The 70,896-nt window shown below is 45.5% G+C and overlaps 4 protein-coding genes across 13 annotated transcripts in view; 1 reads left to right on the top strand and 3 right to left on the bottom strand.

Annotated features, from left to right (window-relative positions):
• The window catches only part of Iqcf3 (IQ motif containing F3), a 32,869-nt gene extending 2,715 nt beyond the window's left edge, over positions 1-30,154 (top strand). The window contains exons 3-10 of one of the 6 annotated variants that reach the window (XM_017595848.3): positions 863-1,000; positions 1,470-1,526; positions 3,673-3,768; positions 4,238-4,294; positions 4,924-5,102; positions 8,150-8,197; positions 26,381-26,440; positions 30,097-30,154. In XM_017595848.3, the coding sequence (XP_017451337.1) occupies positions 863-1,000; positions 1,470-1,526; positions 3,673-3,768; positions 4,238-4,294; positions 4,924-5,102; positions 8,150-8,197; positions 26,381-26,438 (633 nt within the window). In that variant the 3' untranslated portion in view covers positions 26,439-26,440; positions 30,097-30,154. Of the gene's footprint in view, positions 1-862; positions 1,001-1,469; positions 1,527-3,672; positions 3,769-4,237; positions 4,295-4,923; positions 5,103-8,149; positions 8,198-8,614; positions 9,216-26,380; positions 26,441-30,096 lie in introns of those variants that run through there. The other 5 variants (XM_063266002.1, XM_006243837.4, NM_001025153.1 and 2 more) reach the window with 5 other exon arrangements.
• A 12,333-nt stretch (positions 30,155-42,487) lies between these two features.
• On the bottom strand, positions 42,488-43,873 carry Iqcf5 (IQ motif containing F5). Its single transcript, NM_001145072.1, has 2 exons — positions 43,783-43,873; positions 42,488-42,942 (listed from the first exon to the last, which is right to left on the bottom strand). Exons 1-2 carry the CDS (start codon positions 43,784-43,786, stop codon positions 42,500-42,502), a joined length of 447 nt encoding a protein of 148 aa, NP_001138544.1. The 5' UTR covers positions 43,787-43,873; the 3' UTR covers positions 42,488-42,499.
• An 18,229-nt stretch (positions 43,874-62,102) lies between these two features.
• Positions 62,103-65,972, bottom strand: Iqcf1 (IQ motif containing F1). Of its 2 annotated transcripts, NM_001109361.1 has the most exons (3): positions 64,550-64,599; positions 64,067-64,171; positions 62,104-62,550 (listed from the first exon to the last, which is right to left on the bottom strand). In NM_001109361.1, exons 1-3 carry the CDS (start codon positions 64,550-64,552, stop codon positions 62,110-62,112), a joined length of 549 nt encoding a protein of 182 aa, NP_001102831.1. In that variant the 5' UTR covers positions 64,553-64,599; the 3' UTR covers positions 62,104-62,109. The 2 variants fall into 2 exon arrangements, with proteins under 2 accessions (XP_006243900.1, NP_001102831.1); XM_006243838.5 differs by lacking the exon at positions 64,067-64,171 and having other exon boundaries at positions 62,103-62,550; positions 64,550-65,972.
• A 3,248-nt stretch (positions 65,973-69,220) lies between these two features.
• Rrp9 (ribosomal RNA processing 9, U3 small nucleolar RNA binding protein) overlaps positions 69,221-70,896 on the bottom strand; it is a 9,714-nt gene continuing 8,038 nt past the window's right edge. For 2 of the 4 annotated variants that reach the window (XM_039081786.2, XM_063265820.1), the window contains 6 exons: positions 70,782-70,896; positions 70,637-70,699; positions 70,332-70,477; positions 70,171-70,250; positions 69,489-69,562; positions 69,228-69,384 (listed from right to left, as the gene is read on the bottom strand). The exon at positions 70,782-70,896 is cut by the window's right edge and continues 20 nt beyond it. In XM_039081786.2, coding sequence (XP_038937714.1) covers positions 69,291-69,384; positions 69,489-69,562; positions 70,171-70,250; positions 70,332-70,477; positions 70,637-70,699; positions 70,782-70,896 — 572 coding nt within the window. In that variant the 3' untranslated portion in view covers positions 69,228-69,290. Of the gene's footprint in view, positions 69,385-69,488; positions 69,563-70,170; positions 70,251-70,331; positions 70,478-70,636; positions 70,700-70,781 lie in introns of those variants that run through there. The other 2 variants (NM_001108778.1, XR_005487871.2) reach the window with 2 other exon arrangements.

Here is a 70,896-nt window from a genome sequence, read left to right as displayed (position 1 = left end):
TACTGCCCAGCCTATTGATTTGCAGTTCAAGGGGGAAAGGGAGTTAAAATGAGAGAGATGAAGAGAAATACACTTTCAGATTTTTTTAAAAAAATGTATTTATATGAGCACACTGTAGCTGTCTTCAGACACAGCAGAAGACGGCATCGGATCCCATCACAGATGGTTGTGAGCCACCATGTGGTTGCTGGGAATTGAACTCAGAACCTCTGGAAGAGCAGTCAGTGCTCTCAACCACTGGGCTATCTCTCCAGCTCTAGATTTTTTTTTAATGAAGGAAACAAATAAGACACAAGCTATCTGCACAAGACAATCTCCAGTCACTGTCTTAAAGGGTCTCTTGTCAAAGGAAACAGAAACATCCAGAAACAACAAAACCAGAATGCCCAACATCCGAATGCTGAGCCCATGCCCTTACCTCCTCACCCTCTGACACACACATAGGAATATCAGAACATAAATGTATCATTTCGAAAATGTCTATCGCACCTTTAAAAAGGTGAGAGGGCAGGGGCTGGAGAGATGGCTCAGTGGTTAAGAGCACCGACTGCTCTTCCCGAGGTCCTGAGTTCAAATCCCAGCAACCACATGGTGGCTCACAACCATCTGTAATGAGATCTGATGCCCTTGTCTGGTGTGTCTAAAGGCAGCTACAGTGTACTCATATATAATAAATAAATAAATAAATAAAATATTAAAAAAAAAAAAAGAAAAAGGTGAGAGGGCACAATTCATAGGCAACAAGGATATGGAATCCCAAAAACATAGAAGGTAAATGTGACAAGGCAAAGCACTGTGTGTGAGTCCTCATGGACAATCCACAGAACAATCTAATTCCTTTGCCCTTTGGCTCTGATTATAGGAACAAACCCAAGATGAAGACACAACTGAAACTGAAACTGAAACTGAAACTGAAACTGAAGCCGAAGCTGAAGGGGCAGATGGAACCATACTTGAGAGGACTGAGTCGGTAAAAGCGAAACTCGTCCCCCAGGCAGAGGTAGGTGGTGTTGGGATGGACTTCTGATCTGTGTAGATCTTGATCTATGTCGCCCAGGCTGATGGCTCTTTCTGTGGCCCAAACAATAGGATACTCAGGGAATTTATGCTCCAAGCTTGACACATGTGTGAGTGGAAGGTCTGAGTCAAACCATCACTCTGAACAACCATCAGAAACCCAGACGACCCAAGCTTACTGGGGCAGTCACCCTCTCCGATGCTGCTATGGATATGGCTTGCTTAGCCTTGACTGTCTTACCCACTTGCCTGTTAGCCTTAGAGAGGCAGGTGGCTGAGCTACAAAGATGGGGCTGGGCGTGGTCCAAGAGTGGAAATACGGATTATGTGAAGCTGGGGGATGGAGTGTGTTTAGGGAATGAAGGGCCAAACGGGGCCATATACACATTAGAATCTGCACTGACTTGAACACAGAGCAATCTAATTACTTTGCCCTTTGACTCTGATTACAGAAGCAAATCCAAGATGAGAAAACTGGAATTAAAGAGGCAGATAGAGCCATACAGGAGGTAACTGAGATGGTAAAACTTCTGTGGACCTCTGATCTACATGTGTCTTGATTCATGCTTCTATTATGGCCCATATCATAGGATGTTCAGGGAATTTATGCTCCAAGCATGACACATGTGTGAGTGGAAGGTCTGAATCAACATTACAGCTTCTTCTTCCAATGTCTAGGATCCACACATGGTTTTCTGGACTCCTCCAAAGGGCTCGTGTCACTTCTCCAGCTCTGCCCTCTGTAGCACTCTAGGCTCTGGTTGACTTCCCTCCACTGCTGCTGCTGTTCTTGGTGGTCATCCCATGGTACTTGCATCTCTAATATGCTGGGGTCTTCTGCTGCAATGAGGCTTCATCAATAGCCTCTCACAGGCTCTCTTCATGTGTCAAGCCTCAACTTCTTTGCATGACTCCTTCAGTCCTGGGCCAACAACTGCACCTGAGGCTACATCTTCACCAATGGCCTTCCCTGACCTCTCAACAGTGCCCAGCCTCGGCTGCTCTCCATGACCCCTTCACGCCTTCAAAACCAGTACCACCTGGGTGACTCTTACACATTACCAAAAATCCAGCTGCAGCACGAGGGGGCTGTCTCTGGAACATGGCTTCTTTCTGTTCTCAGAAATCACTCCCCAGATTTTACCTCAGTGGTGCTGGTCTCTTCTTTTTTTTTAATATTTATTTATTTATTTATTTATTTATTTATTTATTTATTTATTATGTAATTCTGTAGCTGTCTTCAGACACACCAGAAGAGGGCATCTGATCTCATTACAGGTGTTCTGTGAGCCACCATGTGGTCGCTGGGATTTGAACTCAGGACCTCTGGAAGAGCAGTCAGTGCTCTTAACCACTGAGCCATCTCTCCAGCCCGGTGCTGGTCTCTTCTTAATCATCACTAATTTCTCAGCTCCAGCTAACCAGTATCACCTTAAACCATATATTTTGTATTTTTTTTCTTTCTCAGCTTGCTCCTTTTCATTAAAACACTCTTCATAAGAGTAAACTTTAGTAATCACACAACAGAATTTATACCAGGTCGTTTTGAGACTTCCTCTTTCAAAGCAATTAATCTAAATCTCTTCACCTTAGCCTCAGGCAGACTCTTTGAACAACGGCAAAAAGCAGCCATATTCTTCACCAAAATACCAAAAAGACAGTCTCTACTCCACATACTGAAATTCTTCTCCACTGAAAACTTTGGTCCCGGTCTGCACAGTTTAATTCACTCTCAGCAACAAAGTCTTCCAAATTCTTACTAGAATGGTCCATCAAGCCCCTCTTAAAGTATTCCACTGCTTTCTAAATCTAAAGTCCAAAATCCAAATTCTTTCAAACGAAGGCATGGTCAGGTCTATCACAGCAATACCCCAGTCCCTGGTACCAACTTCCGCCTTAGGGTTTTACTGCTGTGAACAGACACCATGACCAAGGCAACTCTCATAAGGACATTATTTAATCAGGGCTGGCTTACAGGGTCAGAGATTCAGTCCATTATCATCAAGGTGGGAGTATAGCAATGTCCAGGCAGGCATGGTGCATGAAACTGAGAGTCCTACATCTTGTTTCCAAAGGCAAACAGGAGAAGACTGGTTTCCAGGGTGCTAGGATGAGGGTCTTAAAGCCCACATTGTGGAATGACACACTTACTCTAACAAGGCCATACCTAATAGTACCATTCCCTGGGCCAAGCATATTCAAACCATCACACTCAAGGAGGTATAGCAAGGTCTGGTGTCACACCCTTACCAAGACACTGCTAACACCAGGACCCAGGTAACTGGTGACACCACAGCCTACCCATCCCACAGAACAGAAGATCCAGAGGTTCCAAAGTTGGGTAAGTGTGTGCTCCTGAGACAGGAAGCAAAGATCGCAGAGCAGGGGTTGTAGGGAACAGCGCAGTGTTTAGGTGGCTTCCACTGTTGATGAAGGGGTTTGCCACAGGCACCTGAGAAAAAGTCAGACTGAAGTCAGTCAATGGGCAAACAAGTTGTATGCAGGGGGAAGTAGGTTTCTGCTAGTGGTCAGGATACAAGGCCTGTGTTAGTTAGGCTTGCTGGCCAGGCAAACCACAGTGTGCATATTAGAATCCTCATGGGCTTGAACACAGAACAATCTAATTCCTTTCCCTTTTGGCTCTGATTATAAAAGCAAACCCAAGATGATGAAACTGAAGCTGAAGGGGCAGATGGAGCCATACTTAAGAGGAGTGAGTCGGTAAAAGTGAAACTCATCCCCCAGGCAGAGGTAGGTGGTGTTGGGATGGACTTCTGATCTGTGTAGGTCTTGATCTATGTCACCCAGGCTGATGGCTCTTTCTGTGGCCCAAACAATAGGATACTCAGGGAATTTATGCTCCAAGCTTGACACATGTGTGAGTGGAAGGTCTGAGTCAAACCATCACTCTGAACAACCATCAGAAACCCAGACGACCCAAGCTTACTGGGGCGGTCACCCTCTCCGATGCTGCTATGGATATGGCTTGCTTAGCCTTGACTGTCTTACCCACTTGCCTGTTAGCCTTAGAGAGGCAGGTGGCTGAGCTACAAAGATGGGGCTGGGCATGGTCCAAGAGTGGAAATACGGATTATGTGAAGCTGGGGGATGGAGTGTGTTTAGGGAATGAAGGGCCAAACGGGGCCATATACACATTAGAATCTGCACTGACTTGAACACAGAGCAATCTAATTACTTTGCCCTTTGACTCTGATTACAGAAGCAAATCCAAGATGAGAAAACTGGAATTAAAGAGGCAGATAGAGCCATACAGGAGGTAACTGAGATGGTAAAACTTCTGTGGACCTCTGATCTACATGTGTCTTGATTCATCCTTCTATTCATAGGATGTTCAGGGAATTTATACTCCATGTATGACCTAATTGTTTTGCTTTTTGACTCTGATTATGGAAGCATGCATATCCAAAATTATAAGAGAGTGTGGTGTGTGTGTGTGTGTGTGTGTGTGTGTGTGTGTGTGTGTGTGTGTGTGTGGTGTGTGAAAATTACAAGAGAAATACCACGGACTATAGGGGAAGGAAACATTAGGGCCCAACAGAGGGAGGGGCAGGTTGTAGATTAAGGCCAAAAGGAGGGAGGTCTGAAGGTCAAGGGGGCCCTGGGTTGTCAGACCCAAGAGGGTTTTGTAGAGCTTAGAACTATTGTCCTAAACTGGCCAACCCAGCTCCATGGAAAGCCAGGTGGTCAGGGCTACACAGAGAAACTCGTGTCTCAAAAAACCGAGAAGGAAAGATGGGAGATAATGCCAAATGCACTCCCCTGATCTCTGAGAACTTTCACGGTTTTCTAGAGCATTCTGGGACTGGGGTGTCTGAGGACCGAGTGTCCTTTCTCCCCCATGAGTGTCCTTTCTTTTCCACACCACATCTCTTTAAAATACAACAGCTGCCTGCTAACGCAGAGTTGGCCGGCGTGAAGATCCAGGCCTGGTGGCGAGGTACGCTGGTACGCCGAACCCTGCTGCTTGCAATCCTCAGCGCTTGGACCATTCAGTCCTGGTGGAAGGAGACAAAGAGCAGGTTGCAGGGGAGGAAGTTGCATGACGTGATGCGCTGCAGACTGAGGTGAGTATATGCTGCTGAGGTGAAGCTGCAGCCCTGGGTGTGAATGTGGCTCTCGGGGCTGGGGATTTAGCTCAGTGGTAGAGCGCTTGCCTAGGAAGCGCAAAGCCCTGGGTTCGGTCCCCTGCTCCGAAAAAAAGAACCAAAAAAAAAAAAATGTGGCTCTCCCGTAAGCGTTACCTCCATTTGTGCAATGCTGATCGTAAACTGCAACAGTCCAGGAATTGTAACTACATTTGTAAAAATCGTAACACGCTCCAGGGCTTCTATGGAACAAGCTAAAACTTCAAGTTGGTATCTTTTTCCAATCACAAATCGGTAGGATATCAGACTGCATACCTTTCAGGGTTGCTCCTAATTGGTGTCTCTTGGGTCTCTATAAGGCAAGCTGCTGGATGTCTCAGTTTCAATAATGGATCAGGAAAATGTCTCTTGATTTAAAGCACAAGTTTGCTCAGGAGAGAGTGTCTACACTCCCTGGGGACAGAGAACGACGTAAGGGCCTCGAGTTTAAATGACCAGGATTTATGACTGATTAGCAATGTTGGTTGGAATATTGGTGGTGTAGGGTTCAGGTGTCATGTGACCAACTCCAGAGACCATGACTGATGTCCATTTAAATGATGTCCCCTATCTTAGTTAGGGTTTTACTGCTGTGAACAGACACCATGACCAAGGCAACTCTTATTATAAAGGACAACATTTCATTGGGGCTGGCTTACAGGTTCAGAGGTTCAGTTCAATATCATCAATGCGGGAACATGGCAGCATCCAGACAGGCATGGTGCTGGAGGAGCTGAGAGTTCTACATCTTCATCTGAAGGCTACTAGCAGATACTGGCTTCCAGGCAGCTAGGATGAGGGTCTGAAAGCCCATATCCACTGTGACACGCTTACTCCAACAAGGTCACATCTTCTAATCCTGCCACTCCTGGGCTGAGCATATACAAGCCACCACATCCCCTAAGCTGTGCAATATGGAGGAGCCCATCTTCCAGCCCCTTCTGCATTTAGCTCCTTCCCCCTAGTCCAATCGGCCTTGTTTGGTCTGGCCCCGTCTTTGCACCTTCTTGCTATCCTTGGACAGGAGAGAACTTTGATTTCAGTGTATAAATGTTATACCGAAAGTGTTGTGGATAGGAGAAGGTAGATTTAGCTAGACCTGAAGGAAACTAACACGGACAAGATGCAGGCTTCCCCTTGCATGAAAGACACAGGCCTTTCCATGAGATGCCGAGGCTTGACTAGGGCCTAGAAATTTCCCATAGACCATGGGTATGTATGGTGAGTTTTTAAATTTTCTGGTTTTGTTTTAATTTTTGAGTCGGGTACTGTACTAATCAGACTTCTCTAGAGGAATAGAACCCAACAGAATGAATCTATGCATATAGACTTCTTAGAGTGGCTTATAGATGGAAAGTTCCAGACTCCAGTAGTTTTGGTCACTTCACGAGGCTGGATGCAGAGGCCATGGAGGAATGCTGCTTCCTAGCTTGCTCTACACGGCTTGCTCAGTCTGCTTTCTTATAGAATCCTGGACCGCTAGCCCAGGGGTGGCCATGCCCACAATGGACTGGGCCCTCCCATAACAATCACTAATTAAGAAAGTGCCTTACGGGCTGGAGAGATGGCTCAGCGGTTAAGAGCACCCGACTGCTCTTCCAGAGGTCATGAGTTCAATTCCCAGCAACCACATGGTGGCTCACAACCATCTGTAAAGAGATCCGATGCCCTCTTATGATGTGTCTGAAGACAGCTACAGTGTACTTATATATAATAAATAAATAAATCTTAAAAAAAAAAGAAAGTGCCTTACAACCCAATCTTTTTGTTTGTTGTTTAAGATTTGTTTATTTTATTTATATGAGTACACTGTAGCAATATTCAGACACTCCAGAAGAGGGCGTCGGATCCCATTACAGATGGTCGAGAGCCACCATGTGGTTGCTGGGAATTGAACTCAGGACCTCTGGAAGAGCAGTCAGTGCTCTTAACCGCTGAGCCATCTCTCCAGCCCCCGTTTGTTTTGTTTTGTTTTTCAAAGCAGGGTTTCACTGTGTGTAGCCCCGGATGTCCTAGAACTCACTCATGAAGCCACCACCCTAATTCCTTTACCACATCCCTCCCACCCTACTTCTGGCTCAGTTTAATCTTATGGAGGTGTTTTCTCAACTGAGACTCCCTCCTGTCCAGTGACTGTAGCTTGTGTCCAGTTGACATTAAACTAGCCAGCACATGACTCAACAGTTAGGAGTACTTATTGCTCTTGCAGAGGACCCAAGTTTGATTCCTAGCACCAACACTGGACTTCACAGACATGTGTAACTCCAGTTCTAGAGGATCCAATGCCTCCTTCTCACCCCCATAGGCATCAGGCAAAACACTCACAGGCATAAAATACATCATTGAGAATTAAAAAAAAAAAAAAGAAATCTTTCCTCCCCCTTTAAAATTCTCCAGCTATTTTGCCACAGCAATAAAGAGTTGGGTAAGATACTCTTCCCACACATTCTGAATCCATTTAAAGGATTTCCCCCGTCCCAAGGGAAAGACAGAGAATTGGACGTGAGGTGCACATGTACCTTTTTGTCCTGTGAACTACTGCCCTCAAAGGCCAATGACAGAATGTGCCCCATAGAGCCAAACCATAATTCATCCTTAGAGCAGGACAACTCACACTCTAAGGACTCTAGTCCATCCCTGGCTAGAAACAGATGCCTTTCCTTCAGAGAAGGCAATCTAGCCCATGGGTCACAGTTGGCCTTATGACATCATGGCCATCTCCCCCATCAGCCATCCTGGGCCTGCTGGAGTTAGATGAGCAGCAACCAAAGGGGAATGATCACCTGAGCTCCTGTTCTTTGCCATGGGTTCCCTGTTTGTTGTAAGACTTATCAGATTCGCTGACCTCAGGTTGGGGGGATACTACTTGGCAGAGGGAGATCCCGAGCTGCTGTAGCGGGGACTGGGGAGCTGAGATTGAGGGATGTGTGCATGGCTGTTGGCTTCTACTTATAACCTCTCCTCCACCGCCCCCATTTTAATTGCAGAAACCTAAACCTGAAGTCCATCAGCAGAAGAAAACGACCCAACCAAAGGTAGGTGCAACCCAGGGCCATAAATGACCCAGATGCCCCTGACCCTTGGCCTCCGTGTTTGTAGAAATGGAGGTGGCACCTTTATCCCCAATCAGCAGGCTCAGTATACTCTCTTGTCCCCTAAATCCCATCCCTATCCTGAATTAACTGTGCACAGGACCCAGGAAGGTAAGTCACTACCTTAAGAAGGTAGACAAGGGTTTCCGTGAGTCAGCATCATCGAGAGGTAGGAATGAGATAAGGTAGCAGAACGCTTAGGGAAATGTGGTGCCTAGTGGAATTGTGGCCTGGTTTAGAGCTGAGACTCAGGCCATAATGGTTCTTCCTTATGAGGACCTCATGAGGTCTTCAGGATCAGAAAGTCTTTCCCCTGAGTCCCCTGTGAATGCCACAATGGAACTGTACCTCGCTTTATAGAGGAGGCCTCTGTGGCTCAGAAGATGAGCAGCTATGGGCATAGCCATGGACGAGACACAGGTAGAGACAACAAAACTCTACCCAGCTCTCATGTATCTCCATCCTGACCTATGAGCATCCTGTCCTTTGCTTGGTTAGCTCCTTCCTTTAAAACAACCCAAGGACTCAAAGATAAAAAGGACCCGAGCAGCCAAGAAGATCCAGGCCTTGTGGCGTGGATTCCTGGTAAGGCAAACTCTGCTGGCTGCAGCCCTCCGCGTCTGGGTGATTCAGTGTTGGTGGAGGAGCGTCCTCCACAGGCAGGTACTTAAACGACGGCTGTCCCTGCTGAGGGTGTACGTCATCGAGGAAGAGGCAGCCGTCAGGCTCCAGGCCTGGGTTCGCATGTGGAATTGCCGTCGATACTTCAATCAAGTATGCAAAACACTTTGTGTCATCCCATCTGTCGAAAACAGCCTTACCTTCAAGAATGATGACATTTTACAGGGTCAATATGAAGTTGTTTCCAGGCAACCAGAGTTCCACATTGAAATCTTATCCATCTAAAGGCCCACAGCACAAAGAGTTGGCTCCAATGCCTAAATAAACACCTGAACTAATATTGTGAGTTTCGGTGATTGTCATGCCACAGAGACACCCCCACCCCAGGGGTTCAGACTCTACACCTCTTCCTCTCCTTAGGGGAAGACCTTCTCCATCCCCACAGGGCCTGTCACCTCCAAACAAGAAATGAGGCCCAAGATGTCTTATCCATGCAGAACCAGGCATCCCATTACACAACCCTGGGACCATTCCTGTTTTTTGATGTTGGAATTAAAATGGACTGAACTTCCTATTTCTAAAGCGACATATGAGATAGGCAGTTTCTCTGACTACTACCAATCATTTGGTATAATCACTAATGAGCACCAGCTCATAGCACCGAATCCAAATTCATGGTGGTTTTCTCATCTTTCTCTCTTCTAGGAGAGAAGTCAGGATACTATGGCCTGTACAGCAAGGTCACTACAGATAGAGACTGAGCATTCATTAAGCCCCATATACTGTCTGGCCCTTAAGATTCTTAGGCACTAAGATTTTCTAACATCTAATTAGAACTCCTGAGAGGCAGACTTAACCAATGTTTCCCTCTCAGATGCCATTCATGTTCCTGCCTCTCAATAGTCTACAGTTTTATCTTAATGACCCTTCTCTCCATCTTTGAATGAGCCTAGCTCTCTATCCTACCTCATCCCTGCACCAGATGTGCTAAAAGATAAGTCTTTTGGGTGGGAGGAAGCAGTTTGCCGATTTCACAGAAAACTGGAGGTGCAGTAGTGTGCCAAGAATTGGTGAGGCTGAGTCAGGGAGAACAAACTATTCTACATGGTGAAACCTCATCAAAAAAAATCACGGGTGGAAAGTGAGTGTGCATGTGGTTCAGTGGGTAAAGGCACTTACCGCCAAGCCTGATGACCTGAGTTCAATTCCCAGAATCCACATATTGGAAAAAAACTGACTCCCACAGGTTACCCTCTGGGAAGCATACTGGAGGAAGAGGTAAAGACTACAGGAGTGATAGTTAACACTAAAGACAATTTGAAAAGTCATATGAGAGGGCTGAGAGATGGCTCAATGGTTAAAAGCACTGACTGCTCTTCCAGAGGTCCTAAGTTCAATTCCCAGCAACCACATAGGATGAGATCTGATGCCTTCTTCTAGTGTGTTTGAAGACAGCTGCAGTATACTTCTATATAATAAACTTTTTTAAAAGTAACATGAAGAAGGTTTCTAAAATATATGCATATTTATCATATATATATACACATACATGCACAACACTCACATACACATATACAAGTTTAAATAGAATTACCCTATTACAGGACAAAACGCCCTACTAGACACAACAGGATAACAAAAGCCCAGTGCTAGGAATGTGCTACGTCTTTTGACATTGTTGTCGAGTGAGCCACATGGACTCCCAAATATTACAGGATATTGCCAATGCTCTTGGCTGCCTCCACAATGCGATAAGACCCTATTGCTAAAGATGTTGTGGGTACCTTGAGTGGTAGAACAGAGACATCAGGCTGGTGCTCACATCGAAGTGCCAGCCATTCTAACTTCCATGGTGTTGGAAGGAAGATAAAAGAAACCGCCAGTCTTGCCAAGCTGTGAACCCTGTGACCTATAACAACGACTCGCCTGCCAAGAGATGCCCACTAGTGCCTAAGTATCATGTGAGTAGCCAGTCGCTTTCTTACTGAATTTTAGAGCCCACTTCACGAGTTGAAATCCATACCTGGCACCGTCACTGGGGCCATGAACATATGGCTAGACAAATCATAGGCCAGACAGGAGAACCTACCATTAATGACTACTAAATGGGCATACTATTAATCTGACTCCCAATGGCTGGTTAAACCCCTAGATCAGTGCATCTCAACCCTCATCAGAGAAGCTCTCTTTTCCAGTAGGTGGACATTGCCCTAGAGACACACAACTCATCAAGGTGCAAAGAATAACAAACTGAAAAAGGCTCAGCCCTAAGTAAGACACCTATTTTGTAGCCTCTCCTCCCAAGGCTCGGGGGTCATTGAAGAAGGAGCAGAATGGTGATAAGACCTGGAGGTGACAGATGATGTGCCTGTAAGCGGTGTTTTCTGAGCACAGCAGAGCAGCTGCACATAGGAAGTCACGGCAGTGTAAACAATATGTACAAAACCTGCATCAGACAAGATCCCAGCATGCAAAGGGGAGGCAGGCATGAAGTCCCACCTCTAGCTAAACAGCTATTGGTGATTGTTAGCTGCTGGAGAAAGAGAGAGAGAGAGAGAGAGAGAGAGAGAGAGACAGACAGACAGACACAGACACAGACACAGAGACAGAGACAGAGAGAGTGACAGACAGACAGACAGACACACACACACACACACACAGTTTGAGGTGCAGCCTAGTGAGGTGACTACCCTCTAGTGGAGGTCACACATCCAAGGGTACAATTGTATTTGATAGTGGGAAGAAGGGCTTTAGTTGAGTTAGTTGGAAAACGGGGATGGATCTGGGAGGAGTGAGGAAATATGGTCAAAATTCTTAGAAAACATTAAAAAGGAGAAAAAAAGTTGTCAACTGACCTCCACATACACCCAGTGATACATGTGGCACGTGCACACACATTCGCACAGAGAGAGAGGAGAGAATAAATGTGAGAAACAGAAGTTCTGTGGCATAAGTTAACTTTGAAAACATTATGTTACGTGAAACACAAAAAAAACATATTGCAAGTTATATAAAATTTATATAAAATGCCCAAGAGAGACAAATTATAGAGCTATAAATAAACTAGTAGCTGCTGGCATCAGCGGGAAAGAAGTGACTGTTAGGGGATTTTGTTGGTGGTGACTTCTTTGTTTTGAATGGAGAAAAATGTCACGGAATCAGATTCCCAGGATGGCTGCTGTAGCAAAGGCTTTTCTGTTATATGATAAAGCACAAAGACCCAGTCAGTTATGGAAGAAAGAGTTTATTTGGGCTTATAGTTCCAGAGAGGGAAGAGTTTATCATGGCACAGAGGAAGCATGGTAGCGAGTGGCAGAAGTCAGAAACTGAAAAATCTCATCTTCCACCACAAACAGGAAGCAGGGACAGCAAACTGGGAAGTGAGGCAAGGCTGTGAACTCTCAAACTTATATAGAGGTTTGAACGAGAATGGCTCCCACAGCCTCATAGATTTGAATGCCTGGTTCCCCGCTAGTGGAACTGTTTGGGAAGGATAAAGAGGTGTGGCTTTGTTGGAGGAGGTGTGTCACTGGGGGTGGGCTTTGAGGTCTCAAGTTTCCCTTTAGTTCTCTTTCTCTGCCCCATGCTTGTGGATCAGCTGTAAGCTCTCACCCACTGCTCCAGTGCCGTGCCTGCCTGTCTGCCACCATCCTCCCCATCGTGATGATCATGGACTAGAACCCTCTGCAACAGTGAGCCCTCCAATTAAATGCTTTCTCTTCTAAGTTTCTTGATCATGGTCTTTGGTCATGGCAATAGAAAAGTACCGAAGATGCTCACTCCCAAGTAAAGCAAAGATAAGAACTCTCTATGATGTAGACAAAGTGGAGGGCAGCAGGAGAGAATCCGGAATAAAAGCCTTGGACGCAGAAGACTCTAAGAAAAGACAAAATTGCACAGAGCCACTGCCTGTCATGGTTAACATACCTCAGAACATTGACAGTCCAAAGGTCACCTCTCCGACAGCCAGTTTTAAGTCTTGCCAGATTTATATCTTGTCCATATGAAGACTTGTGGGAGTTGATAGCTCTGCATACTTCCGTGAGCTTTGGCCGATCTAGACCTAACAGAATCTTCCCTGAGGCCAGGCTCTGCTGCTTTTCATACTCTTTCTGACCAAACTGATACTCTAATTATTGATCCAATAGAGCTCTTTATACCTCGGTATGGGGTCAGCGAGATGATTGACTGGGTAAAGGCATTTGCTGCCCAGCCTGACAACCCAAGTTCAATCCCAAGATTTCTGCACATTATCCTCTATAATCTACACACACAAATACATACACACTGGAAAAAAAACAAAAACAAAGACAACACCATTATCCACCATAATGAATCCATTCCTTTGTATCATAACTTTAAAAGTTAATTTTGTAAGCAAGAAATTTTAATTCTTTTTCTTCTTTTGGAAGTTTCTTTCTTTAATAATATAGCCTCTAAAGAACTTAGTGTACATACTAAGTCACAGGTCTTGTTGTTTTGTGGTTTGTTTGTTTGCTGTTTCTTTTAATGTGTGTGTAGCCCTGGCTGTCCTGGAACTCTTTCTGTCGACCAGACTGTCCTTGAACTCAGAGATCTTCATGCCTCTCCAGTGCTGGGATTAAGGGCATACACTGGTACAGTCACCACCAGCAAGTTTTGGTTTTTGGTTTTTGGTTTTTTGTTTTGTTTTTTCTTTTCAAAGCCGTCAGGATCTGGGGAGGTAGTTCAGAGTCAGTGTATTTCCAGCACAAGAGAAGGCCTGGGTTCTGTCCTCAGCATTACATGACAATGACCCTCTCTCATTAACATATATCAGTTTTATTTAAATTATAACCGGAGGCTCCAGAGGGATGGCTCAATGGTTAAGAAGACTGGAGTTGGTGCCCAATGCCCATGTCCTTCAATGTCCAGAACCTTCTGTTACCCCAGTTCTAAGGGATCTGCCAGTCTTCTGCTGGAGCTGCATTCACATGATTTAAAATGAAACAAACCTTGAAACTTTTTAAAAACTTGAACATAGTCAGGCTGTGATGGTGCCCATCTTTAACCCCAGTACTTGGAAGGCAGAGGCAGGTGGATCTGAGTTTGAGAACAGCCTGGGCTACAGAGTAAGTTCCAGGACAGCCAGGATGATGCAGAGAAACAAAGAGCATAGAGCATAGATCACAGAAAGCTCAGGGCTAAGAATGATTTTTACATTGTAGGTACTCTATAATAACTCTTTAGGACTGTGTAAGCATTATTTTTACTGCATCACAGAGAGAAACACTCTGACTTCAGTTACAGCCATGTTATGAAGACTTTAGACAAGGAAAGGTCCGAGTCCAAGTGAGACTCATGCTCATGGCTCCTGCTGGATGATAAACCTCAAGAAGCAGCCTCACTATTCCCTTTTGTAAACTAAGGAATTGGGGTGTTTGTTTACATGCTTGCATTTGTGTGTGTGTGGCCACCAAACACGTGTGCAAAGCCAGAGACCAGCATTAGGGAACCTCATTGCTCCACCTAATATTTTTGAGATAGGGTCTCTCAAACGTGAGGCTCATGAATTGGCTACACAGACTGGCCAGGAACTTGCTCCAGGAACTCAACCTATTTCTGTTGTTCCAACACTAGGGTTGCAGATGCACCCCCACCCCATACCTGTCTCTGTGTGTATGTGTGTGTGTGTGTGTGTGTGTGTGTGTCTGTGTATATGTGTCTGTGTATATGTGTCTTTGTGTGTGTGCGTGTGTGTGTCTGGGTGTCTGGGTGTAGAAGTGTCTGGGTATGGATGTGTCTAGGTGTGTGCACATGTACCTGCACATGTCTGTCTCTGTGTTTGTATGGGTGAGTTCATACATGATCACTACCTCCCATTTCACGATCACTGGTACACACCACTGCACACCACAGTTGGCTTTTATTATGGGAGCCCAGGCCCTCAGACTTGTGAGGCAAATGTTTACTGACTGGGTTGTCTCCCAAGCCCCAAGAATGAGTTGTCATCTGTGTTATATAGCTCCTTTCAAAGACACTTCAGACGCAAGGCTAGTATCTTTGCATTTCATGCATTTTCTGACACTGCCTGGAGACTGATGGAGAAAAACTGATCCAGGCAGGAAAATCCAATCCAGACCTTACATTTCTGTTTCATGCACAAAGGGCACACAGGAAGGGACATTTTTCTTCTATATGTAAAATATATACTGTTATAGATATAATCATAAAGCTGTACTACTGTATTCTAGAAATGGCCTATGGCATGCACTTTATGTTATAAATATTTTCTACTGCTAATAGTGTGTTAAAGTATTTTTCCTACTCCCTAGAGAACACTCAAAAATAAATACAGAGCTGGGTATAGTCATGCACACCTCTAATCCCAGGAATTGGGAGGCAGAGGCAAGAAAGATCTCGGTGACTGAGGCCAGCCTGGTCTACATAGTGAGTTCCAGGACAGCCAGGGCTATATAGAGAGATCCTGGCTCAAAATATTAATATTAATAATAATAATGTAAATAAATAAGCATTGAGCCAGATATGGTGACACATGCCTGTAATCTTAGCCTATGGGAGGTAAAGTAGGAAGATCAGGAGTTCAAGGCCACCCCCAGTTACATGACAATCTATCTCAAAATATAAAATAAAAATGCTGACACTATATCAATTAAGCTTTAATTTGCGGCTTATTTCCTCAGCACAGCTCTCAGTCACTGAGCTTTGGTCCCAGTTCAAAGACAGCAGCGTTTCTCTAGTGTAGCTATGTAGCTTCCTGGCCACTCTGGGACACTCCGGTGACAAATTAGACCATCAAATAGACAAAGCTAAGTGCTAAGCTATTTACTGTAGCTGTGTCCCAGACGGAATAGATGCTTCTCAGTACACATTTTATGTCGCAATAATTGGACATATAGCTTAGGTTACTATTTATTGTTTCCAGAAAGCTTTAAAAAAAAAAAAGTCAGGCATGGTGTTTCATACCTGTAATCCTAGAACTAGGGAGGTTGAGGCAGGAGAATTATAAGTTCAAGACCAATCTGGGATACATAGAGAGATCCTATTTGGGGATTTATTTTTAGGTTTCACCATTTTAGTACATTGTGGCAGAGAAGGCATGACAGGGGGACTGTGTGGTAGAAGCTGTCACCACCGAGCAGATCAGGGTGCAAAAACCAACAGGAATCAGGAGCCAGGCTGAGACCTTCAAAGGCTGACCTGGACAGACCTACTTCCTCCTGCTAAGACCCACCCACTAAAGACACCATAGCCTTTTAAAAGAGCTCTACCAGCTCCTGAGCAAACGCGATCCTGTGGCAGACATTTCAAATGGACCCATGGTGTTCACCTTTCATATTTCGGTCAGGCTGCAGGTTACACACAAGAGCATGTTAGCCTAATTATGATCCCAGCAAAACCTCCAGAGACCCTTAAGAAACTTCTGTCTGTAGCGGTACCAAGAAACGCAATGGCTCCATATTAAATAACATCATTTTTTTTAACTGTGAGGAGATCATTTTAGCTGCTCTGTGAGCCTTTTTCATTGCATCTCTCTCTCTCTTTTTTTAAAAGCTTTATCCAATATTAGAGTTCTCTCTCAAGTTCCTGAAGTGACATTTCGCCCTTAATTCAATATTTCTAAAAATGAGAAGTTTTTTTTAAAAATAAAATCCAACATTTCAAAATATAAATGGGAATGTTCTAAGCATTTAAAAAAAGATCCCAACTAAAACGCATACAGAGGCACAAGAGACTCTGAGCTAACGAGGCTGTGAATGAAGTTGTTCCTGGTCTTAAAAATCAGGGTGTGTGGGGGGAAGGGGAGAGGAGAAAATTAAAAGTGGGCAAAAGACCTAAGAAGGTATTTTCTTCCAAAGAAAGCATATAACTGGCCAACAGGTACACGGAAAGGTAGTCAACATCACTAACCATCTGGGAACTAAGAGACCAAAATCACAATGAGACATCCCCTGACATCTGTTCAGATGGTGATCATCCGAAAGACAAGGGACAGAAAGTGTGGGTATGGGTGTCGAGAAAAATTGGGACGGCCATATGGGAAACAATATGGAAGAGTCTTTAAAAAAATAATAAAAATAGAACTACCATGTGACCCAGAAGATGTTTCAGAGGACATGCCCAGAGGACATAAGTACCTTGAAGGGATAGCGTCACTCCTGTGCACTCGGCGCGGGATCCTCCTGGTTTTGCCTCCCCTCCGCCCCCGCACCAGAATTACAGGTGTGTGCCACCTTCCTGGGTTTATTTTTTTTATGTAGGTGGCAGAGATCCAGACTGGGGACTCTTGTGCTTGCGTGTCGCACGCTGTCAGCAAGTCTACCCACAGAATGAAAGAAAATGTTCCACAGTTCATAGATCTGGTCATGAACTTGTGTCTACTATAGAACACGCATTATAAAATTCTGACGAGCCTGACTGGAGCTCCTGAGTCAAGGCTAAGGAAGTAACTTGGCCCTAGCAGCAGTGAGGTAGTGCCTGTACCCTACCTGCCGGGCCCACCAGACAAAGTTCAGCCCTGAACACTAGCTATGGACCTCCTGGAGAGCCTTGACGCCCCCCCCCCCCCAGGCTGCTGGGAAAGCATCCCGCATCTTTCTGCAGAGGCTGTTGAGCAAGGTGACCTTTAGCACACTGACGCTCAAGTGTTTCAGAGAACCAAATTCTGAAAGATGATTACCTGAATAAGAACGGCCTCCATATTAGAATGCTTAGTGAGAGGGAGTGGCACTACTTGAAAGGATAAGGAGGTGTGGCCTTGTTGGGGTGGGTGTGGCCTTGTTGGAGTAGGTGTGGCCTTGTTGGAAGAAGCATGTTACTGGGGATGGGCTTTGAGGTTTCAAAAGCCCCTGCCAGGTCCAACGTCTCTCTTCCTGCTACCTGAGAATCCAAATGTAGAACTTTCAATTTCTCCAGCACCGTGTCTGCCTGTGTATCACCATGCTCCCCGCCATGACGATAATGGATTAAACTTCTGAAACTGTAAGCCAGCCCCAATTAAATGCTTTCTTTTATAAGAGTTATGGTGGGCATGGCATCTCTTCACAGCAAAAGAACAGTGACCAAGACAATGACCATAGAGCATCTAGTTTTTCAGACACTTCCAAACAAACCATAAGGATGCCGTTCGTCCACTTGGCAAATGCATATCTAGCAGATCTCACCGAAGAAGGTCCTCGTTAATTGGACGCCTCATCAACATTCTTGTGAGTTCCACTGTGTGCATGTTGTGCATCTTTGTGGAAGTGCCCTGGAGGACTGCCACAGGCTAGCCCCTGGTTGAATGGAAGAGTCTGATGGCCAGGAAGACTACCACAGGCTAGCCCCTGATGGAATGTAGGAGTCTAATAATCCAGGAGAACCTTCATAGACTAAACCTCTCAAACCTGTGGATATGTCAGCTTTGTATGACACCATCCCACGCTGAGAATGACAGTCTGGAGTCCAGCTTTGCAGCAGAACTCATTTCTTCCTCTTAGTCCCTTCTTTTCTGCCTCAACTTTTCTTGCTGCCTCAGCCTGTTCTCCCCGCCTCCAGACTACTGTGACTTTAAGGGAAATCTCACAAGGCCCACGCCTAGATGAGAAGCTACAGGCAATTAATGATGGAGAGGAAAAATGTCAGTCTTCCTCAGGGATAAACTCCCTAATTGGTTATCCAGTAGTACGTGCTTAGCCAAAAAGACATATGTACAAGGAACACTAAATGGCCCCAGTAGATTGCATTTGCGCTTGTGTGTGTGTGTGTGTGTGTGTGTGTGTGTGTGTGTGTGTGTGTGTGTGTGTAAAACAAGAAGGAACCATGAATTTGAGTTGGAGCTGGGCAGGGAGAATACAGGATGGGTTGGAGGGAAAAGAGAGAGGAGGGGGTGTAAATGTAGCACCTGTCTAAATTTTTTTTTTCTTTTCTATTTTTCGGAGCTGGGGACCGAACCCAGGGCCTTGCGCTTGCTAGGCAAGCGCTCTACCACTGAGCTAAATCCCCTTAAATTAAATTTTTTTTAAAGATTTATTTATTTATTATATATAAGTACACTGTAGCTGTCTTCAGACACACCAGAAGAGGGCATCGGATCTCTTTACAGATGGTTGTGAGCCACCATGTGGTTGCTGGGAATTGAACTCATGACCTCTGGAAGAGCAGTCGGGTGCTCTCAACCGCTGAGCCATCTCTCCAGCCCCTAAATTAAATTTTTTGATTTAATTGTTTTAAAGGTACAAAGAAAAAATAATGGAAGGGTCCGTGAGCTGCTTGGGGTCCCTGACTCAGTTGCTCTACAAAGGGGTTAAACATGCAAGCAAAAGTCATATTTGTTTTAATTCCAGCACTCGGGAGGCAGAGGCAAGACAGAGCTGTATGTATTCAAGGCCAGCCTGGTCTACATAGTGAGTTTCAGGCCATCCAGGGCTATGTAGAAAGACCCTTTCTCAATAAATAAATAAGTAAATAAATAAGTAAATAAATAAATAAATACAAAAGCTTTATTTGTCGTTGAGAATAAAATAGTGTGAATTGTATCAATTTATATGTTAGTATAACATAATATACATACTTCTTCCTACTCACGACCTTCTTTAATGCTTCATGACCCCTCAACATATATAAATACATACATGCATACTGATACACACACGTTTTTAAATCTAGCTTCAGCGTGAATATAAGAGAAAATGAGATATTTGAGTTTTTTATGGTTTAGTTTTGTTTTATGTGCATTGGTGTTTTACCTGCATGTGTGTCTGGGAGGGTGTCAGACCTTGGAGTTACAGACAGTTGTAAGCTGTCATGTGGTTGCTGGGAATTGAAACAGATCCCCTAGAAGAGCAGTCAGTGGCTATTGAGTCATCTTTCCAGACCCTACGGTATTTAAATTTTTAAATTAGAAATCAGGGTGAAGCCCCTGCTGTTTGTCTGACCCAGTGGCATGGTGGAAGAAAACAGAGCATGCGCAGTAAACACAAGACATGCTGGAAGTTAACAGTAACTCAGTGACCACTGTAGAATAGGAAGGCTTTTTGTTATTGTATTTTTAGACAGACTTTCTCTATACAGTCCTGGATATCCTGAATTCACTCTGTAGACCACGCTGGCCTTGAAACTCACAAATCTGCCTGCCTCTGCCTCCCTCTTATTCAAAATAACTTTGTAATTCTTGTTCTAAAGCCTGCTTTGTAGGCGCTGATGGTTTTTTATTATGTTTATTTCCTGCAAAGTATCTGCAGGACTATTGGACAGAATGGATTGTTAAGGCTTCTGTATTGTCATTTGTCTTTTATATTGTATTTTAAATTGCAATTTAATTTTTATTGATTTATTATTATTTTAGGCGTGTGCAAGGTGGTGTTGTGGGTGTGTATGAGGAGCCCACAGCCTGCCTCCTTGTGGGCAGAGGGACAGTCTCCAGAGCTGAGGAATCAGCTCTCTCCTGCCACCTTGTGGACACATGGATGAAGTGCAGATCATTAACCCTGTATGCCAGTGCCTCTACCCACTTACCTGTCTCTCTAGCCTTATGTTATTGGAATAGACTTATGTTCTCTTAATCCCTCTCCCCAAACCTAATGAATAAATTAAAATACGCAAAAGATCTAAAAAACGGACAGTTCTCCAAAGACACAAATGGCCAATAGGCACACAAAATATATTTAACAATATTAATCTCAAAAAAGTTAAAAGTATCAGACATGTTTGTGTGTGCCTTTAATCTCAGCACTTCGGGGGGCAGAGGCAGGTGGCTCTCTTCTGAGTTTGAGGCAAGACTGGCCTATCCAGAACTTGTCTAAAAAAATTAAATATGTCTTCTCTTATACAAAAAACAACCTAGGTTTCAAAATACATGAGCCTTGCTGCAGATGGGAGCCTTGTTAATGTCACAGGCCCATGTTGATGCCAAGGGCCATGATGATGTCAGTGGTTTGTGCTGCTTCCCAGGGCCATGTCCCTGGTCTGTGTGGCCACCTGGATCCATGTTGATGTCCATGGTCCATTCCACAGCCAGAGGTTGTGTGGACATTTGTGGTCTATGTTCCTGCTAGTGGCCAAGTTGATGTCCATGTTCTGTGCTGCTGCTGAGTGCCATGTTGATTTGTGTGGCCTGTGCTACTACCTAAGGCCATGTTGAGATACATGGTTCATGCTGAGCCACGCGGTGGCACTGATGTTCAGTGCCCATGTTACCACCGAAGGCCATGGAGATGTCTATGGACTGTGTAGCCACCTAAGTCCACCACGGTCCATGGTCCATGTTCATGGTGCCTGCTATAGGCAGAAACCATGGGGATGTCCGTGACTCATGTTGCCACTGACTAAAGAGCAAGGAATCTTCTTCTGCACTGACATTGATGACTCCAGACTCAGGGTTGAGAATAAGAGACATAGAAAATCTCTGATACAATCTTTCTCCTCATACCCTCAAAAAGAAACAGTGTAGGCAGGAAGCCATTGAAGAGAACTCTTATATATTTGGTTGTGAGCCTAGCCTTTAACAGCTGAGCCATCTCTCCAGCCCTGAAGAGAACTCTTAAGAGTTGGGATAGGGATGCTGAAGTGTAGCTCTTCACAATTGATGGTGTCTTGTGGGAGTGTGGTGGATAGAGGACTCAGTCATCTTCAAGGGGCTGCCCACTGGAAGTTTCAGCATGCTCCAGCGAGTGTATGAGCAACATAAATCGAACATGGGTTATTGTTATTGTTGTTGTTGTTATTATTATTATTATTATTATTTTGGAGAAGGTCACAATGGTAGAGACTGAACCTGAGAGAACCAGGAAATGAATGTGTTTGGGATGTATTATATGAAATTCCCAAATAATCAATAAGAACATTTACATTAAAAAATATGTGCTTGTATCTATACCTACATGTGTATTTATTTTTTTTTTTAAAGATTTATCTCTTTAATGTCTGAGTACTCTATCTGTGTGTACAGCTGTGTGCCAGAAGAGGGCATCAGATCCCATTACAGATGGTTGTGAGCCACCATGCGGTTGCTGGGAATTGAACTCAGGACCTCTGGAAGAGCAGTCAGTGCTCTTAACTGCTAAGCCATCTCTCCAGCCCTACATGTGTACTTACATATCTGGAGGGGTCATGAAACGAGAAAGGGAATTATGAGAAGGAAAGAAGAAACGATTTTAAATATAATATTTTTATTAATTCTTGGAGAATTTTATACATTGTTTTTCAATTGTATTCACTCCCCCTCCTTCCCCTAACTCCTCCTAGATATGCTCCTCCCCCTCCAGATAATCTAAAAAAAAATTATACTAAAAAGAAAAGCTAACAACTTCAAGATGATACCCTACACACCCAGTAGGATAATTCATCAAAACATCACATAGTAACAAGTGCTAATGAAAATATGAAAGAATAAGAGCTTACATACATACACACTAGCAGGAAATCTAAATGGTTGATCCCTATGAAAAAAAGTGCCTCTGCTCCTCAGTGATTAAACACGGAGTTAACTGTGAGCCATACGTTCAGTCCCTATACAAAGGAATGAAAAATATTCACAGAAAACTTGTACGTGAGTATTTGCAACTACATTATTCATAATAAGCCACAGGCGGAATCAAATAGCACAAGTGCCCATGAAAGGGTGGGCATATAAGTAGAGTGTGGTATGTCCATGCAGTGGACTAGTACTAAGCAATAAAAAATCATCAAGTACTGACACATACTACAACAGGGATAAATTGTACAAACATTTATGCAGTGAGTGAAAGAATCCAGACACAACGGAGTGCATGCACAGTTCTATTAACAAATACCAAACCGCTGGGCTTACAGATGTCTGCCACCAAGCCTGTGTCCTCGTGAACTTCTTTTCTTCTTTACATTTTTTTAAACTGGTTTTATTATTTTTATTTTTAAGATATATTTTATTTTTCTTTTTTTTATCTTTATTAACTTGAGTTTTTCTTATTTACATTTTGATTGTTATTCCCCTTCCTGGTTTCTGGGCAACATCCCCCTAGCCCTTCCCTCTCCCCTTCTCTATAGGTGTTCCCCTCCCCATCCTCCCCCCATTACTGCCCTCCCCACAACAATCACGTTCACTGGGGGTTCAGTCTTAGCAGGACCCAGGGCTTCCCCTTCCACTGGTGCTCTTACTAGGATATTCATTGCTACCTGTGAGGTCAGAGTCCAGGGTCAGTCCATGTATAGTCTTTGGGTAGTGGCTTAGTCCCTGGAAGCTCTGGTTGGTTGGCATTGTTGTTCATATGGGGTCTCGAGCCCCTTCAAGCTCTTTCAGTCCTTTCTACGATTCCTTCAACAGGGTTCCCCTTCTCAGTTCATCTTCTTTACTTTTTATGGATTCTTTGTGAAGCTCCCATCATGCACACCAATCCCATTCATACCCCTATCTGTTTGTATCTGCCCTCCATCCTTGCAACCTCCCCGACAAAAGAAAATAAAAAGCTAGACTCTTAAAAAAGAAACACAAGGGGCTGGGGATTTAGCTCAGTGGTAGAGCGCTTACCTAGGAAGCGCAAGGCCCTGGGTTCGGTCCCCAGCTCTGAAAAAAAGAACCAAAAAAAAAAAAAAAAGAAAAAAGAAACACACATCTCAGAGTGGAAGTGGTAGTGTGCACAGTGTGTCCCACAGTATAGCCTTTTGTCCAGGCATCTTTACTTACGAATGTTCATTGCAGTGAGTCGTTGGTTTGTTCCAAGGCCTCTGGCTTCTGCTATACTAACAATACTGGATCCACACAGGGACTCCTCTCGGATATCCTGCTGTTGCCCTGTGTCATGGAGATCCTGCAGCTTTGGATCTGCAAGACTGGACTTGGAGTGGGCCAACTCAAAACCCCGGATCTGGGCCTGGAGGGTAGCGGAGTTGGTCAGTCCACCAACTTTCCTGTGCCTGTACCACCAGGGAGAGCTCTCCAGAACTTCCCTGGCTAGTTGACCCAATGCCACAGCTGGCAACAGGCAAGGTCAGCTCTCCTGCTCTCACACCCTCAGACTAGCTCATCCTTGCCTTCACCACCAGGGCCAGCTTTACTGTCCTGCCCAGGTGAGATGCAGGGTCCATGCTTCCAAGTGCTACAGCAGGTGAGGGACAGGGCCAGCTCTCCTGCATTCATGACCTCAGGGTCAGATCTCCCACCTGCCGCAGGCAGTGATGTACAAAGGAGGGAGGGTATCTTTCCCTTGCCCAAGCCACCCCACAGTAGACTAGAAGCATGAACAGCTCTCCCTTACTCGTGCCTTCAGGGCCTACTCAACCACCCCCTGACACCTGGGTCAGCTCTGCTGTGCTGCCCAGACAAGAGCTGGGGCCAGCTCTCCTGAGTGTGGTGGCTGGGGAGCAATGGGACCAGCTTAGCACAATGCCTCAGGCAACAGTCCAGACCAGGAACATCGGCATGGCCTTTGGTGGTAACTTGGATACAGACGTTGACACAGACCTAACAACAAGACCACTTATCCATGCACGGTCCTTGGTAGCAGCCTGGGCCAGGACCTCACCATGGCCTCCTCATAGCTGCCTGTTCCTCACCACCATCAAGACTCCAGTTCACCTATCTCCACAGCGTATGAACCCCTTGGCTTCTCTTTCTCTTCTATCTCTCCACCATGGGTGTCATCTTGCCCGACTCTCCATCACATATTCATCCATCACAGGGGTAACCATGGCAGGCGCTTGGGTGTCTTTCTTCCAGCTGCCCTGTCTTTCCAGGCCCCGCCCCATGAATTCTTGATGGAAATCCTTATCTTCTGGGATGAACTTTAGTAAGTAACATCTGAATTTCTAAGTTTTAAAAGATTCAGATTGGATCTATTGTATCATGGTACCTATTTATGGTAGGTCTTTAATGGCCTTCTCAATGGGTTCTGGGTCTCTGTATTAATCTCCACCTACCGTAAAAAGAATCACTTTTGATAAGAGTTGAGAGGTGTACTAATGTATGGGTATAAAAATAAGAATTTGACTATGATCAGTTAGCAGAATAATATTACTACGTTCTCCCCTACGACCTAGGACCTAGCCTGCCCTGGGCTCTTGGCTGAGTTAATGCCAGACATGGGTTCCATTGTAGAATACATTTAAAATCCAATCTGAAAGTGGTTAGTTATTCCACTAATATTTGTGCCATTATTGCATGTGTGTGTGTGTGTGTGTGTGTGTGTGTGTGTGTGTGTGTGTGTGTGCTCAGATCAGTTGTCCATGTAGCTTGCAGGGTTCACAGCTGGATACAACCTTTTGAATACTTTTCTCCCATGGTAATATGTATATAGCCTTTGAGTATTATGAAAGCTAGCCAGTAGAACTGAAGCTTCTAGTTCTGACTACAGAAATACATATATATATATATATATATATATATATATATATATATATATATACATGTATATCTATGTTCATCAACACTCTATTCACATAGGAACCAGTCAGTTTAGATGCCCACCAACTGATGATAGATAAAAAAAATGTGGTATATAAACAGAACTGAATTTTATTCAACTGTAAAAAAGTCAAATTATAAAACCTATGAGTAGGGGGCTGGAGAGATGGCTCAGTGGTTAAGAACACCCGACTGTTCTTCCAGAGATCATGAGTTCAATTCCCAGCAACCACATGGTGGCTCACAACCATCTGTAAAGAGATCCGATGCCCTCTTCTGGTGTATCTGAAGACAGCTACAGTGTACTTATATATAATAAATAAAATAAATCTTTAAAAAAAAAAAAACCTATGAGTAAATGGATGGAACTAGAAAGTGTTCTACTGAGTGAAATAACCCAGGCTCAGAAAGACAAATGCATGCTGTCTCATATTCAAAGAACCTAGTTTTGAATGTTTAGGTTTGTGTGTGTGTGTGTGTTTTCTTTCCCCTTTGGAAGGCTTGTAGAGGTGAAGACGCTATAAAGGGGCCACTTGGGGCTGGAGAGATGACTCAACAGTTAAAAGTACTGGCTGTTCTTCCAGAGATCCTGAGTTCAATTCCCATTAATCACATGGTGGTTCACAACCATTTGTTTTTTTTTTTTCTTTTTTTTTTTCTTTTTCTTTTTTCTTTTTTTCGGAGCTGGGGACTGAACCCAGGGCCTTGCGTTTGCTAGGCAAGCGCTCTACCACTGAGCTAAATCCCCAACCCCTCACAACCATTTGTAATGGGATTTGATGCCCTCTTCTGGTGTGCCTGAAGACAGTCACAGTGTGCTCATATACATAAAATAAATAAATAAATCTTTTTCTTAAAAAAAAAAAGTAGAGAGAAAAGTCTGAGGCAGATATCTTAATCCTATCACAAAGCCATTGCAAACTTTCTCCTCTCTCAAATCACTCATACCAGACCTTGGGGAGCACAAAGAAGATGCAGATTGGTTATGGTGTTTAAATTTTGTGCAAGAGACATGACCATATCTAGGCAGTGGCTAGAGTAGGGTTGTGGGTGAGTGTCATCCTGGTCTAGGGAAAGGAGGGGATACTATGGCAATGGGTGGTTGTGTATAGATCGATAGAAAGAACCGTTTCACTCATTTTGGATTTCTCATTTAATTTTGGTGACAGCCCAACTGCAGTTCAACTAGTGAAGAAGATGAAGTTGTTCAAAAGAAGCAGAGTCTAAAGGTAAGGGAGTAGACACCAACAGGTCTATATCTGTGGTAGTGAGTAGAATTCCCATACAGTAAAGAGAACTGAAAGCCATTTGTATCCGTGCATGTCCTGGGGTTACGTTGTAGAAAATACTTACTCTCAATCCAAGGCTTCTACCCTGCGTTTGGTCATTCACTTACCGGAAAAAGACACACAACTTACACTATTTATAATAAGCCTTAATCAGCACTAGAGCTGGGCAGACGCCTACACGCTATTCTGTTAGAATCTACTTTCCTATCAATAACCCCAAGTTATTATGCTTTATCTGGGCTGCTCTTAACTCCAATTGACCAGCCCTCCTGGCAATACTTTCTTGACTCCTAACCCATGGTGACTTTCTCCTCTCTTCACCTATTTCTCTCTCCTTATGGTCTCCTCTGACCCCAAGGCTGGGGACATCAAGCCCCACCTACCTCAATTCTTCTCAGCTATATGTCGTAGGCATCTTTATTCACCAATCAGAAATAACTTGGGACCAAGGTCACTTGGGTCTTCCTGCAGACTCTTGTCTCTGGAGCAAGCAGGTCTTGGGGCCGGACTTATTACAACGCATAGCAACAGACCAAACTTCAACAATTCTCCTTCTTAGTCCAATAAAAGGCTCCTTTCTCTCAGATATAAATTGAACACAATTATAACAATTACGAACATTATAAGGTATGATACACATGTATAATGTCCAGTCCATTATGTTTTACAATTTAGATAAAGTATTCTATCACCTATCCTATCTTGGTGAGTTAGAATTTTGTATCTAGGGGCTGGAGAGATGGCTCAGCAGTTAAGAGCACGGACTGCTCTTCCAGAGGTCCTGAGTTCAATCCCCAGTAACCACATAGTGGCTCACAACCATCTGTAATGGAATCTGTTGCCCTCTTCTGGTGTGTCTGAATTTACAGTGTCCTCATATACATAAATAAATAAATATATCTTAAAAAAATGTACAACACAATGACCTTTAAAAAAAAGAATTTTGTATCTAAATTACTTTTATCTTAACTTGTATTACCATCCTAAAAACACCTTCTTAAATCCTAAACGACTTAAGTTTACGTGTGAGGCTATAACTATCTAGTCTTTAACCCCATTAGAGATCTGAGAAAGAATAAATATTATCTGAGTATACAGGAAGCACAGGGGCACAGCTTCCAAAAATCATAGAAATGACAGATAGCTTACTGCCCGGACAGTCCCCAATATTCCTTATAACACTGGAGCACCTATCTTCAGCCTTCCAGAACATCTGGCAGACTTTAAGAGAAGCAGGAATTATGAAGGATAGCTTTCCCTGTCTTGGCAGAGCTTAGCAGTCAACTATCCTGCATCCATTTGTCCTTTTTGGACAGCATTCTGTCTACAGATAAAGTTAGGGGGTTTTGTTCTTTCTATTTTTGTTTTTTGCCCAGTGGCTAGCTTGCCATAGTTGAAGCAACTTAACAATGAAATTATTTTAAATGCCATTTGAAGAACATCAATATATAGCATTGTTAAATATTGGTTTTTTTTGGCAATTTTCTATTTGAATAACTTTGAAAACATTCTATTGTAATTAACTAAATTAGTATCTAATATGATCATGAGTTTGACTATCTGACTCTTCATTTACATTATTTAATTATTCTAAGCAGTTTATAATAGCAGCTATTAAAAGGTCTGAGACTAAGCCTTATTTTTTTTTTCTTTTCTTTTTTTTCGGAGCTGGGGACAGAACCCAGGGCCTTGCGCTTGCTAGGCAAGCGTTCTACCACTGAGCTAAATCCCCAACCCCTAAGCCTTATATTTTTAAATGAGTTGCATAGGCATAATACCTATACAAGAGTTGAAAAATATGTATATAATGTTGTAACAAAATTCATCTTAAATTTCTTATTAATATTCAAAGATTTGTATCAATGTAAGAATATATAATTTCAATCTGTATCAAAATATAAAGATTTGTACCAATGTAAGATTATGGCTATAAAACACTTTTGTTTAAGAGTAGATTAAATAATGTACCCCTATTTTTCTAATGTCTTAAAATATTCTTATATCTCCCCCTTTTTCTTCTCAACCCACTTCCCCTTTCTAGAAAAGAAAAAAAGATAGAGAAGAAAGACAGAAATCCCTAAGTCTAAGTTTTCTATATGTTTTCTCCCTGTTCAAAACTATAATTATTTATAAATCATCCCTTAAAGTGACAACATATGTATAATTCATAAAATAACTAAAACCATCTATCCCAACTTAAGGGATTGGGATAATGGTCTTCTTATAATTGCTTTTTGTAGAATTGGGGCGAAAGATTTCTGTTTGGAAGCCCAAAAGGAAATTAGAAAAATGGTTACGTCAAAAGAAAGCTAGCTGGCATTATTTGTTGTCCAGTCTCTATGTGCTGAGAAAGTTCAGGCTTAATTAAAGTCTGAAAGCCTGGATGAACCAATGTCATTGGGGATCAGCAGTCCTTTCTGAAGTTGTTCTAGAAGCAAGTCTCTGGAAACAGCGTAAGTTTGAGGCAGGATTGATTAGGGAGCTGGAATACCGCCCAGCTCAGCATCCTCGAGGGCAAATCCTGTCAGGGCTAACCTCTCGGTGCTTCATTCTGTAATGTATAAATCTTACAGGCAATAAACATAGTTCTATAAGACATCCCTATGGGATGTGCGAAGGTGCACAGATCGATTAAGGAAGGTTTCCTACTCTTAGTGTGGGCAGGTGAAAGACAGCTGTCTTTCTTTAGAGTTAGTTTGACCATATAATCAAGTCGTAATATAAACCTCCATTCGTGTCATATGAAAGGATGGCATGTTGAATCTTGAGGACTCTGTAGCCAACGAGATCCGTTGGCTATGCAGAGCTGAAGTTCTGGCTGGAGACGATTTTACGTCTTAGGCAGTTTAGGGCTGCTCCCATGTAGAAGGATCAGTAAATCATGTTACCTGTGTTGTTTGGTCGTCTTGATTTCTTTCCTCTTGTCCACAGCCAAGACCTTCAGGGGGGTCTTCTTCTATCAAATCTGATCCTTATTACTTTGGAAGGAGCCCAAAGCCTTTTTTTTTCTTTCCTGTTAACACAAATACAGAACCTTTCTCCCAAAATTACATGTTCTTGGTCTAGCAATCCAAAGTCATCAAAAGTATAGACTGATCCAATTTACCAGCCTCCTTTTTACTTAGGTCTGCTCTGCTTTGACCTCCTTCATATATGGACTTAAAATACTATTATAACCACTAAAAAGTATAACCACCTTGATTTTGATAATCAAAACAACTTAAAACAATTATTATTTATTAAGACTGGGTTTCTCTGTGTAGCCGGGGCTGACTTGGATTTGCTCTGTAGATTAGGCTGCCCAAAAGCTCTCAAGAAACCTATCTGTGTTTGCCTTTATCTCCCATATATTGAGATCAAAGGCCTGGATTTATTTATTTATCTATGTACCCTTAAAAACATTTATATCGATTCTCATTTCTTTCTCCCTTCTTTGAAGATTAATATCCCCATAGGTAAACATACTTGTATCCCCTTTCTCTTTATATAAATTCATTTAACATCCTCCTCTATATTTAGCTTTATTTAAATTTCATTTCATTTACTGTATAAGCACATTTTTCTCAAGCCATCATGTCTTGTGTCTCCTGTGCTAGGTTAAGCAGTCCCAGTATTCCTGTGGAGGCAAAGTTGAAAGAAAGCAGTTGCTTAAGGTAGTGTTGGCATCTTAATTTATGTTACTCTCATAATTCTTAGATTGTGAGAAGCATGCAGCCTTGCTTCCTGTTCTCTGAGTAGCAGGATTTCGCCTGCTTCACCGATGGCACAGCAGGGGCTTTTAGCATCTGAATGATGAAGCCGCATCTCCAAGGGGGGTGGGGGGACACGACTCCAGGCTGGAGTTGGAGCCTGCCACATGGCATGTTGTTTGGTTTGGTTTTGGGGGGTGTGGCTGTGTCTTAGCTGGCACTGTGAACCCCAGAATCATGTGTGCACAGTTTTGCCCTAGTCCAGAACCCTGTGCAGCTTGGGAGGAAAACACGTGGCTTGGAGATAAACCAACTTTGCTGAGGAGACATTTCTCCCCATCTCCATAGTCTTAAGGGGACAGCATAATGTTCTTTATTCGGGAATTGAAATTAATTTTTTTAAAGTGAGTTTTTGCCCCATGTCAGGTGCCAATATGATGTAGAAAATATTTCATCTCAATCCAAGGCTTCTACCCTGCCTTGGATCATTCAGTTCCCGGAAAAAGACATGCAACTTTTATTATTTGCAATAAGCCTTAGTCAGCACTCGAGCTGCCCGACACGCTGTTAGAATCTGCGTTTCTATCAATAACTTACAGTATTGATTACTTGCAGTATTTCATGTGGGTTGCTCTTAACTTCCATTGGCTAGCCCAAGCCCCGCCTATCTCAAATTCTGCCCAGCCAGAGGCTGTAGGCATCTTTATTCACCAACCAGAAACAACTTGGGAGCAAGGTCACACAATGTCACTTGAGTCAACTTGCAGACTCTCTTGTCTCTGGGGCAACCAGGTCTTGGGGCCCACTTAAGCGTTACAATGCATAGCAACAGAGCAAACCTCAACAGGTGTGGGATTCTGCATATATACATCTCGGTCTAAAATAACCAAGAGTCAAGTTAGTATTTGCTCATCCCCCTATGTCTCCTTCTCAGTCTAGATGTTTGCCAGCCAGAGATCTGACTCTGACATAGAGACTGGGAAGAGGGAAACTGGTCAGAAACTGCTTGGGGCTAGAAGTCAAGAACAAGAGTACTCTGAATTGAGTGGAACGTTCTAACTACAGGAGGGTTGGTTGTAGAGTCTGCGGGAGGGGCTGCAAACCCTATCACAAAATCAAAACACATGATTATTGCAGAGAACAATCAGACGGTGTGTTCTGGGACATGAGTCAGCAAGGAAAGCCAGGCAAAAGTATTAGGAGAGCCAACATTCCCAAACCAGTGAGCCCTAAGGACCTGGTGTGACTCACAATGCTGCTCTCATCCCCACTCTTCTGGGGACTCTTTCCCCTTGATGTTGGCAGCAGTGAGGTAGGCAAGAGAGGAATGCTATGAGCCAAGGGTGGGGATATGTCCATCTAAATAGTATCCCAAGGGAGATAGAGGCAGGATAAACAGAAATTTAAGGAGATCAAGGCCAACCTAGACTAATGGGATGAGAAAGAGGGACTATGCCACTGAGAGTGAGACATGTGTCCACAGCGGCAGAGAAGGGCCCTTACCTGGATCCTGATTAGAGTTCCGCTAGATCTCCAAACTCTCTGAGGAAGACCCAATATCAAGCGTCAGCCCAGAGCCCTTCCAAGAAGACTCTGGAAGTTGGTAGCAAGAAGGTCTCTAAGAAATCTCTCTTATCTCTGTCTAGGAAAAGTTCATGAGAAACAAGAAAAAGAAGGCAGCCATTCAGGTGCAGGCCTGGTGGCGTGGCACTCTGGTGCGCAGGTCACTACTACACGCAGCCCTCAAAGCCTGGGTCATTCAGTGCTGGTGGCGGCTGATGCTCCAGAAGATGCTGGAGAAGAAACGGAGGAAAGCGCTGATTGACTTCTCAAACAGAGAGAGAGCGGTGGTGACGCTCCAGTCTTTGGTACGGATGTGGAGGATCCACTGGCGGTACTGTCAGGTCCTCAGCGCAATCTACACCATCCAGGGCCACTGGAAACACCACAACTGCCAGTCCTGCTCGCTCCTGCGGGGTCACTGTGTGATCACCACCACTCACCTGCAGTTCCATATCGAGATCATTGACCACTGAGGGCTGACAGGAAGAGATGCTGTGTCTCTGGTCCTCAGTAAAGGTCTCAGTGGTTGGTATGTGTCTGTGTTCCCAGCTAATGGAAGCCTTGAGAACTGAGCCTCATTGACTCCTCTTGTCCCTCACAAATAACAAAAGTGAGGCGTTACCGTAAGCTATTAATGCTACTCAAATTGCCTGGTGGCAGTGGCACAAGTTCCTCACTACCCGCCCCAATGTTCTGGGTTCCCAAATGAAATACACACAAGCACACAAGCACCCACGCACGCACTCGCACACATACACACACACACACATACACGCACGCACGCACACACGCGCGCACGCACATGCACCCACGCACTCCCACACATACGCACACACACGCACGCGCACACACACACACATGCACACGCACGCGCACTCGCACACATACACACACATAGCCTTATATTTAATATGCCTTAATCAGCTCAATGGCTGGGCCACTTCAATCCTCCACTTTGCTAGCACATTCTCCCCTCCGATGTTCCTGAATTATAACTTACTAAAACCAATATTCCATCCTGGCCGTCCCGGACCCAGGCCTGCAGCCCTCCTGAGCCACAATCCCCAACTCTTACGTGTTGGCTGTCTCTCTGTCCCTCTGCCATACACTTCTCAGGCCTGGACCTTCTATATCCCTGGCATGGGGTCCTCTCTCTTCTCTCTCCTGTATTCCCTGCCCGGGATTCCTAAAAGTCCTGCCCCTGTCTCTCTGCCCAGCCATTGGCCACCAGCAACTTTATTTACCAATCAAAGCCACCTGGGGACAGGGACCCTCAGTGTCTTACATGCAGACATGTGGATTCCTGTGTAATTTTGGGAACCCAATTAACATAATATAAGTATTAAGCCAAATCCACAACAGTGAGGGTTTTCGGCATATTGGAATGGTAATGGTCGTGTGCCACTCAGTCTTCAAGACAGCAGTTAGGTCTCAATCTGACCTGACCTTTGACGCAGCAGACAGAAGTCAAAATTCCACTCCCAGACCCATTTTTTCTCCCCACCACTGACCCGAAGATGTCTGAGCTATATCTCATGAAAACTCTTGACACCTCTGCATGCACAGACTGACTCTGGGGGCTGAAGTCAGGGTTGGCTGGGATCTAGAGTGCCTCAGTTTCCTCTTTGGGAAGCATCTAAAGAAGATACCAGCATCTAAATAGGGCATTACAAAGTGGCCCCAAGTGAGGACAGGAGTTCAGCCTTAGTGATAGGCAGGGCGTGTCGACAGGCAAGATGACCCCAAGAACAATCGGGGAAGACACTCACAGCCCCAGTTCTTTCCTCATCATCCTCTTACCCAAACAGAATTCTCTCTGACATCACTTCCTCCCCCTACCCTACCCTCAAACAACCCTCCCAAGCTCTTTAATTCTGCCCCCATGGTCATACTAAAATAGCTCTATTTTGTAGAACTTTCTTTAGTTGCTCTGTCTGGTATGAAAAAAATCCCTAGAAATATCCCTAGAAATATAAATTATGTAAATGAGTTTTATAAATATATATACATATATATAATGTATATGAGTACCCTTCTCTTTAGACACACCAGAAGAGGGCATCAGATCCCATTACAGAAGGTTGTGAGCTACCATGTGGTTGCTGGGAATTGAACTCAGGACCTCTGGAAGAGCAGTCAGTGCTCTTTAAGTTTAAATCGCTGCGTCATGGCTAATGTCTACTGGATTGAAGAGTGAGGCACTAGACACAGTTATCCCCAGTCTTGTACTGCTGCTCAAATTGCTTTTCCCAGGGCCTTGTCTCTGGTTACTTCCTCCTTTTCTTCCAGTGCAGCTTCTTGATAACCAAGGGTGAAGAGACCAGGGGTTTCTTCTGATGTATTAAGATCTTCTCTCTGTAGATTCTGCTAGTTTTCCAGCCCATTGCTCCTGTGGTGCCTTCTTTTTACCAGTTCAGATTTCTGTGCTTTATTATGTTCTCTGAACAGTTTGGCTTCTTCTTTTCCTGTCTCATGTGGGCTGAACCTGCCTACCCTAGCTGCTCCCTTGCCGCAGTCTAGTGGAGTGGGGTTTGAGGAAAACTGTCTAGACTCAAGATTATGTGTATCACGACTGAACAGTCCTCAAATTTTCTCTCATGTTTGCATTTCCATTTTATGAGTTGAATAATCTAAAACCTTTCCAAATACCTAATTTTACTTCTTCTCCCCTGTGCTTGATTGAAGAAACAGGAATATATTAGATCTCCAATTTCTTATCACCTCATTCTCCAGCCCAGCTCTCCCTGCCCCTGCACCCACTGATTTCTCTCAGTGAAATAAAGGTCTTTGTCCCACTCACAAGCCAACCCTCTGGTTACTCTCCTACCTTCTCAACATTCCTGACCCTGTATATAGAGTCTTACTGTCCAGATGATCAATATCTTCCTCTCCTGCCTTTAAAAATGCTTCCTTCAGGGGGCTGGAGAGATGGCTCAGTGGTTAAGAGCACCGACTGCTCTTCCTGAGGTCCTGAGTTCAAATCCCAGCAACCACATGGTGGCTCACAACCATCTGTAATGAGATCTGATGCCCTCTTCTGGTGTGTCTGAAGGCAGCTACAGTGTACTCATATACAATAAAATAAAATCTTAAAAAATAAATAAAAAAAAATGCTTCCTTCAAGCTGGATAAGATGATGCCCACCTTTAACCTCAGCACCCTGAAGGCAGAGGCTGGCAGATCTCTGAGAGTTCAAGGCCAGCCTAGCCTACATAGTAAAACCCTGCCTCAGAAACTAGATGGGGGAGAGGGGTGGCCAGAGAGACAGCTCAGCCGTTAAAAGCTTCAGAGGTGGGGCTGGGGATTTAGCTCAGTGGTAGAGCGCTTACCTAGGAAGCGCAAGGCCCTGGGTTTGGTCCCTAGCTCCGAAAAAAAAGAACAAAAAAAAAAAAAGCTTCAGAGGTCCCACAACGGGGTCCTCGAACCCAGGTCAGGCTGCTCACAACCACCTGTCACTCCAGATCCAGATCCAACGCCCCTGGCCTTGAAGAGCACCACACACAAAGACACAGACACAGGACTTCACACTACTTTTCACGTCTGTCCTAGCTCTTCGCTTCTCCTCAGAGAAAAGACATGACGGTACTGTTTCCCTGTGTTTCCCCTCCTTTCCCTTCAATCCATCCCCTCATGAGAAGTTTAAATGAGGCTCTTGGGCTAGAGAGATGGCTTGGCAGTTAAGGACATACACTGCCCTTGCAGAGGACCCAAATTCAGATCCTAGAGCCCACATCTGCTGCCTCCAAAATGCCTGTGAATCCAGCTCCAGGAGGTCCAATGGCTCTCAATTCCACATGTGCACACACTCGCACATGTGCATATCCACGCACAGGCTCACACATCTGCACGTATTTAAAAACAGACTCTTTTTAAAAGACACTTGACTTGAAGGAAGACTAAGGTCTGTTTTGTTAGAGTTGGTTACTTAGAGGCAATTGCCCGCATGTAGTAGTTATACTCCAAAATGTTAGGAACTTGTCCCAGGGATAAATGGGAACTACCAATACCGATTGAACAAGCTATGCAGGGTTTGATGTTGTTACTGGTGGTGGCTGTGAGAGCCAAAAAAGTCCCAGGATATATGGGTAGCATGGAGAAAGGAATGTTGGTCTTCCTGTCTTCCTTTGACAGCAACAGAACACACCCCTATTCCCAGCACTGGGGAGGCAGAGAAAGGTGGATCTCTGTGAGTTCAAGGCCAGCCTGGTCTACAGAGGGACTTCCGGGATAAGACTACATAGAGATACAGTCTCAAAAAAATTTTGAGAAAATGGTTCATCCAGTAAAGTACTTGCCTGAGGATAATTCCAGCACCCATGTAAACAGAGGTAGACATGGGAGGACAAACCTGTATCCCAGCAGAAAGGCAGAAGCAGGAGGAGCCCTGAGGCTTACAAGCCACTGGTCTAGCTAACTCGATGCATTTGAGGGTTAGTCAAAGAGACGCTTGGTCAGAAAGAACGAACGGGGGGGGGGGGGGCTGGAGAGATGGCTCAGTGGTTAAGAGCACCAGCTGCTCTTCCTGAGGTCCTGAGTTCAATCCCCAACAACCATATGGTGGCTCACAACCATCTGTAATGAGATCTGATGCCCTCTTCTGGTGTGTCTGAAGACAGCTACAGTGTACTCATATACAATAAAATAAAATCTTAAAAAATAAATAAAAAAAGAAAGAAAGAACGGAGAATGACTAAGGAAGGTAGCTAATGTCAATCTCTCGCCTCCACCAATGCCAGCGCTCTCACACATGAACACATTGTAGAATAATTCTGAAAATCAGTCTTATACAATTCCATCCAGAAACTAGAACAGAAACCAGCTTTTATGAGGCAGGCATTCACACCAAGGTGAAGCCAGCGGGTGCAAGAGAAGAGAGTGAAAAAAGGAACTAGAGCACAATCACTCCTAGGAATTTACATGCCAAAACCCACAAGAAAATACTAGCATTTCAACCCCAACCCAGGGACTAGCTGCCAGCACACAGCATGAGGAGAGAGCCATGGGGAAACTGGAGTTGCTCGCACAGGTTTTGAGAATGGAGGCTGGGGTTAAAAGTAAGACAAAGCTGTAGCTAAAATGGCAGAGTCCTGAGCACTGAAGAGGGCCAGGTAGGACACAACCACCTGGTTCCAGGAACACAAAGTCCTTTGCTACATCCTTGCTTCCAATGTGGTTAATTGTAACATTAAATGAGAGCTTCAAAGAAAGTCTATTCACTCTAAACCCTCCCCCAATCCTATCCCCGCCATCCTGCCACTCCCCGCCACCCACCCACCCCACTCCCCATCCCACACCCTCCATGTCCAACTCTCCAACCCCAATCCCACCCACACCCCCAACCCCATCCCACCCTATACCCCCGATTCAGGAAAGAAAACCCAGACCATCTAGTTATCTAAGTTATCTAAGAACAAATACAGATAACTCTTAGTAGGTTTTTGTTTGGGGAGTGTGTGTGTGTGTGTGTGTGTGTGTGTGTGTGTGTGTGAGATTGTATCGGTGACTATTTTACCTACATGTATGTCTCTGGAACCATGTGTATGCCTAGTACCCAGAGACGCCAGAAGAGGACATCAGATGCCCCAGAACTGGAGTTATAGGTGGACATAAATGAGAGCTTCAAAGAAAGTCCATCCACTCTAACCCCATCCCCATCCCACACCCCTACCCACAACCACACCCATCCTTCCACTCCCCACCCCACACCCCTACCCACAACCACACCCATCCTTCCACTCCCCACCCCACATCCCTACCCACACCCACACCCACACCCATCCTTCCACTCCCCACCCCACACCCCTACCCACAACCACACCCATCATCCTTCTACTCCCCACCACCCACACACACACCCTGCTCCCAATCCCACACCATATGGGTGCCGGTCAAACACATCCTCTGGAAGAGTGCTCTCAACCACTGAACCATCTCTCCAGGCTTCTTGGTAGGTTTGAGGAGCACGAATAGCTTAGCATAATTAATAGCAATTGAGACACCTGCGAAGTTGGAGGTGCTAATGGCAGCCAGTGTCTAAGGGCCAGCAGACAGTCAAGGTCAACAAGTAATAAAGTCAGACATGGACAAAGAGGACTCCTCACCACCCCTCCTGGGGTGGTGCATTAAATAATAAAAAAAGAGGATGAGGACACACCATCCCACCCTACATGGGGCACCTGCGGGCCACATGACACCGGCGGCGTGTTCTCATCTCACCCTTTGCTCTAAAATCTCTCCACCTGACCCGCTAAGTTCCCATGGAGGGTCACTACCACGCCATCTAACCGGGGGCCTCTAGTTCGTTACATCTTGTACCCCGAAATCTCTCTCCGTCCACTAGGCCTCAAGTCCCTTTTCTCCTCCTCTCTTCCCACCTCCAACCTGGAGGTCCCGCCTACTCCTCGCCCAGTGATTGGTCTCCTGAAATCTTTATTCATTAGGGTAAGTTCCTTGCCTCACTGGGAGAACAGCACATGATGATCTCCTTGGGTGGGCCAGGGTAACATTCACAGAGTACAGGGGCCTCCATTGTCTCTGCCCGTGATAGCACAGAGGACAAACCACAGGGCTTATACCTCAGCCTTTGTCCAGTTTCTGCCATAGCCCTATAAAAACCCCTAAACCAGGACGTTGAATAGCTGTTTACCTCTGTGAAAACTCCTCCCAGTCTTGAAAGCCTCTCACTTTCCCTCAGTTTGTTACTTTTCTTTAACTCTAATAAAGTTTGCTTGTGACTTTCATACTCCTGCGCGTGTGCGAGTCGGTGGTCTTCACTGGTATGAGACCACAAACTCAGAGCCACTGTCCCAGATTGGCCCTTGGGGACCATGAGTGTCCAGCACCCTAGGGACTTGGGTCATATATAATTGGGCTATAAAACGTCTCATCACACTCAAAAACCCAACAATATATCAAAGCGATATTATATCCTGAACAAGGGTTGGGGATTTAGCTCAGTGGTAGAGCGCTTGCCCAGCAAGCGCAAGACCCTGGGTTCGTTCCCCAGCTCCGAAAAAAAGGAAAAAGAAAAAGAAATACATCTATATCCTGAACAAACAAAATTTAACTCAAGAAAGTAAGGATAAACACTAAAATTCATCGGAAAAAAAAAAAAGAAGAAGAACTTGCCAAATTCAACATCTCATGATAAGAATTCTCAAGCATTTTAGAAATCTGATAAGGGGGATCTATGAGAACCCTACAGCTAGCATAACTGTAACAGCACACTCCACCCCACCCCCAACCGCTCAAGACCTCCACTGAGACAAGATCTACCCTCAAAGCTTCTGTTCAACGTCGTGCTAGAAATTCTAGCCAAAGTAATCAGTCAGTAGAAAGAAAGAAATGGCAGACAGACAGGACAGGACAAGAGAAAACAAAACTGCTCGTATTTACAGATTGAGATGACAGATCTGAGGATCCAAACACAAAGGAGAACCCACCCAAAGACACAGATGTCGAAAGTGGGCTGCTTCCGTCAAGGCCAGCTCGCATATGAAACAAGACATGGTGGTGCCTGCCCCTGATTCCCTATATAGAAAGGAAGAGGGGGGAAGGAAGGGGAGAAGGGAGGGAGAGAGAGAGAAACGGGGAAGGGAGAAGGAAAAAAGGGGAAATCAAATTTGGATAATCACTTGATATAGTAAATCAAATCTATATACTGAAATTCTTAAGCAGTGATATAAAACACCAAAGTATAGCACAATCAGTGAAGGTTCACGAGGGAAATGAGAGGAAAACAGAGATGACGTTCACCTGAGATGCAGGTTTAATTCACCGCTATCCAGGTCAGGTCATCTGGCTCGGTGACAGGCACTTTTATCCACTGAGCCACCTAAGTGTTTGTCGTCGTTTTAAGTTCACAATAAATTGGCAGTACAGAGACTCCCCGCTCCATCCCTGTCCCCAGACACTCCTAGCCTCTCTCATTACCAGCATCCCCAGCCAAAACAGCCCATTTGTTTAATAAGCCCACAAGCTAACACCAATCTCACCCAAAGTATGTGCCTCCTATTACTGCGTGCTCTCGGATTTGCCATGACTCACCATGAATGATAGTTTAAGTTCCTTTTTTAAAAATTCCTGTGTGCTCGCTTATAATTCCAACACTCAGAGGCTAGAGGATCGCAAGTTCAAATCCAGTCTGGGCCACATACTCCTCCCTCCTCAACCCCTAAAAAGCCAGCTAGTCACTGACATTTATTTGCTTTCTCCATAGTGTGTGTGTGTTGGTTTTTCCCCAGAATGCTACTTAGCTGAAAGTGCGCGGTATGTAGCCTTTCAGGTTGGTTTCCTGCCTTGAGTAGTATGCATGCAAGGTTTTTCATATGTTATCATGGCTTTAATACCAGCACTCCCTTTAATACCAGCAAATACACCATTTGAGGGACATACTACCATTGGGGTCCAGGAATTGCCTCACAGACCACACGACCACCGATCTCAGTCAGGAAGGGATGGTTTATTGTGCATACGCCACAGGACTGGTCAACCAGGGCCATGGTCCAGATTCAGGAACCAAACCATGACCCCCAAGTTAAGATCCTACAGGGATTTTAGGCCCCAAATCCACAAACATCTGTGCCAAGTTGTTTCACCAATCAAGATTTAGGGATAGGAGATTACCTTAGGAACATGTCTTTCTTGTACGTTTGTCCTGCTCCCATTGGTTGGGGTATTCGACTGTGGCAGGGGATTTGCCCTGTCTAATATTCATGTCCTAACTTGCCAATCAGGATATCGGTTACCCACGTACATATCTCTTTCTGCCAAGTAGGATGTCAGTTTCCAGAGAATTTAAATTTTACTGGACCACTACTCAAAATGGAAGTCTTATTCCAAATAGCTTCTTATATTGATTGGGGCAGGTGTCTCTCTTATGCTGCGGTCCATCTGAGGCAGCTTATACCATAAAAAATTATACACAGCTGCAGGAACCACTGTTGGGTGGTTGGTTTGGGGGCAAGCTTATCGTGGGTAACTATGCAAAACAATTCTAATGACTTCTGTCATGATTGGTTTACAAGGGCATAGAACATAAGAGTACGTAATCAACTTGGCATTAGAAAGTTTCCTAGTAACAGCAGAAACATGAGAACGTGTCCTTATAATGGTAGACTAGCCAGGTAACTGTTACCAAAACCTTACTATTCTACCTAGGCCTTAACAATTACAGTTTATGCAACCCCTCCTGTGCTTCAGGGTAGCTCAGATATTCGCAGATTTGGGCAATTATGAGTAAAGCGTCTGTAATACACACATGCTCAGGGTTTTATAGGGATGTAAGTTTTCCTTTCCTTTGTGTGCACACCAAGGAACATTTAGCTACTACCAAGGGGACCCCAGTTCAAGACCAGCTACATGGCAAGACTTGTTTTCAAAAAGCAAACAAACTCACAACTAGATGTGGTGAGTTCACCTATGATCCTAACACTGGAGAGATGGAAAGAGGTTCCGAGGTTCAAATTCACCCTTGACTACATAGTGAGTTTAACGTTAACCTGTGTGCATGTGTATGAGGATACACACATGCATGCAAACACTACACACACATGCATGCCACATACACGCAACACACACAGACACACACACACAGACACCACACACATACACGCAACACTCATTCATAAACCATGCACACACTTCCACACATGCATACACCACACACACATGTATACATCATTTACTATACCACACAAGCACACACATGCATACTTGCATAAGGCAGACACACAGATTTGGGTTTCTTTTGTTTTATTTTGTTTTGTTTTCCCTTTTCTTTTTTTCAGAGCTGGGGACGGAACCCAGGACCTTGCGTTTGCTAGGCAAGCGCTCTACCACTGAGCTAAATCCCCAACCCGCCCTTGTTTTGTTTTTTAAGAAAGAAAAAGGTTGGGTTGGGGATTTAGCTCAGTGGTAGAGCGCTTACCTAGGAAGCGCAAGGCCCTGGGTTCGATCCCCAGCTCTGAAAAAAAGAACCAAAAAAAAAAAAAAAAAAAAAAAAAGAAAGAAAGAAAAAGGCTATTTGGCCATCTGGGTCCAAAGCCACATTGTTCAAATAACCAAAAGGCAGAAGGACACACATCAATCAACAGATGAACACCAGGCGGGGTGTGCATTCTCTGGGCTATAAACCTAACACGGGCTACAGCATGGACTTGAAGTGAAATAAGCCAGTCACCACATCATTGATATTATATGAGATCTCTGGGTTCTCTAAAGGGGGGGATGACAGAGTCACTCATTTGAACAGTCGAAGGAATTAATCAAAGAGTTACTGTTTAACGGGTGGAAGGAGGTCAGCTCTGCAAGATGAAAACACAATGAAGACAAGTTTCTTGATGGTCAGTGACAATCGCTCGATGTAAGCACCTTTCAACCTCCTATAAAATGGTGAGTTCATATCATGCTTTCACCGTGATTTTTAAAATACATCTTAAAAATTTGTAATAAACACGAAACCCCAAAATACTGGCTTCCGTGTTGCATTGCCAAGGGACACCATTTACTGTTCTCCCTGGAACTGACCGATACCTGGCAACCGTGAAATCTTAATCTTAGCGCCCCTCCCCTTGGCAAACATTGCTAATCCATCCCAGATCCTTATTTAGCACTGAGGCTCCTTCTCAGTCGTGTTTCCTCAGAGCTGATTTGCCAGGCAAGAGTAAGGTTAGAGCCATGTTGGTCCTAATAGTGACTTGGAAATCCTTTTGATAAGAGACAAAGAATATGGGTGTAGCAGACCTGATCACTCTTTTATTGGTAGGGTTATGCATTGTTCCACCTTACAAGCCTGTGAGCCCAGGGAAATTTCAAGTTGAATATTCAGTCGGTTTTCTTTGATTTCATAGTTGCCCCGAATAAAGCCACGAGTGTGACAACTATGCCAACGCCAATAAACCTGGATGATGCGAACAGCATTCAGCAAACGACAATATCGTTGGCGTATATGCCACATTCTGAAACAGGACTGCAGTTTAACTATTGCCCAAGTTTTTCGAACATATAACTCCAGAGCCATCCGCCGTTTCTTCCCTTGCATCGTCATCATTGTCTTTCTCCACCAACACTGAATGATCCACGCGTTGAGGGCAGCGTGCAGCAATGAGCGCCGCAGCAACGTGCCACGCCACCATGCTTGGATGCGCACAGCTGCAGATTTTTCGGTCAAGGCGGTAGTCTCTTCTGGGCCTTGCAAAAGAGAACAGACCACTTAGGACACTTAGGGAGTTCAGGGTGAGCCAGACAGGAATCCTGAGCCTCTAACTAGGAAGTTCAGAGCTGGAGAAGCAGGCAGAGCCACAGATGCACCCAGGAGACCAGCTAAATTGACCAGTTTGTGGTACATGCCGGTTAATCGGCATGAATACATCAACCTGACATCTGAGTTTCTGGACATGTACCTGTCTGATAATTGTGATAATTTAAAACTCTCTTTCCGTATTGGGAAGAAAGTAGGAAAGAAGATAAGAATGTTTTCCCTGGTGCCAAGTGAACAAGACTCAGCTTCCAGCCTGACTCAGCTTCCAGCCTGCATTTGTTTGTTTGTTTGTTTGTTTGTTTGTTTGAGACAGGGTCTCAGTTTGCAACTCTGGCTGTCCAGTAACAGACTGGTCTTGAACTCACAGAGATCTGCCTGCCTCTGCCTCTCCAAGTGCTGGGATTAAAACTGTGGGGACACTCCACCCAGTTAATTATGGCCTTTGTTATAAATCCCCTCCTGTGGTAACTAGGAGAAATTTACCATACCCTATCAAGCGTATTCAACCTTTAGACATTGCCACCTACTAAGTTCACACACGAAAAACAAACAAACAAAAAAACACAATTAATTGAGTTACAAAACAAAATCAATCACACATATTAACCTTGTAACATTTTAAGGACCTTTACAACTTTATCTTGGGCCGCACGCTTCACGTGGGCTGTGGTCAAACATTCCTGGATAAATCAATCTCTTAGAAAACATTCAAACCCCTGAGTTAGGCATGCATGGGTAAACCCCCCTCAGATCTGTATTCTATGAATTACCCATGGTTAGGGGCTAGATGTTCCCATCACCCTCCGGTCTGCTCTCCCAGCTCTGACCCAGCAGAGAGAGTAGATAGGAAAAAGTGATGACATCATAAGGGTGCCTATGACACAAGCACCAGGATGGCTGTCACCAACCAACATTCTCAGCACCTACACCATGTGTCACTGGTTGTGACAGGAGGGTCTGATACACCCACATACAAATCCTTAGAACCCATTTCTTTTTACCATTCAAATCTACTGCTTCCCACATTATGTTTTTACTCCTTCAGAAAGCTTCTTTGGGGGCTGAAAAAATATAGCTCAACAGTTAAGAGCCCTGGGTGGGAGTTGGGGATTTAGCTCAGTGGTAGAGTGCTTGCCCTGGGTTTGGTCCCCAGCTCCGAAAAAAAGAAAAAGAAAAAAAAAGAGCCCTGGGTGATGCTCCAGGGGACCTGGGTTCAGGATCCACACAGTGGCTCAAAACTGTTCCAAAGAACCCGACGATCTCTTCCAGATTCCATGACCTCTACACATGTGTCTAGGCAAATACTTATACACAGAAAATAAGAATAAATGTTAATAGCATCTTTGGGCTTGGAAGAGAGTTCAAATATCAAAGTGATGGCTGTGTAAGATGTGACCCCTAGAACCTGCATAAAATAACTGGGCTCAGAAGCACGTGTTTGTAAGCCCAGGGCTGCAGAGAAAGAGGAGACAGAAGGACACCTGAGTATTCTAACCAGTCAGCCTAGTCTACTCCATGAGTTCCAGGCAAGGAGACCTCTTGTATCAAAATAAAAAAGAAAGTGGGTATCAGCTGAGGAATCATACCAAAAATTGCCTACCAACACTTCCACAGACACAAATACGTATGTGTACACATGTAATGCATTAGAGCATGCACACACACACACATGAAAAAAATGGCTTCTTTGGCTAAGTATGGGGCACGTACCTGTAATCCCAGCTCTTGGGGTTCTTGGTCACTGTCAAACAGGATGAACTATATGAAACCTTGGGTCCAAAAAGGTCTTGTCTCAGAGGGACAAACTAAAGTTCCCACTGCCACTGTGAGTGCCACAGTTTGCTGTGAGTCCATTATGCTTCCTACCCCCTCTACCCAGTACCTTTTCTATACTCCCTTTCCCACTGCTGGCTTCTCTTGCTGGCCAAGGTATCTGCCTATAGGAGAGGTGGTGGTCTTGACTCTTGCCTCTTGTTCTTGGCTTGTAACTTTCAGGCCATAATTGCCATTGCACTGGGAAGTTTGACACCAAGACATCTTGCAGTAGGTCATCTTCCCGTCAGGTTCAAGGCTCGTTTTCCCTGCTGGCATGGGGGTGTTTTTTCATTACTTGCACATCTTGGTAAAATGGAGGCTGATGTTTCCAGATGGTAGCATAATTTTAAGTTTAATGGTATCCTTGCTCTTGTCTCTGATGTGCACCGTCCTCCCCTAGAATCTGAAGCCTTCTAGCAAACCAAGTTTGAAATTGCAGGGACTTTGATAGAAGATCAGAGCCCACAGCAGATAACAGGAACGAAAGGCCACAGACCCACTTCTGTTTTCACACATTAGCTCCTAAACACCTACATTCCATTCATCACTGAACACCACATGATAGTCACTGACTAGAACCTGGGCTGACATGCTACAGCCCACAAATCAAATCTAACCCACAGCCTAATCCTACACATCCTAGGAAGACTAGCTTTTACATTTTTTCAGTGGCTAGAAAGCCACAAAAGAACAGTAGTATTTCATAAAGCATAAATGAGCTAGTAGGACAGACTGATAATCCCAGCCGCTTGGGAGATTCAAACCAGGTATATCACAAACCCAGGGCCTGGGCCACAGAATAGTGTCGGTGACAGTTGGGCCACATGGTGAGTTCAAGGCCAGTTTGGGCAACTTCATGAGGCTATGTCTCAAAATAAAAAATGAAAGATCTGAATATATAGCTCAGTAGCCGTGTGCTTGCATATCATGTGTGAGACCCTGGGTTCATTCCTCAGGACCACGAAAAAGAAAAAGAAAATCCAAATTTTCTGTGTTCATAAAGTTTTATAGGATGATTGTCATGCTAAAATATTCAGGAGGTACAAATTCAGGTAATAGACTAGAGAGACATTTATTCCAGATGAATCAAGGCTTATATAGTTTTAGGGAAGTGGGTAGGAATATCCAGGGTGGGCAAGGTCATCTGCTGAAGACTAAGACACTGAGATGCCTCATTAGCATGGTGAGGCATGCTGGGAATCTCCGGTGTGGGGTCCAGTATCCCCCAGGTAGAGGAGAGGAAACCCTGCTGACAAAGGGAGTCCACCATTTTGCACCAAGCTCAGGGCTTTCCAGTAATGTCAGACTTTGACCTCAGCAGCAGGGTTTTCGGACAGGGTAGTATCCCAGCCGTGCCATAAATCAGTGTCCTATACAATCCATAGTGATGCTTCCGCTGCCATGACAGGGTTAAATAGTTGAGACAGCCCACACAGGTCACTCTCTTCCCTTGCCACGGCTACTGCCTATGGCCAGGCTGGGACCTGTTCATTCTTACAGGTGCATACTCACTACTGAAAACCAAGAAGAGGCGGGCGTGACGGTGCACGCCTCTGTTTCCAGCACTCAGGAGGCAGAGCAAGTAGGTCCTCTACAAGTTCGAGGCCAGCCTGGTGTACACAGTGAGACCGTGTCTCAACCAAAAGCAAACCAAGACAAGATAGTCATGCTTATAAGATACTGCCACTAGAGTAAAGGAATTCAGGATCAATCAGCCCTGGTGGTGTGTGCCTGCAATGCCAGCATTCGGGAGGCTAAGGAAAGAAAGTTCTTGGGGCAGGAGAGATGGCTTAGTGGTTAGGAGCACTAGGTGTTCTTTCAGAGGACCTGGGTTCCATTCCCAGCACCCACATGGCAGTTCGCAACTGTCTGCAACTCCGGTTCCAGGGGATCTGACACCCTAGCACGGGCAAATGTGAAGGCAAGATACCAATGCACAAAAAATAAAAATTACTTTTTCAAAAAATGAAGGTTGTGGGTTGGTGGAGGGGGTAACTGGGAAGTGGGATATCATTTGAGGTGTAAACGAATGGAATGATGAATTAAAAAAAAAAAGAAGAAGGTTGTAGGCTTAAGGCTTGTCAAGTTCACTGAGAACTATGCCCCTGCCCCCATTTCAAAAGAAAGAAAGAAGGAAAGAAGGAAAGAAAGAAAACTTTATATTGTTGCAGAGGTTGGGACCTCTGGGAAAAGAAAATAGACTTAAACCAATTATTACTGAGCCAAATTTGAGATTGTCGTGAGAAGGGGGTACGGGGAAGGATTTTCAAAGGGGAAAACCACAAGAAGACCTTCAGTATCTATGCAAGTGAGTAAAAACTGCTCTGTTCTGCCAAGTTTAAGTGTTACGGCAACTCAAAACAATCTTTGGGTATCTGGGTAAGCAAGTTGCAGAAGCAAAAAAGAAACAGTTAGTCAGATAACAAATTGATGGCCACAGCTGTACATTCTCGGGGGAGGGGTCACCGAGTCACGTTACTGGGAACTTATCCTTCAGGGACTGGAGTCAGAGACAAACCGCTAGTGGGTACCAAGATGGATACCTAGCATGAAATGGGGGTTTCTTTAACCATCACGACCTATCAATGTGAAAGTTAATTGTCAGCTTAACAGAATCTAGAATCACCTGGGAGATGGATCTCTGGATGCTGTCTCAATTTAGGACAGGACCATTCCCTAGGTGTGGGATCCCTGAGTGTGTTACTGAGAGAAGGGAACTGAGCATTGGCACGCCTCGATTCGTTATGTCTTGGTTTTGGACGCAGTGCAGTGACAAGAGGCTTCACTTGATTTTAGATGCAGTTCAGCCAGCAGCTCCAGCCTCTTACTCCTCTGTGCCTTGAACCCGGAGCCAAACTAACCTCTTCAAGTGGCTTTTGTCAGAGATTTTATCATAGTCACGAACCAAGAAACCAAGGTACAGGGCTGGAGAGACGGCTCCATGGTTAAGAGCGCTGACTGCTTTTCCAAAGGACCTGTGTTCAATTCCCAGCACCCACCTGGTGACTCACCACCATCCATAACTCCAATCCATCACCCTCTTCTAGCCTCCAAGGGCACTGCATGCACGTCATATACAGACACACATGCAGGCAAAACATCCATACATATAAAGTAATTAACGGTGAGATTTAAAGACACAAAGATAAATCAGTATTAATAGATGGAGCAAACCACCATCTTTCCAGCTCAGGGAAAAGCAGAGAGCACAAAGGTTGGGAACGTTCAGCGGGCAGACCTCATCACAGCAGAATTTTTTTCCCAAAACTAAAACGTGACGACGGGATTGCAAAGAAAACGAATTTCCAACTTGTTCATGTGCTAACCAAACAAGGAAAGCTGTTACCGGGACTGAGCTTAATTAAATCAACTTGATTGCAGCCGCTGAAGAAATGTGTCCAGAGAAAGCAAACATCGACCATTATCAGTCTTTCAAAGGAAACAGCTTCTCGGAGAATTGAAGGCACAAGGGGGAAACATCAATAGTCAAGTTCCAAACAAGGGGAGTGTTTTCAAGCAACTTTCTTTGGCTCTTAATGAGTTGACAGACAACCAATACAGACCAGCTGCTGTTACTGACAAGGCAAACACCAGCTTTGAAGTGGCTGAGAATGAGCCTCTATAAATAGAATGTAGGAAGCAAAAACGTGAGAGAATATCTGTTGAGGAAGTCAAGGGGAAATAAACTCAGCACCACTTGACATGGACGCTTCCTAGAGGTGATAAGCCTAATAGAATTGAAAATAGGAGTGGGAAAAAAGGGGGGGAGGGGCAAGGCAGGGGTGGGGCAGGCTTATGAAAGGCTTGGGCAGGGTTTGGGGATTTAGCTCAGTGGTAGAGCGCTTGCCTAGCAAGCGCAAGGCCCTGGGTTCGGTCCCCAGCTCTGAAAAAAAAAAAAAAAGAATCTTTGACTGAACCAAGATTCCAACTTTCTGAATGAGAAGCACTATTTGCAGTTACAGTATCAAACACTGACCAGCCCTGAAGAAAAGCTGTGTTCTGCTGACTTTGTGGTGTTTCTTTTTCTTTGTGGGAGTTTTGGTTTGTTTAGACTTTTATTTATTTATTTATTTATTTAGGATTTTTTTAAAATTAGCATGAGTGGATCTGGAGAGATGGCTCAATGGTTAAGAGCACTGACTGCTCTTCCAGAAGTTCTAAATTCAATATCCAGCAACCACGTGGTGGCTCACAACCATCTGTAATGGGATCTGCCACCCTCTTCTGGTGTGTCTGAAGTCAGTGACAATGTACCCACATACATGAAATAAATAAATCTTTATAAAAAAAAGTTATAAAAATATATAAGAAAATAAGATTAGAATGCAAAGTAATGGGTTTCCTTTTGACATGTTCATACATACTTCATGGGGGGGGGCATGTGTGTACATCAGGTGGACATGACTGTATAGAAACTGTGAGTCAGGGCTGGAGAGATGGCTCAGTGGTTAAGAGCACTGACTGCTCTTCCAGAGGTCCTGAGTTCAATTCCCAGCAACCACATGGTGGCTCACAACCATCTGTAATGGGATCCAATGCCCTCTTCTGGTGTGCCTGAAGACGGTGACAGTGTACTCAGATCCATGAAATAAATAAATAAATCTTTTAAAAAGAGAAAAAGAAACTGTGAGTCAACCTTAGGTATAATTCCTCGGGAGCTCCTCGTCTTGTGTTGTTGGTGTTTAATTGGATTTTGCTGTTGCTTTGTTTTTTATTTAAGGGGGTTGCTTTGGTTTTTGTTGTTTTGCTTCATGGTTTTTAAAGATTTATTTGCGTATGTTAGCATTTTGTCTAAGCTGCACCCCACAGTTACCTGGCAATAGCCAGGTATGCCCGAAGGGGCTGCTTGCCCCCTCCTCTCTCTCTTTTTTTTTTTTTTTTTTTTTTTTTTTTGATTCTTTTTTTTCGAAGCTGGGGACCGAACCCAGGGCCTTGCGCTTCCTAGGCAAGCGCTCTACCTCTGAGCTAAATCCCCAACCCCAACCCCCTCCTCTCTCTTATCTCTCTCTTATTCTTACTCTTTCCTTCCTGCCCCTGCTCTGTCTCCTCACCCCTTCCTCCCTCTCTCCATTCCCTTCTCCACTCCCTCATTCCCTTCCCCCTTCTCTCTCCATGTGCTCATGGATGGCCTCTACTCTGCTCCTTTACTTCTCCTCTCTCTCTCTCTCTCTCTCTCTCTCTCTCTCTCTCTCTCTGCCTCTATTTCCCTCCCAACTCCCCTCCCCATGTCCTGAATAAACTCTATTTTCTACAATACCATCCATGGAGGCACACCCTTCCTCCATATCTCACAAAAACATATCCTCCCCTCTATCTTCCCCCTCAGGGTATAAGGGTGTTTTCTCTACATATACAACCGCAGCACACCAAAAGGGCCTCCCATGAACCTACAGTCATAGATACTTGTGAATCACCATGTAGGTACTGGAAATTGAACCCAGGACCTCTGGAAGAGCAGCCAGTGTTCTTAACCACTGAGCCATCTCTTCAGCCCCTTGTTTGTTTTGTTTTCTTTTGTTTTGTTTAACAGAGTTTCACTGGGTAGCCCTGCCTGACTTGGAACTTGCTACATAGAGCAGGAAGACCCAAAACTCAGAGACCCACCTACCTCTGTCTCTAAAGTGCTGGGATCAAAAGTGTGGATCTATCTACGCTTTGCCTCTGTCTCCCCCATTCAGTCTCAGTCTGTGTTGAAAGATAAAAGTTTTAAAGTTGCCCCCCTACACACAAAGTTTAGAGCAGAAAAAACAAACAAACAAACAAACAGGTTAGGCCCCAGAATTGTATGTTCCAAGAAGCCTCTCCTAGGGCTATAGAATGGATAATTACATTGGCCAGCTCAACAGCTTTCTCCCAGAAACTAGCTGACCATAAATCTTAGAGAATAATCTTGAGAAGCAGGAAACAACTTCTAGGAACTAGCGGACCATGAAGTTAAACAATCTGAGAAGTAGGAGACAGCTTCTCCTAGGAAACAGACAGAGTTCTTCCTTGTGATTTTTCACTGTTATTCTATGACGCCATCCCTGCCCCCTCGGGTTGTGGTTTCTCCTTTTAAATACCTCTTCTCCCAGCCTCTCGGGGTCGAACTCCACTGCCCCTGCGTGGGATACGAGTCTCGACTCCAGTGCACTGGTTGCTATCGATAAACCTCATGTGATTACAACAAGGACGGTCTTGTGTGAGTTCTTGGGGGGTTGCGTCATCCCGAGACTTGAGTGAGGGTCTCCCCACTCCGGGGGTCTTTCAGTGTGTGTGTGTGTGTGTGTGTGTGTGTGTGTGTGTATGGGTGGGTGTGGATGTATGTGTGTGAGAGAGAAAGAGACGGAGAGACAGAGAGATAGACAGAGAGAGAGAGACAGAGATAGAGAGACAGAGACAGAGATAAAGGAGAGAGACAGAGACAGAGACAGATGTGTGAGTCCAGGCTCACCTGTGAGAGGTCAGAGGACAAGACTGGCGGTTCTCTCTTTACTTGTGCCTACCTGCCTGACCCATGAACTTCTAGGAAATTCTTCTGTCTCCCATGGAAATGCTGGGATTGCAGATACCTGCTTTTTTTTTTTTTTTTTTTTTTTGGTTCTTTTTTTCGGAGCTGGGGACCAAACCCAGGGCCTTGCGCTTCCTAGGTAAGCGCTTTCTTTCAACTGAGCTCCAGTCCTGTTCTTGGTTTTCTTGTGGTAGGGATGGGGGTTGCTTGTTTAAGTTTCTTTTGTTTTGAGACAAGATCTTGTGTAGTCCAGGCTGCTCTTAAACTCACTATATAGCTGAGACTGGCCTTGAATTCCTGATTAACCTGCCTCTATTCCCCAAATACAAGACCACAGGCATGCACACAGCAGGTCTTCGATCTTGTCAGTTCTCCTTCACCACCCCAGGCCCTCCACCCCACTCCTGCTGGACCCTTCCTTCCCCAGAGACCTTCTTGTTTCATGCCACATGTACTCTAGTCCCCTTTTCTTCCTTTCTTAAGGCGTTTTTCCTCTAGGGCTAGAGAAATGACTCACCGGTTACGAGTACTAACTATTCTTCCAATGGACCAGGATCAATCCCCAGCAGTCTGCTCCAGGGGATGCAGTGCTGTCTTTTGCTTTCTGCCAGCACCAGGCTTAGGCATACATGCAGGCAAAATTATTTTTCCTTCTCCCAGATCTTTGAGTTTCTCGATGAATTAAACCCAAAATTAAAAAGTAAAACCATGGGGTGGGGGAAGCAAATCCCAGCTGGAGAGATGGCTCAGACGTTAAGAGCACTGACTGCTCTTCCAGAGGTCCTGAGTTCGATTCTCAGAAACCACATGGTAGCTCACAACCATCTATGATGAGATCTGGCACGCACGCATGTGTATGCGTGCGTGCGTGCGTGCGTGCGTGCGTGTGTGTGTGTGTGTGTGTGTGTGTGTGTTGCAGTTTTCTTCTTATCCTAGATAGCTCCCAAATAATTGAGATTCGTAACAAGCTTTAAGGGCACAACAACTGAGCAGTATTACTCTACTCTAATCCTCTATGCTAACCTAACCTGGCTACCTCCAGCCAAGTTCCTCGTGCTCCTTGCATTTTATGGCTTTCTCTGGTTCAGGTATTTCTACAATGGTCTCTCCTCGACTCTGTCCTTGTGGCAAACCCCCACTTCCTGTCTCTTCTGCCCCCCCCCCCTAGGAGGAAGTCCTCCCCTATTCTCTTCCCTGCTCAGTCATTGGCTGATCAGCTAGCTCTACTGACCAATCAAGTAATAATTGGGGAGCAATGTTTATATAACATTGAGAAAGAAGATTCCCAGACTAAGGATTGCAACCAGATATGGGGACACAGACCATTTGAATAAACATCGTGTCTTTACACAATGCACAGTAACATTACGCCTACACATGGGAGCTAGAGAGATGGTTCAGTGGTTAAGAACAATGGCTGTTCTTCCAGAGGACCCAGGTTTAATTCCAACACCCACGTGGCAGCCCACAACTGTCTATAACTCCCATTACAGGGGATCTGGCACCTTCGTACATTCATGTACTAAAGCACATAAAAATAATCTTTAAGGGGAAAAAAAAAAAGCAAAACCACAGTGCTTGTAGCTAACATTTGTACTCCAGCCAAGTCATGATGGAAAGAAGTAATTTTGAATCCCAAGTGCGTCAAGCTTCGCTGCGTACGTCCTGTATTATCGAAAATTGAGACAAAGCAAGACCATCCACGTGTACACAAATATACTGCACCGAATATATTCGAGCTCAGATTATAGGTACAGTAGCCGCGGTTCGTCAGTCTTCTCATACAGATACGAGAATGATTTCCATATGTCTAGATATATTTGTCAAGCAAATGAAGAGTAACTGCCCACGTTCCAGATGGAGACAACCCATGATACAATGACACAGTTAAGGGAAACATCAAGAGAGGAATCTAATAGAGCTCTGTAACTCTCCTGAGTGATGAATATTCTCAGTATGGTATGTTCATAGATGTGTATCGGCGTTTGCAGGGTCAAATATCTTACACAGTAGCTATGTTGTGAAAAAAATTTCAAAGATAAAATATTAATATTTCATTAAAGACAAGCATTAGCTTTTAATTTTTTTCTTTCTTTTTTTCTTTTGTTTTCTTGCTTTTCAAAGACAGGGTTCCTCTGTATAACGCTGGCTGTCCTGGAACTCACTCTGTAGAACAGGCTGACCTTGAATTCAGACATCCCCCAGCCTCTGCCTCTGAGGGCTGGGATTACAGGGGTGTGCCATCCTTCCTGGCACAAGACAAGCATTTTCTATGGACTTTTTTTTTTCCCTGTAGTTTCATGGGTTTGTTGTTTCTTTTTTAGAAAGAGTCTTGTCAAGCTCATTGGGCCTTGAATTTGCTCTGTAGCTAAAATGACCTTGAGCTCTCGAGTCTCCTGCCTCCATCATCCAAGTTCTGGGTTTACAGGCATAAACCAACTTCAAAATCGATTATGAGGAAACATGAACTTTCGGCCTCAGTTACACACACAAGTTCAATGTTGTCAACTATCACAGTAACTTACAATGATTGCTTTTCAAATACTGAAATTGTATATCTGATATAAAGCCTACTTAGCTGTGGTGCATGTATAGGCATACAGGGTAGAATACAGACTTTATATTTAGTATATGCTGTTAAGTTGCATTTGCTAATATTTTATTGGCCTTTATTTCCTTCTGTGTTCATGAGGTACATTAGTAATTTTGTGTTTTTGCAGTATCTTTGTTTGGTCTTGACATGAAGGTATGTTAGTTAATTTTCCATCAATATAATAATATGCTTCAAGAGCTGGAGAGATGGCTCAGTGGTTAAGAGCACTGACTGCTCTTCCAGAGGTCCTGAGTTCAATTCCCAGCAACCACATGGTAGCTCACAACCATTTGTAATGGGATCTGATGCCCTTTTCTGGTGTTTCTGAAGACAGCTACAGTGTACTTATATGCATAAAAGTAAATAAATCTTTAAAAAAATTATATAAAAATTTTGCTTCAAGCAATTTCCTTTTTATAAGTCTGCTTAGGTCCAGAGAGTGGTCTCAGCAATTAAGACCCCTTGAGGCGGGGCTGGGGATTTAGCTCAGTGGTAGAGCGCTTACCTAGGAAGCGCAAGGCCCTGGGTTCGGTCCCCAGCTCCGAAAAAAAGAACCAAAAAAAAAAAAAAAAAAAAAAAGACCCCTTGAGGCTCTTCCAAAGAACCCACATCAGACAGCTCACACCTGCCTGTCCCTCTAGCTCCAGGGATCCAACCTCCCCTTGTCTTTGCAGGTATCTGCATGCACGTGCTCATATACACACACGAGAAAGTATTGCTAATCTCACAGCAGAAGTGTAATAGTCAAAACAGACTTAATCCCAGCACTTGGGAGGCAGAGGCAAGCAGATCTGTGAGACTGAGGCAGCCTGGTCTACAAAGTGAGCTCCAGGATAGTCAGGTCTACACAGAGAAACCCTGTCTTGGGGTTAGGGGGATTCTGGGGATAGACTAGTCTCCCCTTACTCTCCCCTGCCTCCAGCAACCTCCTGTGTCTGAGATTGCACCACTGTTTAATAAAAATCTGCATGTAGAGAAATCCTGTTTGGATGTGGCAATGAATCTTACTGCTTATTGTATCACACTCCTGAGTTTGCCTTTGTCTTAGAGTTAACTCCCCAGAAATGCAGTTAGAGACTGGCTAGGGAGATAGCTGAAGTAAAATGTTTGCTTACATAAGCATGAAGCCTTGAGCTGTATTCCCAGAACTGACATTAAAAAGTCAGGTGTGGTGGTGTGCACCTGTAATCCCAGCACCGAGGGGAGAGGGAGTGCAGAAGGATTAATTTCAAGGTTGTCTTAGTGTTTCTATTGCTGTGTCAAAACTCAGTGACCAAAAGTCAAGTTGGGGAGGAACACAGTTCATCACCAAAGGAAGTCAGAATAGGAACTCAAGCAGGGCAGGAACCTGGAGGCAGGAACTGATGCAAAGGTCCAGGAAGGGTGCTGCTTACTGGCTTGCTTCTCCCGGCTTGCTACCCAAGCCACCATTTCAGGAACAGCACCACTCACAATGGGCTGGGTCCGCCCCCATTGATCACTAGTTGAGAAAATGCCTAACAGCTGGGTCTCATGGAGGCATTTCCACAACTGAGAATCCTTTCTCTATGGTTCTAGCTTATTAGTCAAGTTGACACAAAACCAGCCAGTACAAAGATCATCTTCAGCTAGTCTTGAACTACATGAGACCTTGTCAAATATGTGTGTGTGTGTGTGTGTGTGGAGAGAGAGAGAGAGAGAGAGAGAGAGAAAGAGAGAGAGAGAGAGGAGGGAGAGAGGAGGGAGAGGGAGAAAGAGGAGGAAGAGGGAGAGAGACAGAGAGGGAGGGGGAGGAGGAAGGGAGAGGGAGGGGGAGGGAGGGGGAGAGGGGGGAGAGAAAGAAAAGGGAGAGGGAGAGCGAGGGGAGAGGGAGAGAGGGAGACAGAGGGAGCGAGGAAGAGAGAGACACAGGGACAGAGAGAGAGGAGGGAGAGGGAGACAGAGAGGGGGGAGAGGGGGAGAGGGAGGAGAGGGAGAGAGAGGGAGAGAGGGGGAAGGGGAGAGAGAGGGAGAGAGAGAGAGAGAGAGAGAGAGAGAGAGAGAGAGAGAGAGAGATGAGACACATATTTGGGGGTCGCTCAGCACTCCTTGACCTCTTTCAGAGCACTGGGGTCCCTCCATACTCTTCCCCGACCCAGCATTGATGTTGAGAGCATCGTGCCGCCCTGATACTTGGTCCCTGGATAGGTAACCTGTTTATCTCTTTTCCTCTCAACTACTAAGTATTTTCTCTTCATCGGTTATGACACTGTGTTGTAGCCAGTGTGGAGCACCAGTGACTGAATCCTTTAGGAATCTTGTCTGTGCTTTAATGAGCCCACGCTCCACCCTTCTCTCCGTTCTTGGGGACTCAGCCATGGCTGGAACCTCTGCACTGTTCCTTCTCCTGTTCCATTTTGATTATCTGATCTTTGCATTTCTCTACCCTTTCGGACTGCAATCCAAGGAGGACTTCCATGGCAAATGTTCCAGTCCTGAATCTACACTTGGTGTGCCTTCTCTGTCGCTCACCCCAGCAGTTAAATGTCTGTTGCATTCCCTTCTAATGGCTCTTTGAGGATGATTACTTCATGCCTGCCGCAACCTCTTCCATCCACTGAAGATATCCATTTCACTCTTAAATTTCTCTTTCAAGGCTGGTGAGATGGCCCAGTGGTTAAGAGCACTGGCTGTTTTTCCAGAGGTCCTGAGTTCAATTCCCAGCAACCACACGATGGCTCACAAGCATCTGGAAGGAGATCTGGTGCCCTCTTCTGGCCTGTAGATGTATATGCAGCAGAGCATTCGTACATTAAATAAAAGTCAATCTTTTTAAAAATCCAGGAATTTTACGTGTTGTTTTATTTATTAGTACACTGTAGCTGTCTTCAGACACACCAGAAGAGAGCATCAGATTCCATTACAGATGGTTGTGAGCCACCATGTGGTTGCTGGGAATTGAACTCAGGACCTCTGGAAGAGCAGTCAGTGCTCTTAACCACTGAGCCCTCTTTCCAGCACCATGCTTTGAAGTTTTTTGTTCTGTTTTTGAGAGAACATTTCAATATATAGCTCACTCAGGTTTGCCTCAAACAATTTTCCTGTCTCAGCCTCCCAAATTCTGCAGACTTACAGAAGTTTGCCACTACCCCAACTAAAAGTTCCTGTTTTTTGTTTGTTTGTTTTTAACATGCCTCCCCTCCCCTTGGTTTTTCATGACAGGTTTCTCTGTGTAGCCCTAGCTGTCCTGGAACTCAGAGATCTGCCTGCCTCTGCCTCCTGAGTGCTGGGATTAAAGGTGTGCACCACCACACTCAGCTTCAAAAATACATTATCTCGGGATTGGGGATTTAGCTCAGTGGTAGAGCGCTTGCCTAGCAAGCGCAAGGTCCTGGGTTCGGTCCCCAGCTCCGAAAAAAAGAAAAGAAAAAAAAATACATTATCTCGGGGTTGGGGATTAAGCTCAGCGGTAGAGCACTTGCCTAGCAAGTGCAAGGCCCTGAGTTCAGTCCCCAGTTCCGGAAAAAAAAAATTATCTCTCTACGTTATAGTCGAGTCTCTCCTGAATATCACACATCTACTGTGGGATTAGCAATGCTTTCTCATGTTCTTGGCCTCCCCAAAAACGTGATTATTTTTCTGATTGTCCCTAGATCCCGACCTTAGCCTTTTGATGAGTGAGGACCCCGCCCCTGACTCTATAAATTACGGAGATGGAATATCAGTGTCCATGAGCAAGAGTATTTCACCAGGCTTTGGGCCCAATTGCAGGTCGTCTTGGAGACAGACCCTCTTCTTCAGCAGCATGGAGAATTAGCTGCTCCTCTGGATCAGTAGACCCCTCTGCACTCAGATGGCCTACATGGCCTCTCTTGGCTTCCTCAAAACGTTTAAAACAGCTTGGATCTGCTCGTGCCTATAATCCCAGAGCTTGGGAAGTAGAGGCAGGTGGATCTCTGTGATTTTAAGACCAGCCTGCTCTACATAATGAGTATCAGGATAGCCTGGGCTACATAGTGATACCAGATAGATGATAGATAGATCGATAGATAGATAGATAGATAGATAGATAGATAGATAGATAGATAGATAGATAGATAGATAGATTAAAATTGATCTACTTTCCACATTTGCCTTCTTTAATAATTGCTATCTACTCTATGTACCTTCCTGGTTTTTTAGGTACAATTAGGGATTTATTTGTATTATTCATAGTTATACACATGCTGTATGTGGGGGAGGGGTGTGTATAAAGACTGGAGATCAGAGACGGGCACTGGGAACTGAACTCATCCTCTGTGAGAGCAGTATACACTCTTAACCACTGAGCCACCTGTTCTGCCCCAGAGATTAACGTATATTTTCCTGTTGCTCCTGTAAGTGTGAAGAGAAAGGAAGACCAGAGCCTGTGCCCAGCACGCCGGCCTGTCGTCTGATGGGCATTTTCCAGCTTCTCTGAGTGGTTGTTTCCTTGAGGTTTTGGGTGAAGCCTTGAAGCACTCAGCCCGTCATCTTATTTTTCTGAAGGTGATTTGATTCGGCCTCTTGACTGTTCAATTTTCCTTTGTCCTTTTTTTTTTCTTTTCTTTTTCCCTGCCCTTTCCTGGACAACTCTGAAAGTTGCCAAGGTAGGTGGTGTTATGGAAATAGGAAGGGAGTCACAAGGCTCAGAACCAGTGAGAATGGCAAGTGCTTTAAGGAAGGCATCGCCATAGGAGAAACAACCAGCAGAAAACCCAGGCTACAGGAGGAGGGGTGCAGACAGGGGTCCAAGATCCTATCACCGAAACATGCATGTAGAAACTGCTCCGAGAAGCATGTACCCCTCGCATGGGCCCACAAGGTAACTATAATAAATACAAAACAAAAGCCTGGCATGTTCACCTTCATTTCCTGTCTGTCTCCTTCCCTTTAGGTCACCTGGAGACCTCTGCAGGTCAACTGTTAATCACCCAAGGAGTAGCTGAACTATCTCATCCCCTTCAAGGCACAGAAATAAGTCTGACCTAAGCATGCAGTCACCTTAAACTCCATAAGCTGCCAAACCTCCAAGACAGAGACCACACCAGATGATGGCTGTTGTCTTTGAGAACAAGGCTGCACCCCAGAGCCCCAAGTGACCATCCCTAAGAGCCACTTTGTCCCCTTAAGCAAGAAGGACTTCTGTAGAGAGTCTTGCAAGGACCAGAACTGAGACAGGATTAAGGAGCCCACACCTAGACCATGCTTAATGATGCCTACCTCCATTTCTTGTCCCAGTACTACTTAAACCCAAAGTTGATTTCAGCTCACCCAAAATGGACTTGCAGTCTCTGGGTCCCTTAATTTGTTTCTCTTTGCACTGCAGTCATGTTGACTTAATCAGTCTTCTATTTTTCGCCATTTCTTATCCCTTTAATTGGCATCCTGGAGATGGGTGACCAAGCCTAGCTTGTTGGGGCTGCCAGATCAACCCCCGCCCCCCCCAGGGATTTACTCTACAAATTTCAGTGTCATCACTGAAGTAAAGCATGCTCAGTGGGCTGGGGAAGGGCATCTGTGCTCTGGAGAAGTCAGAACTTGAGTGTCACATTTCCGGCCCCAGCTGGATGAGCAGTGTCTCTGCAGAGAAATGGGGCTCTGACTGAGCAGAAGCCTGAGCCACTCAAAGTGCAGGGAGGCCAAGAGTCAACGAGAGGGTCTGCCACTACTCAGGCAGGGTAGGGGCAGGTCTGTGCAGAAGGGACACTGGCATCAGTCACTGTCTTGTCACCACAAGGAAGATCCCATTTGTTTCCAATTGTGGGAACCAGAAGTCATCTCCAACTGAGAATTAGGAGTTAAGGGGTTGGGGATTTAGCTCAGTGGTTAGAGCGCTTGCCTAGCAAGCGTAAGGCCCTGGGTTCGGTCCCCAGCTCCGGAAAAAAAAAAAAAAAAAAAAAAGGAGTTAGAGATATGGGGCTGCAGAGACGGCTCAGTGGTTAAAAGCGTTTGCTGCTCTTAGAAGAGGGCCTGAGTTCAGTTCACAGCAGCCATTCCTGATGGGTCATGACCACATATGGCCCAGGTTCCAGGAGACCCAAGAGCCTCTTTTGGCTTCCACAGACACCTGTACACACCTGCACATACCCTCACACAGACATAACCACAACACATGATTTTTAAAAATTCTTTTTGTTTTTAAAAAAAAAGAGTAATTTGAGGGGTTGGGGATTTAGCTCAGTGGAAGAGCGCTTGCCCAGCAAGCACAAGGCCCTGCATTCGGTCCTCAACTCTGAAAAAAAAAAAGAAAAGAAAAGAAAAAAAAGAGTAATTTGGTAGGGGAGTCATAGAATGACCTGAGTTTACAGTGGGATTGAAGGTCTCATACAATTCCAGTGTAGGTACAGAAGCAAGCAGCACCGGATGTGATGACACACGCCTTTAATTCTACCACTTGGGTGGCAGAGACAGCTGTTGGAGGCCAGCCTGGTCTCCAAATCAAGATGAGACAACCAGGACTACACAGAGAAGCCCTGTCTTGAAAGGCAAAAAAAAAAAAAAAAAAAAAAAAAAAAAAAAAAAAAAACCAAAAAAACAGAAGTCAGCTCAGCTGCGCCTGTGCGCGCTGGCACAAATATGTTTCCAGACTGTCCACAGAGAAGGCCGGGAATTTTTTTTTTTTTTTTGCTTTGACACAGAGTTTTGCTACAGAGCTCTGTCTGCCACGTAGGTTGGGCTGGCCTTGAACTTGCAGCAATCCTCTTGCCTCTCCCTCTGAAGTGCTGAGATCACAAGAATGTACCACTATCTCTTTGGATTTGCTACAACTGGTCAACATTGGCTACTGTTTTTTTTAACAAGCACCAGTCTGTAAAGTCTGTATCTTTGTTACTGACACTGATTACCTTGTAGCTCTCTATTGAGATGTAATTAACAATGTGTATGTTTAAGGTATACAATGAGATGCTTGCAAGAGACAAAAATATGTACCTGACCTTCAGCCCTAAAATGTGGTGCTTAAGGCCCAGCTCAGGAAGCTGAGGCTCAGAAAGAAGTGACATGGCCAAGTGACAGTGAGAGGCAGAGCCAAGGATCTGACCCAGGCTCAGGGTATCTTACCCTGAGACACCGAATGTGCGACACAGGAAGGCAAGAACGGAGAAGTCAGTGTGGGTCTAAGACACCAAGGCTCTGAACAGACGCAGGACGAGGCAGTCTTATATGGAAAGACCTAGAGCTCAGAGACCCTCCCTTTCTGTAAGTATGTTGGGGATAGCAATATCCAGACAGGAAGAGGGGCCTCCTAGCCTGAGCTACCTCTTTTTTTTTTCTTTTTTCTTTTCTTTCTTTCTTTTTTTTTTTTTTTTTTTTTTTTCGGAGCTGGGGACCGAACCCAGGGCCTTGTGCTTGCTAGGCAAGCGCTCTACCACGGAGCTAAATCCCCAACCCCTCTGAGCTACCTCTTGATCTTAACCACTACCTAACCCTAATCCCACCCTGTGGACAACATGTCATAGGAAGAGTCGTTCAGAAAGCCTAGCTCTGGCAGAATCACCACTTACAGAGGAAAACAGAGCTAGAACTTCCTCAGCTCTTAATCACCTGAGGTCTGGCCACTCACACTGTAGAATCTCCCACAATAGCCAGATGTGGAGAAGAGGTGAACCTAGTCTCCTTGGGGGGCTCAAGAGAAAATGGGAATAAAAATCTGTTGTGGGGCTGGAGAGATGGCTCAGTGGTTAAGAGCACTGACTGCTCTTCCAGAGGTCCTGAGCTCAATTCCCAGCAACCACATGGTGGCTCACAACCACCTGTAATGGGATCTGATGCCCTCTTCTGGTGTGTCTGAAGACAGCTACAGTGTACTCATATGTAATAAATAAATAAATCTTTTTTTTAAAAAATCCGGTGTGGCTGGGAGGGGTAACACATTAATCCCAGCACGGGGGAGTCAGAGGCCAATGGATCTCTGAGTTTGGGGATAGCCTGGTTTACAGAGTTCCAGGATAGCCAGAGTTACATAGAGAACCCCTATCTCAAAAAATTTAAAAAAAAAAAAGGAGGAGGAGGAGGAGGAAGATGAGGAGGAAGAGGAAGAGCGTCCAGTTTAGGTATCAAGTTAGACTCAAAGCTGAGGATGGAGATGAAAAGCCAGTCCAGCAAAGACACAAGGACCTAGGGTTGCCACTTCCCCGGAGCTAGTAAACAAAATGCCAAGACTTTCCCATCATGTCCTCCCGGAATATTCGTTAGACAGAAACTCCACATGAATCTACCACCTCATTGCTTTATTGGGAGGGGAATACATTCGGTCACAATACAAGGCCCTGAATCCAGCAAGACCTCCAGCTCAAGATGCATCTGGCTGGCCGAAATTCGGTATTGGCCCTTGATGACACCCCGTGAAGAGCAAACATGGCACCTCCAGTAGGACTGGATGGTCCGGACAGCCTTGAGCAACCGGCAGTACCGCCTGCGGATGCGCCACATGCGGATCCAGGCCTGCAACCTGACGACTGCCCACTGCTCCTGTTGGAAGGTGTCCAGCACAGACTGCCGCCTCTTCTCCATAATCCTTGTCAGTATCAGCCGCCACCAGCATTGAATGATCCAGGCTCTGAGGGCCGCGTGCAACAGCCCCCGACGTACCAGGGTGCCGCGCCACCAAGCTTGGATCTTTACAGCTTGGGCCTTTTCAGAAAGCTCCTGGTCTTTTTGGGACTTGCAAAGAAAAAGAGGGAATGCTCATTGAGTTTCCTCATCTACCTCAGCACAAGGAGATGCTGAGAAGGGCCCTGATTCCCTGTCAATCACTGCCTTTCCCTTCTTCCCTGAAATTCATAGCTTTGGTCAGGCCACTGGCTGGGACTAGAAGACTGGGTTGGTGTCCTGCCTCTGTCCTTCACCCTCTAGCTTCAGGCCACTAGCAGCTCGACGTGTTCCTTGAGTCTCAGCCCTGACGTTCCAGCTTTCCCATAGACTAGGTTGGCAGGCTGAGAGCAAAACCTGTGACCCTATGCACATGAAGTGGTTATGCCAGGCTGAGTCTGCCCACCTACCAGGTCCCTTGCGATTAGAACCTTCTAGGGCCTCTTGTTCATTTGTCCCTTTTGACTCTCCCCTAGTCCTCGACCTTCCCCTCACTTGTTGAGCCCTCATGTTATGTTTCTTTTTCTTTTTCTTTTCTTTTCTTTTCTTTCTTTTCAGAGCTGGGGACCAAACCCAGGGCCTTGCGCTTAGCAAGCGCCCTACCACTGAGCTAAATCCCCAACCCCTCACGTGATGTTTCTTTCAACTCATACAGCCCAATCTTCTCTTCCTCATTCTCTGTCTCGTCTTCTCTTCCCACCCTGCCCCCATTGCGTGTGGTGTGTGTGTGTGTGTGTGTGTGTGTGTGTGTGTGAATCTATGTGTGTGTATGTGTGTATGTGTGTGTGTGAATCTATGTGTGTGTATGTGTGTGTGAGTGTGGATGTGTGTAGATGTATGTGTGTGAATGTGATTGTATGAGTATGTGTATATATGAGTGTATGAGTGTGTATGAGTGTGTATATGTGTATGTGTACACGTGTGTATGCATGTGAGCATCTGTGTGTATGTGTGTATGTGTGTGAGTGTATGTGTATATGTATGTGTGTGTATGTGAATGTGTGTATGAGTGTGTATGTGTATGAGTGTGTGTATGTATATGTGTGCATGTGTGTATATGTGTGAGCATGTGAGTGTAAGTGTGTATGTGTGCATATATGTGTGAATGTGTATATGAATGTGTGTATATGAGTGTGTGTGTGTATATATGTATGTGTGCATATGTGTGTGTGTGTGCGTGTGTGTATATGTGTTGGGTCTATGGAATTTTTGCTGGCCTCAACCTCTCTCCTAAGTGTCTCAGCCTCCCATGATTACCTGATGATTTTCACACTTCTCATCTTAATTAACAGGCAGACATATGTGCAGAAGGGTAAACACACACACGCAATTCTAAGCCAACTTCCCAACATCTTAGCTATTCTATTCCATAGACCTGTTCCCTGAGTCAGCCCCAGTCCCTTGGTCTGAGCTGTCAGGTTTCCAGCTTCATGCTAACATTGTCTGCTTTCCACTTCTGAACCAGAGTTTCAGCCCAAAAATGAAATGGGAGAGAGTGGTGGTAAGGAATTGTTTGCCCCAGCTCTGAGCTCTGGACCATGCAAAGGACAAGGGCTGGAGGAGATACCGAGGCCCAATCTCCTCCTACCTCTGCCTTCTCTGTTTCTGAGGACAGATCAGCTGGCTCCTGCTTCTCCTGAGGATCATCATCAGTGGGTGCATTAAGTTCTTCAGGCTTCTGCTGCTCCTCATCCTGTGCTCAGCAATTGGGGAAGTCAAGGGTGGGGCTGCCATCTCCCCTCACTGGTCTGTACCCACACATCCCTGACTTCCAGAGCTCCCCCAGACTCTCTCATTTCCCATTACATTTTGTGAGCCAGGGTTTCTCTGTGTAGCCCTGGCTGTTCTGGAACTCGCTCTGTAGACCAGGCTGACCTCAAGTTCAGAGATTTGCCTGCCTCTGCCTCTGCCTCTGCCTCTGCCTCTGCCTCTGCCTCCCGAGTGCTGGAATTAAAGGTGAGTGGCACCACCACACAGCTACTCCCTTTCTAGACTCAGGAATCAGAGGGTCCCCTCATCGGGAGACCTATGGGGACATACAAGCATAATGTGTCTGCCCTCTCTTGCTCACCATTGTTCACGCATGGATTGGGTGTAGATGGTTCAAATCCCCTCAGGTCTGTGCTGCTCCAGCGTTGGCATGAGCAGGAAGCAGAGGGGGGTGGCCCATGATGTCATAAGGGTGGCTGTGACTCAGGCAGCAGTTGGGTCACTCCCAAGGAGAAGGCAAAGTGATGCCTGTTTGCTTGTTTGGTCTTTTTCTGCCATAAATAACCAGAACCCTGGCTTCAAGGCCAGAATCACCAGAATCACTGGAATCATTGCTGTAAAGGTGTACAATGAACCATTGATAACACTTCGTTCACATTTTTGAGTAATCAATGATTTATTTCATGATTTATAGTCTGCACATACCTTTAGACAAGATGGGGCACATTCAGGGTGGTTTGGCCATAGACTGCTTATACCTTCAAATACTATATATCAAAAAGCAGTAAGTTAAGTCAGACATAGTGGCCTATAATTCCAGCACTCAGGAAGCTGAGTCAGGAGGATTGCTCTGGGGTCAAAGCTAGCTCAGAGTCTCAAAAGGTAAAAATGAGTTGATCTTACCTGGATACATCTGTAAGTAAAGAAACCTCAGATCACTGGCTACATCTGAGCAATATAAGAACAATGATACATGGATCTGAACATGAACGCAAGGGAGGCGAAGCATTTACACAACCACTGGTGAGGACAGAGGCACTGGATGGCCAACATACCTCACCCACCCATCCAGCGCCCAGGAGACCCCAAGAACCAGCCTAGCCCCGTCTCAGTTCTGGGTTGAGCGTTCTTTCTTCTGCCCTTAGAGATGACAGGGATGCAACCCGACAGTGAGAGACAGCACCTACACAAGGGGAGCCCTTTCAGCTGCCCTTCCCACCTCCCAAAGACCCATCTTGGCAGCCTGAGGCCTGGAGTTCATTCGGATTCATGCTCCCAGGAGTCACTGGGTAGTCCTTGCAGACTGTGCATGTTTAGTATAGAGTAGGGGAGCATACTGAAGGGAGGGGGTCATGTCGTGAGGATAGATGTGTCAGTGTGAAGTTAACAGGTGAGGGAGCTACGGAAGGCAGGATGTGGGCATAGGTTACAGAAAGATGCTTAGCCTCTATTTGGAAAGGGTAGGGGACAGGATTTTGTGACAATTTTTTTTTTACCTCTCAAATCACACACATACAGAGAGAGGGGGGAGGGGGGAAGAGAGGGGGGGGTCATTTAAACTAAACTTTTTTGGACTTTCCAGACAGGGTTTCTCCAGGTAGCCCTGTCAGTAGACCAGGTTGACCTTGAACTCAGAGATCCGCCTGCCTCTGCCTTTAAAAAGACCTTTAAAGAGGTAAGTTGGCTGGAGAAATGGCTTAGCAGGTAAGAGACTGCTCTTCCAGAGGTCCTGAGTTCAATTCCCAGCAACCACATGGTGGCTCTCAACCATCTGTAATGGAATCTGATGCCCTCTTCTGGTGTGTCTGAAGACAGCTACAGTGTACTTATATATAATAAATAAATCTTTTAAAAAATGCTTTTAAAAAAGGAGGTAAGTTGGGGTCCGCCTCAAGGTCCTTAGGTCACTGACGTTGCTTCCCTTAGGACAAACTATTGCAGGGTTCACCCTGAGTCTCCGGCTTCTTACTGAATGATGTAATCTCTCATACATATGCTCCTACCATCTGCCACGAGCACCTCACCAGAGGTCAGCTGACATTGACAATGAGCTACATTAACACAGCACGTTCTAAGAAAACACTGAGACCCTGATCAAGACACCTATGGGGCCGTGATTCTGGAAGGAATAATTGCCTAGCGTGACTCCGATTCCTCAGTGTCATTCTGGGTGGGAATGGTGGGAGATCCAGACATAAGAGACATCTGGGGGAGTTTACAGTCCCAAAGAAAAACTATTTTTTAAAAAGACATTTTTAAGCAGCTGGTGCTATGGCTCAGTGATTAAGAAAAATATATCTGTTCTTGCAGAGACCAAGCCTCAGTCCCAGCACCCACACTCACGATTGCCTGTGAGACCAGCCCCAAGGGATCATTGTCATCTGCTGGTGTCCCAGGCCACTGCACTCACCCGACATCCACAGACATACAAGCACACACAGACGTAAAAATAATGAAGTACGTACAGAATTCCAAGATCTTAAAAGGGATGCGCCCAGCTTTTGTTTCTGAAAGCCGTGGAGATGAAGCGAGTTTCTTCTGCTGCCTTTCCAAGTCTAGCACTTTGTGATTTGTTTTCTGTGACTGGGACCAAGTCACTTTGATGTAGGGTGATTCTAGGAAGAAAACCATGTGTTCTTCGTAACTGGCCGTGGAGAATGCTCATGGCTATGCTGCGGGCGATGCAGACACTGATAAAGGTGGCCGTATCGCTCTGGAGTTAGAGGTCTGGGAGACCAAGTAGCATTAATACAGTGCTGAAGGGCTGCCAGAGACAAAACTGCCTTTTACACTAGTCAGCACAGGTGCTTGTGCACTGTGTTCCTGAATACTCACTGGTTCTGGAATAACCCAGTCTAGACTTGAAGTCCCCAGTAGAAAGACAGGAACCAGGTACTCAACCTCGGTGTAGAAGAAAGAGTATAAGACCACTTGTCTTTAAGGGAGAATTCTTCACATTCCACAAAACTCTACAGACTTGGAAGGAGAACACATTGTCTCTGACTTTGTGGTGGGGTCAGGAGCGCAGGCTGGACGTGAAGTGAAGGCCAGGCTTCTCCCTCTCTTCCCAGGACACAGTGGGTAATGAGCTCAGACAAAACACCATCTCGCACCCTGGGAGTGCTCTTTCAGCCAGGACTGAACACGGATGAGAGAAGCCTGGGAGAGTGGCACAAGTCCTGCAGGACCAGAAGACAGGACTTGCTCTTCCTGCATGCAGGAGCCAGGCTCCAGGACCTTCGGATCCATGGGAGGGCTGTGCCCCACCACACTCCCTGTCACAGGCTGAACCCAATCCTCATGGACACAGCTCCAAGGAGAGCTACTGATCACCAGAGGCTTGGAGGATGGCCAGTGGCAGAAGCAGGGGTAGGTGATCTGGGCAAGCCCGTTTAAGTGACACTGCCAGAGGCAAAGCACACACAAGCCACAGGCAGTACTTCAGTCATGCCACTGAGGAAACCCAAATGCAGACCTACGCACGGCCTTCCATTCCTGACTCTTCCTGTCTCCCAAGCAGGTGTAGCCTGGGACCCTCTCCCGTCTGACCTAGAATCCTGTTATCTGCCCACAGAGCCTATGGTTTTCCTCAGCACTCTACGCTCTGGCTATTCTAGTCACCCATTCTTTTTAAAGATTTATTTTATGAATGAGTCACTGTAACTGTCTTCAGACACACCAGAAGAGGGCATCAAATCCCATTACGGATGGTTGTGAACCACTATGTGGTTGCTGGGAATTGAACTCAGGACCTCTAGAAGAACAGTCGGTGCACTTAACCGCTGAGCCATCTCTCCAGCCCCCATAGTCACACATCTTTTTAAAAATATTAAAATTTAAAAAGGAATCTCCTCCACCCTGAACTGGTTGTCCTCACCTCAGGGAACAGGTCACTGCTGGTCATTGCTCTCACATTCTCACCTGTCATCCATGAGCTCCACCTCCAAGCCCCCACATCAAACACATTGTCCCTGCCTCTGCTGCCTTCTCATTACCCCACCACCTCGCCTGTCACGATACTGTTTCCCGATTGGACTCCCGTCCTCCCACTCCCCACCCCTGACCAGTAAGCACTCCTCCTAGCAGCTAGTTTTATATCTATTTATCAGGATGGCACCTACCATGCATGTGGACATCAGACTACTACTTCAGGGGTCAGCTCTCTCCTTCCACCGTCTGTGTCCTGAGGACTGAACTCAGGTCGTCAGGCTTGGCACAAGCACCTTCACCCACTGAGCCATCTCATTGGCCCAGTTATCTTTTCAATGTGACCCAGGATCAGTCACTTAGCTCCCAATCCTCTCATGGCTTCCTACCACACCAGAATAAAACCCCGGGACTTTCCAAGGACTCGAGGGCCCAGCACCCGTACCTCTTGACCTTGCGCAAGCCATCCTGGGAGAGGGGTGTGGGGATAGGAGGGGGGTTATCCATCTCTTTTCAGATTTCAAGACCTGCCCATCTGTCCTACTCTTTGACCTCCCCACTCCCAGTCTCCCCCTCATCCACTGCTGTACCCCATGACAGGAGTGAAGCCCCCAATGTAAAGGCAGGCAGTACTCCTTTGTCCTTTGACACACCTTCCCAGCAGGATCCTTGCCAAGCTCTATCCGACTGGAAATCTCTTCCCTGATTCTGACTTTGTCCCCAAGCACAGTAGACTCCCACTTCAGGGGCAGTGTATCCTTCCAGCTTCCTGAGCTGGACAGGCAGGGAAGTGGGGTCGGCCTGAACTGAAGGCTACGTGAACTTCCACGTGGTCCCCAGACCCTAGCTTGAGCCGTCCGTCACACAGGAATGCAAAGCGGTGATTCCTTGGCTGATGGGTGGGCAACTCTGATGCCATCAGCCCAGTGGAGAGCGGCTGTCTAACTGCAAGGGCTGAGACTCCCACCCAGTCCTCTGAGAACAAGCCTTCAGCTGAGAGCTAGCAGAGTCCTGCTCTTCCCAGGCCTCTGCCACCTCCTGGTCCCCACCACCACCACCACCACCACCACCCCTTACCCTCCCAGAAGCCAGAGGAACAGGGAAGAACAAAGTCTAAAAGAGGAGGCTTTAATACAAAAGGGGGCGGGGCCTGGAAATCCTTAAATAAGGGTGTGTCAGGAGCCAGCAACAGGGGACACGGGGACCCTTCGGAGCGGGATGATGCAGACTGAGTTCCGAGCCTCTTTGATCCTCCACCATCGACCCAGCCTGCAGAGAACAAATGACACTGATGCAGACCCACGCCACCCCTCTCCTATTCCCGCCTAGCCCGAGCTGCCTTGCCCTCAGTCGCACGCCCATCACACACATACCTGTGTTCCTGTCCTACTCCAGCCACCAAGAAGTCCCCACCACTGGAGAACTTGAGGCTGTTGATAAATCCAACCTGAGAGAGAGGGACACAGTGAGATACTAGAACATTCCTCACCACAGCTCCCAAGAGGAGTCAAGAGCCTGGTAGACGGCCGCTGCCCCGTGCCCTGGTTAGGTGCACCAACCCTTTCCCTGAGGCTCAGCCTCCTATCTGAAACGGTAGGAGTGAAGCACCAGCCAAGCAGGGAGGAGCTGAGAATTGAAGAGAGAGTGGCCATCAAGTGTGTCAAGAGCTACGTCGGGTCTGGCTCCTGGCACTGGGGTATTAGAAACCCCAGGACAATACTGCTGACCCAAGCTGTCACTGACATACCCACAGGCCACCCCAGTGTGGACAGTCAACTCCACAGAGCAGCCTGGTTCTCAAGCCAATCCCTACTACATAGAACCAATCCCAGCGCAGGTCCCCACCACTCAGCTTGTACACAAAGGCAGGACAGGATGGAGCCAGTAAGGGTTGGGGAATAGAGAAGGAGGAAAGAGGGAGTCCCTGACAGGCTCTGGGACGGCCAAGTGGCCTTGCCCTGAAGAGACTTCTCTGGATGGGAAGAACAGAGATTGTTCATTCCAGGGGTCTCCAGAGTCTTACAAAGACAGGCTTATGAGTTTAAGACCACTTACCAGGGGGATGTCACAGAGAGGATCAAGCTGCCGGAAGCCCTCTCCACACTGCCAAAGTCGCACACAGGCATTATGGGAGCCTTGGAGGACAGAGAGTCAATGAGCAAGCCCTGTACCAGCTCACCCTAGCGTCCCTCCTACCCACCTCAGCAAGCACCCACCTGTGGCTACAAGGTCTGTATTAAGCAGGGCTGCCACGGACGATATCCAGAAGGGCTGCTCCAGGCCCGGCTCCCCGTGAAGCCCATGAGCTTCGCGCTGGAGGGCGAGTGGCCTCTTCTTGGAGAGGCCCCACAAGGCCACAGAGCTGTGGGTGAGGAAGGTAGTCTGAGGGGCAAGAGCCAGACAAAGGCATACAGCAGGGAGGACCAAGCACATAGGCCAGCTGAGGGATGTGGCCCAAGGCCCGGCAGGCAGGAAGCATGGGTGGCAACAGTGGCCAGACACATCAGAAAGGAAATCTTACCCATCGTCTGCACCCGACACCATGTGCTCCTCGTTGATCAGATGGATGCAGTCAATGGAACCCCTAGAAAGAGAGGCTATGAGGGACAAGGTCCAGCCCTCTCACTAGCCCACAGAGCCCGACACAGCCCAGCAGACTGCCTCACTGGTGGCCATAGAAGACAAGCTGAGATTCCTCTGGGATCTTCCACACACGCACGGTCCCGTCCCGGCCCCCGGCTGTCACACAGCACTCTCGGCTCAAGGCGTCCAATGCAGCCA

This window comes from Rattus norvegicus, chromosome 8, assembly GCF_036323735.1.
Source record: "Rattus norvegicus strain BN/NHsdMcwi chromosome 8, GRCr8, whole genome shotgun sequence".
Taxonomy (NCBI): domain Eukaryota; kingdom Metazoa; phylum Chordata; class Mammalia; order Rodentia; family Muridae; genus Rattus; species Rattus norvegicus.
The sequence above is the reverse complement of the archived record's forward strand: the minus strand, read 5'-3'. Positions and strand labels throughout refer to the sequence as shown.

Bases quoted from the DNA above. Each gene is read 5' to 3' on its own strand.
- Iqcf1 (NM_001109361.1), bottom strand. The intron at 62,551-64,066 runs GTAGGAGGAGAT...TTTCTTTGCAAG, and splicing joins CAGAAACAGAGAAGGCAGAG to TCCCAAAAAGACCAGGAGCT.